This window comes from Elephantulus edwardii, unplaced genomic scaffold, assembly GCF_000299155.1.
Source record: "Elephantulus edwardii isolate Elephantulus edwardi_28Jun2011 unplaced genomic scaffold, EleEdw1.0 scaffold00006, whole genome shotgun sequence".
Lineage (NCBI taxonomy): Eukaryota > Metazoa > Chordata > Mammalia > Macroscelidea > Macroscelididae > Elephantulus > Elephantulus edwardii.
In genome coordinates, this window is record NW_006399756.1 from 33,524,506 (window position 1) to 33,592,990 (window position 68,485).

The following is a 68,485-nucleotide window of genomic DNA, read 5'->3' on the forward strand; positions in this document are numbered from 1 at the left end:
GGGCACAGGGAGCTTGGACAGGTTCAGTTACTCATTGATAAGCAATGGGGAATTGACAGAGGCACTCCCTAATCCTGCTCCGAGGTGTCCCATCAGCCACCCACTTCCTGACTCTCAGAGGCACCCAGGTCCCAGGGTGGAGCCCAGGAAGGGTGGTGTGGGATGAAGCTGGAAAGCTAGGCCTCACGTGTGCAGGTGGGGATGTAGCTGAGACCTGGCTCCTGATCTACCCAAGTAAGTTTTCTCTCCAGTTCCCAGGCTGAAGAGTACACAGACATTATTTGTATGACTATAGCAATCTGTAACAAGATATGCATTACAGAGTGAATTGGGAGAGGGAAAGGGAGGAAAATGCGTATCAATGACCACAACCTTTCTGTAAACTCTTGCTAAAATCACACACACATACAATATAGACTACACAGCCCATGCACTGGAGGAAAGGTCCAGACTTAAGTTCATCTCTGCCCACTCAGCAACTGCTTAACTCTGGACAATTTAATCACTTTAAGCCTCAGTCTCTCCTTCTATAAAAGAGAAGGGAGATGAGAAAAAGATGGACCTACATCCAAAGACGGTAGCAAGGACTGCCTGAGTGAACATAGAAAATGCATGTGGCCCAGTGTTGAGACTTTAACAAGACCTGAAAATGTGGTAAATGTGTCAGCCGCCGGCAGAGCTTTGGGCGCCTTTGGGGAGCCTAGGACACGCGCCTGACCTTTTCATGCTCTGCCTTCTCCTCCTCCTCTCCCCTGAGGTCCCTTCAGGCTCTTGGAGGTCCTGCCCTTCATTTGCTAGCAGACTTCAAAGATTTCTGGTCACCCAGTCCAATAGTCACTAATCATATATAGCTATTAAATATCCACTTCAACTAAATAAGGTTAAATAGAATTAATATCACTCAGGCACAAAAATCCCCCTTGTTCAGGGGAGCTCTGGCAGCCTAGCAGTAAGAAGCTGCACTGCAATTCTAAAGGAACCTGGTTCTAATCCACCAGCTGCTCCGCAGAAGGATGGACAATCTCCTTCTGTGCAATTTACTGCCTCTGAAAACCCACTGGCGGGTCAGCTATGGATCTGTTTTGACTCATTGACACTCAACAACAGACACAAAAAGGCTTGAAGTCCATGCCACAAGACGGGTAACCCTTAAAAACAGCAGGCTAAAAACAAACAAACAAAAAAAAGACAGCACGCTAAACAAGAGAAGCGAGACACAGAGTGTCACCCACTGCAGACTTCCACTTCTGTGAGAACTCCAGGACAGGCCAATCGATAGACAGAACACAGACTGGTGATGGCCAGGGGACAGACACAGGCAACTGGGGAGCAACAACTTCATGCACGTAAGGTTTCCATTTGGGGTGATGAAAATGTTTTGGAATTAGCAGTGTAACTATACAACATCGTGAATGTATTAAATACCACTGAATTGTTAACTTTAAAATTATTCCATTTATGTTATATGAACTTTGCATCCATTTTTTAAATTAACAAACAAAGTTAGCAGTCTTTGGTGACACTAGTTACCTCTCAAGGGCTTAAAGACACCGGTGGCCGGTGGCTACCACCCTGGCGAGCACAGATCCAGAGCCCTGGCCTTGTTACTGAGTGTTGTGCTGGACAGCTGTAACTCCCCAAAGTCAGATCAGAATGCTGAGAAGGGCCTCTTCACACACACACACACACACACACACACACACACACCCAACCCTCACACCTGAATGGCACTGCTGTTTTTCTTTAAGAGATGGGGACATTGGGACCTAGAGGAGCAGTGCAGCCTCAAGATTATGCAAGAAATGACAGCCAGGGTCTTGCACCAGGGCCTGTAGACATCAGATCCCAGGTCTTTTCTGACTCTGCAGAGACGGACTTGGGAAGTCACATCAATTTTCCCCCTGGCTGCCTGTGTCTCTCACCCACAGCCGTCACCCCATCACCCTGACTCTTGGTTTCTTATCAGAGCTAGTTTTCTCTACAGCTCCCACCCCCGTCTCCTGGGTACTCAATTCCTATTTGCAAAAACTGTGGGGAAAGAAAGTTATTGCCAAATTATTTGGAATTTTAACAAAAATTCCGGGAAGCCAGAGCAGAGTGACAGGGGTGAGGGAAAGAATGCACCTCGCCCTGACCCCAGGTTGCCTTGCCACACAACCAGGTCAGCAGGGCACAGAGCTGTATGGGGAGACGTTAGCAGGCTTGGGGCTATTTTGAGAGTCCTTCAGGGTGCATTGAGGAGACATAAATCTCAGCCTTTCTAATCTTGTTAAAATCTAGACTTGTTGAATGGTGGGGAAAAAAGATTACACAACACAGGTGACCTTGGAGGACATTATGTTGAGTGAAATATCTCAGTCACAAAAGGACATATATTGCATAGCACCACTGTTATAAAGCAGGTCTGACATTAGGGGTTGGGAGGAGAATAGGAAAAGAGTGGACAGATAATGAACATTGTACTGGAACAAACAAAGGAAGGAACTATTTAAAGGAATATATGATTAGGCATTTATATGTAAAACAACAGCCCAGAATAAGAGGTACATTGCAACAAGTTCTGGGGGCGGGGGAAGGTAGGAAATTGTGCAAAAATAATTTTTTTTTTAAAAAAAGAAAGTTAACTAGGGGAGGGAAGAGAAAAATGTGCAATGCTGAACGAGTGAAAATCCAACTTTTCTGTAAACTTTGGTTAAAATCACAATAAAAATTTGAAAAATTATTATTAATTTTAAAAAATAATGGACTCTGGAGAACTTGACTTTGTTCACTTCCCAGCCCCATCACATGCTGCCTGAAGACTTCGTCCTCAGTCTTCTCATCTGTAAAACAGGCACAGCTATGCATGCTTCCAGCTTCCAAAACATCTGTAGAGAAGAGTGCTCCTCACCAGGACTCCAGCTACTGTCCCCATGGGGATTTTCCTTCAAGTACAAGCCCCTGGGAAGTCTGAAGACTCACATCCCTATCCCCGCCACAGCATCATGGTATTAGAGTGCTGCAGTGCCATGTAATCCCACTGAAGGGTCTTCTCCAAGTCCCAGTCTGCAGGGAGAGCTGGCTGTGCTCCTTGGACCCAGTATGTCTGTGGTGGGGCCAGTCTGGGAACTCCTAGCTGTGTGACCTGGGGTGAGTTACTTTAACTATTATGATTTTTCAGCTACAGACAAGGACAGTCATAATAATACCTCCCCAACAGCACTGTTGGGTTGTTTAAATGAAATAACAATGTTGGGTTAACCAATAAGCAATGCAAGCACTGGCTTATTGTCCTTATTTGTCAAACTGTAGTGAACAATTTCACGTTTTTTTCACCGCATCAAATCCTGCTTCTAGGTACAGCTGGCATCTACCTCTCCTTCAGCCTCACAGCATCTTCCTACAGAATCAAACCCTCTTCAAATTTACCGTCTTTGATGGGAATGAAGAAACTAGTAAGGAGGCAAGCACGGGGCTCTAGATTCATACGTAAGCACAGCAGGCCCGCCCTTACCTTGTTTGCTGAGCGGTCTGCACCTGGATTACAAAGCGCTTAGCCCAGAGTCCGGACCTGCAAACGTCTGCTAACACTGTCCATTAGAGCCAGGCCCTGGGCTGCGTGCTGGGAAGGAAAGACGGACATGAACCCAACCAGCTATATCCCCAGGCAGAAGAGACAAGCAAGTAGGACAGAGGGGAAGATTCTGGATTGCGTGGGGTTTTCAGCAAAGACAGAGATCTTATTTCAGCCTGGAGAGACCCATGGGCAAGGCCTTGGAGAGGCTGCGGCCAGGCCTCTGTGAAGACTTCCGGGGGAAGAAACAGAGAGCCAGCTCAGCTCCTGGTCCCCAGAGCCCTGAGAAGGGGCACATGCTGAACTGGAATCTCTGCAGGAGAGGGCTAATCTAGGGATATTCTAACCAGCTCTCAAGTGATCCTGAAATGTCAGGCTAGACAATTCCCTCCTCTATGTATCCAGAGGAACAGGGATCACTCATACCCTTACAACACTAAACCCAAACCCCATTTGTCCATTAGACTCTGTGGAATTTCTTCTTCCCAAACTCGGACTTTATGCAGTGGTGAAGGAGCCCTAAAGGTATTATAACAGTTAAGCACTCGGAGCCAGCCAAAAGGTTGATGGTTTGAATCCCTTGACTCAGCAGGGGGAAAGACCTGGAGATCTACTTCCTACAAAGACAGATTACAGTTTAGAAACAGTAGTACTATGTCACAAGGAATCTCTCTGAGGTGAAAATTGGCTCTAGGGCACCTAACAACAGCCACTTGCAGTATTGAGGAGTTATCTGGTACAACATAGTGGCTAACCAATCACAGGGGCTGTCTAGCAAACAGAATAGATAATGACCAATTAGAATAGATATCCAGCCAATCTGAAGAGAAGTCTGGCCAATCAGAATACACAGAGTGACCCAATAGCGAGTGCATCAGCAGAGTAGGATGCCTGGAAGTGGCCTGAGTGAAGCCCAGGATGGAGTTTACACTGGGAAATGGTCTTGGGGCTCCCGTGGGAAATTGAGTGGCCATAGGAGGGCACTGGACCCCCAGTAAAGCCGTCAATTAAACTCCTTCTCCTTTTTCATCTATCTCTTGGGTTCCTACATGTCATATTATTTGAAAAACAGGCCACTGTCCTTTGAAAACAACAAATGACTGAAAACATAGATCTATCATTGCTCCTCAGCAGAGGTTCTGGGGGCTGTTGGGCCAGGACAGTTCCTGGTGTAGAAGGCTGGGCATTGTGGGAATGTAGCATCCCCGTCCCCTGTCCACTGAATGCCAAGGACAGTCCCAGTCATCCTGGTAACCAAGCATGGGTCTCACCCAGCTGAGGTATACTTCTAGCTGCTCAGCGATCCTCACTTTACAGATGGACTTGAGACCAGAGAAGCCAAGTCACCAGCCCAAAGCCACACAGCAGCAGTAGACTTGAGAATAGGAGCTATAAGAAGAGATCCTGGAGATCAACAGACACTGGCTTCCTCAAAGTCGACAAAAGGAAATTAGAGACCTCTTCAGAAACCCCCTTCAGAGCAAGCAGCTACATCCCAAATGCCAGCTAGAAGAACCTCACTATGGCCTGAACCCCAACAGCCAGTACAGCACAGAAGGGCCATTCTGGAGACAGGCAAAAAGGCCAGGACCACCTCTGTGGCCCCAAGGGCAGGCGTCCAGCAGTTCCCAGGCTGAGGCCCCAGCTCCCTCCCAGCGGAGGACAATTGCTCCATTGGCTAGGATGGGGGCAAGGAGGCTCGAGCTGCTACAAACTCACCCCACTAGCTGTAGCTGTGCCCAGTTCCTCCCCAGCCTGCACCCACTCCTTAATGAAGCCATTGTTTGCCCAGGGTTCCTCCAACTGCTGGCCTATCCCTTACACTCCTGCCCTGGCTTTCCCCTCCACAATCCTGCCCTGGGGTCTTCCCAGGGGGTCCCTACTTCCTGCCCTGTGCCCTGAGCACAAAGCCCGCTAAGGCTTCTCTGACCCACTGTCTGCTTGCTAGGCAAGTTACTTCCCCCTCCTGGCCTCTGGTTTTCATATTAATCAAATATGTGTAGACTATTCAGCATGAGTGCAGATCTATCCCAAGAGCACATTGATTGCAGCCAAAAGCAGAGAAATCTGCTCTTTTATTTACAGGGAAATGAACCGTTTGTGTTGGTTTGGGGAAACATGGAGAACAGTTTAGGAAATGTTCTTACCGCCTTCACAGACCCTGGGTGGGCAAGACCCACCAGAATAGAGTATAAATGTCAGCTCAAAGGTTTTGTGAATCTGTTGTCCCCGGGCCTTCCTGAACCTGGAGTAAGAGAGAGGAGGCCACATGCTGACTGCCTCCTCTGATTGCACAAAGCTTTTGTACACTTACAATGCATCTTCATCTAGTTTTCAGTTGTTCTCAGTTCATCTCCCCACCAAGGAACCTGGTAAGACAGCCGTTCAAGGCCACTAGCAGTTCTGCAGGGAAAAAGACACGGTGGTCTGTTCACATAAAGTTTGTTGTTGTTTATTATGTGCCATCGAGTCGCATAGCAACCCTATATACAACAACAGTCTTGAACCCTTCTCTATCCTGTGCCGACCTTATCGTCTCTGACACACCAACCTCCATTACCCCAGTGATGGAATCAATCCATCTCATTGAGAGTCTTCCTCTCTTATGCTGTCCCTCCACCCTCCCAAGCATGATGTCCTTCTCCAAGGACCAGTCCCTCCTTTCAACATGTCCAAAGTATATCAGACAAAGCTTCAGAATCCTTGCCTCCAAGGAGCAGCCTGGCTTCACCCTCTCAAGGATGAACCTGTTTGCTCTCCTAGCAGTCCATGGTATATTCAACACTCTTCTCCAGGACCACAGCTCAAAGGCATCAATTCTTTTTCTATCATCCCTAGTCATTGCCCAGCCTTCTAATGCATAGCAAGTAATTGCAAAGACTAGGACCTGTATCAGGCACACCTTAGTCTCCAGACTGACATCGTTGAGCTTCAGTACTTTGGAGAAGTCTCTGACAGAAGACTTTCCCAATGCAAGTCATCTTTTAATTTCCTGGCTGCTGATACCAAGAGTGTTGATAGTGGAGCCAAACAAAGTGGCACTGTTAACAATCTCAATCTTTTCACCATCTATCATGATGGTGCAAATTGGCCCAGTGGTGTCTAGAAAAGTCTATGAGCCAGTTCTTCTCTGACCCCTAGGGTGTCTATGAATTGGGATCAACTTCGCAGCAGCTAACAACAGCAATCTTCCAAAGAATTCTTTCCTGGCTCTGACTGATGGATGGGGAAACTAAGGCCCAAAGCATTGCATCTTTTCTAAGTTCTCACAATCAGAGAGGTGAAAGGTCAGTTGTTCCCCTTCACTCTGTACTCACACTTTCTTCTTTCCTACAAAGGAGCTCAGAGGCACCTCTCCCCCATTAGCTGCCAACTGGGAAGCTGACCTTGTGATTATGCACGTATTGGCCCATGGATTGACTTCACCTCCCTACCCAGAGCCCCTTGAGGGCAGTGGTCTGACTGCCTGTGGTCAAAACTGCTTGCAGCTTCAGTTCTTCAGTCTCACTGAAGCATCTGCTCTGGTTGTAGGGACCTGGAAGGCTCTAGGTCCCTCCTCCAGCCCCATGCAAAGCAGGGCGGCACCATGTTCATTCAGCAGGAAGTGAGAATCCGCGGACTCTGCTTCTAGTTGGGTGAACTCCTCTGAGCCTCCGTTTTCTTATGCAAGAGGAAAATACACTTCTTTCTCAAGGTTATCAGGATCACTAAATAAGATCACGTGTGTGAAAACATAGATAAACATACCAGTAAACATGAGGACCTCAACAAATATTCAAGGAAGAAAAGTCAATCTGAGCTTGTTTATCATCCCCTTCCCCTCAGCAAGCATTGACAACTGAAAGACCACTCAGCTTAATTCTTCCCAGCCACACCCCTTACCCTCAGGTCTTCCTCAGGCCTCAGAAGACTCTGCTGGAAGAGTCTAAAAAAGAGTGAAGGAACCTGGGCTCCAGTCTGAGCATATCAGCCTCTATAGATCCTTCTTCTCACCAACAGTATTCATCAATCCATTCATGTAACATTTATTGAGCACCTACTATGTGATTGGCAGCATGATAGGAGCAAGAGAAACCAAGATGGACAAGACAAAACCTTGCCCTTGTTGAATTCTCAGTCCTACAGAATGCCAAGAATTGAATAAATTTTCATTTAAAAACTCATACAAGTATACAGTACCCACTGTTATGAAGACTACAGAGGATGTACAAGGTTCTACAAGCATTGCCATGTGCAACAAGAGACTGACCTGTTAGGAACATTGGGAAGAACCTCATCCTAACGTTGAAAACCAAAGGCTGAACTCAAGGCTGTCCAGTGGATTAGGAGTTGACTGAAAGTCTTGAAATGAAGCATTGTTTTATTAGATGTGCAATTTGAAAGGATCACTTTATCTACGGCCATGGCACCCTACATATGCCCTTTCTCATCTGAAAGGATCACTTAGTCTCCTACTGAGAGGAAACCAGTGAGACTGAAGGTCAGCCAGAGAGAAATAAAGAGACCAGTAAGGAGCCCGCAAGGAGAGTGGAGATGGATTTGGGAGAAACTTAGGAACTGGGAGCTTTGAAATTTGTTCTCTGTTATGAGTTGACTGGTGTTTCTCAAAAAGAAATGTTTAATTTCTAACTCCAAGTATCTGTGAATTATTTTCAGCAAGATTTTTTTTCTGTGTGATATTAATGATAGTGTTTATTAATTCTTTTGGATAATCTTTTTCAAGAATAAGCATAAATATAGGTCTCTTCCAATTGGTTGGCCAGGTAGCGGTTTTCCAAGTTTGTTGGTATGGATAAGTTAGCACACCCAGGGTTGCATCTGTTAGCTGAAACAATTCATTGGTATTCCATCCATTTCAAGATCCTTCTTTTTCCATCAATCTTCAGTGCATTTTAGATTTCTTCTTTCAGTATCTTTGTTTCTTGATCATATGCAACTTCCTGAAATGGTCAAACATTGATCAATAATTTTTTGTACAGTGACAGCTGTGCGTTCCTTCCATTTACTTCCGGAAAACTCTCTAAAGTGCACAAAAACCAAGGATGCCACTTTAAAGCCTACGATGCACCTGACCCAAACGGTGGTACTTTTGGTTGATTCATATACATGTGAAAGTGAGACAATGAAAATTGAAGACCAAAGAATAATCAATATCTTTGAGTTGTGGTGTTGGCAAAGTGTATTGACTATGGACTGACAAAAGAACAAAAAAATATGTCTTCAAAGAAAAGAAGTCAGGATGCTTCTTAGAAGCAAGGATGGCCAGCTTTGTCTCACACACGTGGGCATGTTATCAGGAAGGACCAGCCCCTGGAGCAGGGCGTCATACTTGGAAAAGTAGATTTTCACAAAAGAAAAGACCCTCCGCAAGATGGACTGGCTGTTTACTGCCACAGTGACCTTAACCCCGCAGAGGCTGCAAAGGTGGGACGAGGTTGGGCAGAGTTTCATTCTGTTCTGTGGAGGGTTGCTATGAGTCAAACGTGACTCCCATGACACCTGACAACCACAACAGTATCTGTGAATATGACCATGTTTGGAAAGAGTCTTAGACAATGCTATTAGTTAACATAGGATCATGTCAGAGTAGCATGCTAGAGTGATTCCTAATGTAATCTAAGCAGTACCCTTATGAGAGAGAAGACACAGAGACAGAAGGAAGAGAACCCAAAAATTAGCACATGAGGCCAGTTTGCTGTGAACCAAGGAATGCCTAAAGTTATCAGAAGTTTCCTCCACTTCTGTCAGTTTGTCATACTGGGTGGGTTTTGTGTTGCTGAGATGATTGAAGTTACTAGCACTTTGAATACCAATATGAAGGTCACTTACATTGGACAGTCTTCAGCAGAACCTCCAGGCTAACAAAAATGTCATTGCCAAGGTCCAGGGTTTCCAGGCTGAAAGCAGAGTATACTAGAATGATGTTTGCTTGGGCTGTGTTAACAATACAAAGCCATGCACTTGTGCAGATTATGATCAATTTTAGGTCGCTTATGAAAAAGATCATTCCAGAACACTTAAATGTGCTTCTCTACATAGACCAAGAAGCAGTTGCTCAAACTGAACAAAGGGATAGCTCATAGTTAAAAAGAAAAAAAGTTGTGTGTTAGGGTTGTATCCTTTCAGAGCACCTATTCAATATATGCTCTAGTCATGCAGCTCATAGAGTTAGTTGCTGCTAATCCAAACACCATGAGATCTGGTGGCCTAGTGGCAAGAAGTTGGACTGCAATTCTGAAGGCACACAGTTCATGGCCACCAGCTGCTCCACAGGTGAAGGATGGGCAATCTCCCTCTGTGAGATTAACTGCCTCTGAAAACCCGGCTATGGGTTCTGACTCAATGGTACACAATAACCATTTGAATCCACCAACTGGAGGAAGATGGGCAGTCTCCTCCCATCAGATTTACAGCCTCAGAAACCGACTGCAATATCAGTTATGACTCAGAATTGACCTCAAGGCATTAAGTGAGTGAGTGACTCAATCTGTCTGCTGAGCAAATCATCTGAGGAGATGTTCTATATGAAGAAGAATGTGGAAGGAAGACCTTCAATAAGATGGATTGCCACAGAGGTGGTGAAGATAGCACAGGACCTGTCAGGATGTCGTTCTGTTGCACATGAAGTCACTAGTAACAGTTAGAACCCTGGTAACACAGTGGTTAATCACTAAACTGCTAGCCAGAAAGTTGGAGGTTCAAAGCCACCAGCCACTTCAAAAGAGAAAATACCTAGCAATCAGGTTCCATAAAGATGACAGCAAAAGAAATCCTGTGGGGAAGTTCTGCTCTGCCCCATAGAGCTTCTGAGTGGAATCAACTGAACACCAGTGGATTAAGAACCATAAGAGAAGCAAGAAAAACTCAACTTCTAGAGCCTCTGGTGAGAACATGGCCCTTCCTACAACCTGGATTGAAATGCTGGGTCTCAGAGCGTTCATATTGCTAAAAGTCAACCAACTCATTACCCTTGTCATAGGAGGCTGAGAAACCGATACAGTTTCTAAAGACCGTTCTCATGCCAATATTCAATAATATTAAGTAGTTAGTAGATAGATGGTATTTAAGGTGTCAGATCCTTTTAGGCAATTTTTTAATTTACTCATTTGACCTTCTTTCTAATCCTATAAGGAACTATTGTGTTTGTAATAATTTCTGGCTACAGATAAAGAAATGGAAGGACAGAGAGACTTAAAAACTAGCCCAAAGTCAAGTGGCTTTGCTGAGGTTAGACTCCAGTCTCTGACGTGCTTTGCGCCAGGAGTGCTCACTGGCCACAGCCACGAGGATCCCAGGAGCACTGGGGACCCAGGAGAAGAGGTGAGCATTGCTCGGCCATCTCTGTAACTCAGCCCTGTGGAGAGAAAGCTGGCGGAGGCCATACCCCATCCCACTTTCCTTTATGCTTCATAAGGCTACCCTTAAAGTCAGACTAAGCCCCAGGCTCCAGACTAGCCTGACTTCTGCTCTAGCTCAACAAGGTACATGGGGCCCAGGACAACCCAGACAGTCTGACAGTGCAGGGACTACAGAAGAGAGGACTGTCACTCCCCTCCCTGGCCATTCCTTCCAGTAACCAGGGTGCCCAGCTCAAGCCTCTCTATGGAATCAGCATTCTCAAGAGGCCTTCCCAGCTCTTAGACTGACCACTGACAGCCTAGGGCCTCTTCCCTCTGGGCAGATGTTGACTTTGCATGTGTCAAAGCTAGTGGACTAGAATAAGGTGCCCTGGCGGTGCAGTGGTTAAATAATTGGCTGGCAACTAAAAAGGCTGTGTTCTGAGCCCACCAGCAGCTGCACACAGACGTTAACCTACTCCTAAGAGCTCTGATGGCTTAATGGGTAAAGCGTTGCCCTGTTAACCTAAAGGCAAGTGGTCCAGGTCCACCAGCTGCTCCATTGGACGAGGATCTCCTCCTGAGCAACTGACAGCCTCTGAAGACCCGGAGGAGGGGTAACCAAGAGGCAATTCCAACTCGATGGTGCACAAGATGATTCCGCCTAGGAAAGTGTTTGAGGCAGTTCTACTCTGTAATATTGGGTCCTGATGAGCCAGAGTCAACTCAAAACTACAAAACCACAACAGCTGGACTGGGAAATAAAACCATGTCACAGGTGTGATGGGAAGAGCCCTGGACCGGGAGCCAGGGAGGCCAACTTTCACTTCCTCTTAGAGAACTCTGCGGACAGTAGATGTCTGACAGCACTAATGCTCTGATTATACAGACCACACACTCTGGGCTTTGTGCTAAGAGATGACAGCAGCTAGGCAGAATGCTGTTCCCATGGAGGAACACTGAGTGCAGTGCTCCAGGAGACTCTAACATAATCTCAAGATTCAGTCTCACTATTCATCTGCATTTGTTGTTGAAAGTTTTTCTGTTGTTGTTGTTGTTGAAGGTTGGTTGAGGGTTTTTTCCTAAAAACATAAGAGAAATTACATTCTTTCACCCATCTTTTTGCAAATTTCTCTAATCTGGCTTAATGTTGTTGTTGTTGTTGTTAAGTGCCGTCTAGTCGCAGGCAACTCATAGAGACCCTATGAAGGAGAGTCCTCAAAGCTTGGGTGCCTTTCATCCTCTCTCCAGGTTCATAGGGTTTCTGGAGGGAAGCTATTACGGAAGTGGATGCCACTCCTGCTTCCAAGCTTGTTTTAAGCTCCACCCTACTCTCTGTCCGCATTGGGTAACCAGCCATTAATGTAATGCATTTGACACATCAGTGTCACAGTGTTCAGCCTCACAGCAACCACAAGTGACCATTGTACGGCAACTTGTACACCAGGGCTATCCAACCTAGAGGAATGTCTGACTTAATAGAAGACACTATATTCTCTGATCTACTTTGGTACTCAATCTGCTGCAAATAAATTGTTTTGGTTAAAGTACCTGAAGACAATTTGACTGCCACAGAAATGTAGTTGGAATGATTATTTTAATAGTGTTTTCAGAGAATTATGGACACTCCTCTTACATATTAGCCAAAAAATGTACACATAGTAGTTTCTTTTCTTTTTTTCTTCTTCTTGTTTTTCTTTCTTGTTGTGTACTGTCAAATCAGATCTGACCTGCACAGAAGGAGATTGCCCTTCCTTCTCCAGTGGAACAACTGGTGGATTTGAACCACAAACCTTCGAGATTGCAGTACAGCTTCTTGCCACTAGGCCGCCAGAGCTCCCTTCACATAGTAATTTCTTAAAGTCATATCATCAAAAGATATGTTGCATTGGGAAAAACTGCTTTCAAGGATTTCTCCAAAGTGCAAAGGAACAATGACATCAGTTTAAAGACTAAGGTGTCCCTGATAGAAGCCAGAGTCTGTTCATTTACTCTCTGCGCATCTGAAGCTGGACAATGAAGAAGGATGACAGAAGGCTAATCAACGCCTTTATGTTGTGGTGTTGAGAAGGGTACTGACTATTCCATAGGCTGTTGAAAGAACAAACATTTTGGAAGAAGTGCAACGAGGGTGTTCCTTAGAGGCAAGGATGGTAAAACGTCATCTCACACATAATGCTGGGGAATGTGGAGGGTCAGAGAGAGAGAACACCCCCAACAAGGTGGATTGACACAGTGACTATAATGATGGGCTTGGACACAGCAGAGACTGTGAGGATGGTGCAGGATTGGGCAAGGTTGGTACCTACTGTTCATAAAGTTGCGATGAGTCATTAATGACTCCACGATCAACAACAGTTTCTTAAAAACTAGTTATAATGCAGGGAGCTCTGGTGGCATGGTCCTTAGAAAACTGCATGCTAGCCCAGAGGCCAAGGGCATCCCATACTTCAAATGCACCAGAAGAAAGATAAGCAGGTTCCTCCCACTGGGATTTACAGCCTCAGATACCCCGTGGAGACCCACAGTGGGCCAGGCAGTGGATGAGTTAGTTATGATACAGAATCGGAAACCATATCAACTTTTCTTACTGCAACCTCAAGACTCATCAGTCTTCTTGTACTTTATTACAGCATTTACCAAAATTGTCCCTTCTCCTTATACACTTAGTGTCTTTATTTATCTTGGCCAAATTGCTCTGGCTTCGCCTGTTTGGTCCTGTCTTTCCCATTATCAAAAATAATAATCGTTTGTAACAAGATGCCAAAGTAAAAGATCTGAATAGAGACTTTCAGAGGGCAGCTTGAGAAGATAAAGCAAAATAGTATAACGCAATGTGCAGAGAACTGGAGTCAGAGAACAAAAAGAAGAACTCACTTGGCATTTCTCAAGCTGAAAGAATTGAAGAACCTGTTCAAGCTTTGAGTTGCAATACTGAGAAATGCAATGACCACATCTTGAATGATCCAGAAAGCATCGAAAGTAGATGGAAGGAATACACAAAATCACTGCACCAAATAGAATTAGTTGACACTGAAAAATTTCAGGAAACACCATATGAATAAGAGTCAATGATAATGAAGGATGAAGTTCAAATTTCAATGAAGACATTAGCAAAACATAAGACCCCAGAGATTGGTAGAATACCAATTAACATGTTTCAGCTAACAGATGCAGCTCTGAGTATACTCACCATTTTATGCCAAGAAATTCAGAGGACAGCTGCCTGGCCAACTGACTCAAAGAGGTTCATATTTGTCTTCATGTCTAAGAAAGGTGACTCAAAAGAAAGCAGAAATTATCAAACAATATCATTAATATCTCATGCAAGCAAAATATTGTTGAAGATCATTTTAAAAAATGACTAGAACAGTACACTGACAAGGAACTATCAGAAGTTCAAGCTGGCTTTACAAGAGGCCACGGCACCAAGGACACCACTGCTGATATCAGTGGATCCTGGCTGAAAGCAAAGGATACCAGAAGAATGTCTATTTTTAGTTTTATTGGCTATGCAAAAGCATTTGACTGTGTGGATTATAACAAATTATGGCTAACATTGAGAAGAATGGGGATCCCCAAACTCTTATTTGTGCTAACACAAAATCTATACCTAGACCAAGAAGCTGTTGTCTGAACCAAGCAAGGGAACACTGCACAGTTTAAAATCAGGATTGTATCTTTTCTCCACACCTATTCAATCTGTATGCTGAGCAAATAATGCACAAAGCCAGATTCTATGAAGAAGAATGCGGCATCAGGACTGGAGGAAGTAGGACAACAGCCCAGTATAAGAGGTACATTGTAAAGAGAACCTGGGAGGGGGGTGGTGGTAATGGTGCAACAATGAACAAATAATTTAAAAAAAAATGAGGGGAGCTTTGGTGGCCTAGTGGCAAGAAGCTGCACTGCAATCCCAGAGGTACACGGTTTGAATCTACCAGATACTCTGCCGGAAAAGGAGGGACAATTTCCTCCTGTACCAGTCAGATCTGATTTGACAGCACACACACAAAAAATAATAAAATTAAAATAAAAAATTGTAAAAAATTTTTAAAAAATTAATTGGGAGAGGGGGAAGGGGGGAGAGGGAGTAAAATGTGCAACAATGAATGAACGAAAATCTAACTTTTCTGTAAACTTCCATGAAAATCACAATTAAAATAAAAAATTTTATAAAAAATAAAAATCAGTATCATACTAAAAAAAAAAAGGTTGCAGGAAGACTCAGCAACAACCTACATTATATATGTATATAAATCAAGAACACACACATACAGAAAATCAAGTTTTTTTATGGTTCCAGGAATAGAGAGAAGGAGACAGGGATCATTTTTTAGATGTTTTTGTTATTAGGTCCTGTTGAGTACATCTCACAGTGACCCTATGAACAACCAACCTGAACCCTGTCCTATCCTGCGCCATCTTCATCATCTCTGACACTGAAGTCACCGTGTCAATTCATCTGGTTGGGGGGGGGTCTTCCTCACCTTTGTTGACCTTCCATCTTTCTAAGCATAATGTCCCTTTCCAATGAATAGCCTTACCCAGCTACATGCTAGGAAAACAAACAAATTCGTCCTGGAGAGGGTGAAACCAGACTGCTCCTTGGAGGTAAGGATTCTGAAGCTCCGCCTGACATATTTTGGGCATGGTGCAAGGAGGAACCAGTCCTTGGAGTGGGACATCATGCTTGGGAGGGTGGAGGGACAGCGCAGGAGAGGAAGACCCTAGATAACATAGATTGACTCAGTGACAAGGATAGTACAGGTAGGCATGTCAGAGACAATAAGGTTGGCTCAGGATAGATCAGGGTTCACAGCTGTTGTACATAGGGACACTATGAGTTGCAGGTGACTTGATGGCACATAACAACCACAACAACAACAAATAATGTGCAATGAACAAAACACAATGTTTTATGCTTTGACCAGATCTTTGAACGATGTAAATTTTGACCTTTTAGAACACCTGAAAGAATCTCAGAAACCCCCAGGGAACCCTGAACACACCTTAAAAACCACCAGTAAGCAACAAAAAAGTAAAGAACTGTAGAATTTGATAGCATCATTAACAAGCTTGCTATAAGCTTATAAGAGCTATCCACAGGATCAGCACAGGAGAGAAAGCCCCTGGGGAGATGGATTGACACAGTGACTGTGGCAACGACATCAGGTGTGTCAGAGAAGGTAAGGCTGGCTCCAGACAGGGCAAGGTTTAGAGCCATTGTCCATAGGGTCACTAGGAATTATAGTTGGCTCAACAACACCCAATATATAGAGCCTTACTCACATATCCACGCACAAACGTGAATGCACATTCTTTCAGACAAACATCAGGTGGGTCAAATGTTTGCCCAGACTGCAGACACGACAAGATGGACAGGTGCCCAGCCCACCAGGTGTCCCACCCAGCTGCCTAGGCATTAGGTCATCGTCATCAGGATGAGCAACCACATCAGAGAAGGGAGCGGCCTCCTTCCAGCTGGGCCCATCACAGAGCTGAGAGAGCCACCTGGCCGCAGAGGAAGCAGCCCTCCCTGGACTCCACGCCTGCACAGGGCATCTTCTTTTCTCCTTTTCATCAGAGGAGGGGAGCCTCAGGGGGGAGGGGGTACTCAGGGCAGAGTTTCTAGGTAAAGACTACCTATCCCCTTCTTCCAGCCTGGCCCCCACTGCTCTGTGGAGACCCCAGGGGCTCCCGGACTAAATGCCACGCTTCCTTCTATGAACCAGCAGCAGGAACAATGCCCCTCTCTGTCCAGGCGCTGCCGAGAAGGCCAGGAGCACACAGCTGATGAACGGCCCAGGGAGCTAGCACCTTGCACAACCACCTGGGGTGCTCCAACACCCTCTCCCGGGCCCAAGGCCACATCTCCTCTGGAGGACAGGAGTCCTGCCTAGTCTGGGGAGGGGAACTGAAGGGTGCCTAGAATATGGGGAGCAGACCTGCTACTCAGGGCCCCAAATCAGAGCCAAGGCCATGATATCTGAGACTTATACCCCATTAGTACCCCAGAGTCACCCAGAACCCCAAACCTGTTTGTATTGAGTCGGTTCTAACTCATTGCAACCCCACATATCATGAGTGAAGTAGAACTTCTCCTCAAGCCGACAGCGGTCTTTACAAAAGCAGATTTGCCAGAACTTTCTTCCACAGCATTACTAGATGCATTCAAACCATCAAACTTTAGATTAGATGTTTCTATAAGGTGCCACTGAATTGATTCCAACTGATAGTGAGCCCATGTGACACAGAAGAACCCACACCCACACTAGGTTGTCTAGGTTATAATCTTTACCAGAGCGAATCACCAGGCTTTTTCCCTCACATAAGAACTTCTGGGTAGGTTCAAACTACTTACCTTTTGGTTAGTAGTAGTCAAGTGCATAACTGTTGTGCCAACAGGGCTCCTAGCTTTAGGCCAGTAGATGTCAAAATGGCATGGTGTTGGCCTAATTTCAGTTGGTGAGAGGATAATTCCCACCATGACTCTTAAGAAGTGGGGGTCAGCTTTTGTGATAGCTCATTATTATTTTTGTTTTAAAAAGTCTGTTGTTTTGTTGTTATGTGCCATCAAGTTACCTATAACTAACAGTGACCCTGTTAATAATAGTTCTGAACCCTGCCCTATCCTGAATCAGCCTCAACACCTGTGACACACCTGCCCCCACTGCCATAGTCACTCTATCAGTCCATCTCATCCAGCGTCTTCCTCTCCTCTACTGATTAACCCTTCATGATTCCAAGCATGATGTCCTTCTCCAAGGGCTGCTCCCCTCCAGACAACATGCCCAAACTATGTGAGAGGGAGTTTCAAAATCCTTGCCTCTAAGCAGCAACCTGGTTTTACACTCCCAACGACAGACCTATTTGTTCTCTTGGCAGTCCATGGTGTGGAGGAGAAAATTGCAACAATAAGTGAATGGAAATTTAAAAAAAAAAAAGAAGTCCATTCTCTATCTTTTTTACCAATTTCTGACACCAGCTATCCTTCTCACAGCATGTTCTACTTCTCTACTGAGAGCAATAATTATTTGCAGTGACCACACAGTATTCAAACTATACTGGTAATTACAAGACTTACTAAGGATTTAACATAGTACAATTCAGAATCAGTATTCATTTAGAAGTAAAAGGAATGATTCTATATAAAAAGAGCAAGGGCAGTGTGGGGATGGCCAAGTCTGACTTCTAACTCCATTAACAACACCTACAGTACAAAACTAATTTCTTTAAGAGCAAACTTCGTTCTCCACACTCTTCACCTACTTCTACTAACTCCAACCCCAATCTTGATGTTCTACCAGATCCAAAATCCATTGCAACGTCTACACAGACTTTACAGAACCTTACTCACAGTTATGGGCTTCATGAGGGAAGTTAACAGAGTATCATTCATATTGGTACAGGACACAATCCTTCAGTCCAGATGGCTTCTCAAGTGTGGTTGTAGACCCTGTGACCTTCGGCCTCACCGTTTACATCCATGCCACAAAGGTCCCTCCGTTCTGCCAGATATGGCATCTTCCATCAGTCTTCCAGGAAGCTTCAGTGAAGGCTCCTATCCCTTGTTCCACGGGGCTGCAGTCCCAAGGTCTGTTCTGCCTCACATCGGGTCTCTGGCTCTCTGCTGTGTTGTTGCTGCTGCTCCTGAAGGCCCTATCTGGCTGATGCAAGAATCTCTGAAGGATGTGCATTTCTTCCTCTTCTTCGTTGATGTTGAGCTTCACAACGGCTGCTGAAGCCACCCTGTTTAAACCTAGTGGGATGATAAGTCTAGCCAATTCCTTTATAGACAGACTAACACACCCTATTTTTATGATCCTATAAGCATATACGCAGCAAAATCAAAGTTAATGGCTCAAAAGCCATTTTGAGCAATAAATCCTTAACACTACACTCAGGATGTGTTTTGGGATGAGGAGAACTTCTTTTCAGTTGTCCCTAACTTCTACCTTGCTCAGGGTAAATGCCACAAGCCTCTTCAGCACCACACACGAGTACTCAGAGAGTACTCCGGACAAAAGACACTCAGCTCTCTGCTTCGTGGGCTGGTGAACCTCACCGGCTGCCAGTCCCATTGTCTTGCGTCCTCTTGAATGCTACAGCTCTATCATTTGGGTCTAGGAGGCTCACAGTACCCTGGATCTAATGAACACTCTCTGCTCCTGGTTCTTCTTGATCCTAACGAGGTTCCCCGCCAATCTCTGAAATAGCTCCTTTGAAGCCTAGCAAGATGGCAAAACTGACCAATCCCCTACAATTATTCCATATACTTTATTTGTATTAACAATACTTTTCAACACCCTTGATGGGCCACAAGAACCATGTGCATACCCTCCTCAATCATTGCCTTTCTTTTTCATAGAATTTTCAAGATTCTGTTATTTCAGAAGTCGATGGCCCACTTCCTCGTCTGTTTTAATCTGAGCCCTGCTTAAACCTGTCCAGTATAAGTGATGCTACTGGTATTCAAAATGCAGGAGCCTAGACTAAGAAACTGTTGCCCAAACAGACCAAGGGAAACACTACATGGTTTAAAAGGAAGAAAGGTGTGAGGCAGGCTTTTTCCTTTCTCCATAATTATTCAATCTGTATGCTGAGCAAATCATTCCAAAAGCTGCACTCTGTGAAGAAGAATATGGCTCAGGATCAGAGGAAGACTCATCAATAACTTGCATTATGCAGATAACACAACCTGGCTTGCTGAAAGTGAGAACTTGAGACACTTGCTACAGAAGATTAAAGACTACAGCCTTCAATGTGGATTACATCTCAACATCAACAAAACAAAAATCTTCAACATTGGGCCAACTGGCAACATCATGATAGATGAAGAAAAGATTGCAATTGTCAATAGTTTCCTCTTACTTGGATCCACAATCAACACCCTTGGTAGTAGTAGCCAAGAAATCAAAAGATATATTGTATTGAGAAAGTCTGCTGTCAGAGACCTCTGCAAAGAATGGAGGATCAATGATGTCACTTTCAAGACTAAGGTGTGCCTAATTTTTAATCGCTCGCTATACATCTGACAGCTGAACAATGAATTAGGAGGACAGAAGAATTGATGCATTTGAGCTGTTGAGATGTTGGAGAAGAGTACTAAATATCCCATGGACTGCCGAAAGAACAAAAAGATACATCTTAGAGAAAATTCAGCCAGCGTGCTGTTTGGAGGCAAAATGAGGAAGCTTTGTCTCATGTACTCCGGGCATGTTGTTGGGAGGGACTATTCCTTGGAAAGGGACATGATGCTTGGAAAGGTGGCAGATCATCAAGGAAAGGAAGACCCTCAATGAGATGGGTTGACACAGTGCCCACAATGAGCAATGGGCTCCAGTGTGTCAGAGATGATGAGGATGGCTCAGGAGAGGGCAGGGTTCAGCTCTGTTGTTGATAGGGTTGCTACGCAGCTCTACAGCATCTCAGCAATGACCACCACCCAATCATTGCATGGGAAGTGCAAGGTCTACCACAGTAATTGAGACCAAACCGTTTACACCCAGGAACCGCGCTAACATCCTCCAGAGCCTATTATGTTCCAGCACTGTGGGAGGGACTTTCCATGCATTATTTTGTTTCCCTCTCAATAACTGCTGTGAAAGTTCTATTTTACAAACAAGTAAGTGAAGGGTCAGAGTGGTTAAGTACTTGCCCATGTGGCCAGGATTGTAGCCCGGCTCTTTCTCTCCCTTGCACCATTACTGCTGTAAGCAGACTGGTCCTAAGGGGTCTGATTCCTCACCTTCCGGAGTCTACAACAGCAGAATCTGAAACAGAAAAAAGGAAAGGCCCCTAGCTTGTTCAACCATGAACCAACCAGGTCATCCTGGACTTCAAAAATCATGCTGTCCCACCTCAGAGCTGTTATGTGCTGCATTTTCTTCTGTCCTATTACCTTCTGACACATATCTTGTGTCTAGATAACATGAAGTAGGTCCTTTGTTTTTTGTCTCTGTGTCCCCATCCACACCTCACTCTGTGCCTTGCATGTGTGTTGAATATCATGAACGACCCCTCACTTGTTTTCTTTTCTCCTAAAGGATGGATCCACAGGAAGACAGAAGCCCTGGACATATCCAGGAAGTCTAGAGGGTAGGGGACAGCAGACGCCTTCAAGACACCCGCAGGCTGCTCTCTCCACTGAAGGCTGGGAGGAAAGGCCCCAGGCTAGGCTGTCAAGGAACTACCTCCTCCCAAAGCTTTGCCTCCTAATAACAAGAACGTCAGAGCTCATAAAGGAGGGAAAGACACCAAATATAGGGATTCTGAAAGTCACCTCATCTTTGAGGCTTCCCTGGACACCTCATGTTGCAGCTGTTGCTGTTGAGCTGCCCCCTGACTCATGGTGCCATGGGAACAAAATGATGCTTGCTCCAGCAACCCTCAAGATAGGTTTTGGATCAGACTAATGTAATCCACAGGGTAGTCATGGCTGATTTTCAGAAGTAGATCATCAGGCCTTTCTTCCTAGTCTGTCTTGGTCTCATGAACCAATTGACCATCATAGCAACACACATCATCATAGCAACATAGTACAGCATTTACGGACCACAGATGGTAACTGCATGTGATGTGAACCGGCCAGGAATTGGGGCCCTAGTCTCCTACTACTGAGCCACATTCTACCCCCTGTCATCAGGTCAATTCCAATTCATGGAAACCGTAAAGGACAGAGTAGAACTGCCCATCCGTAAATCTTTACAGAAGCAGATGACCACATCTTCCTCCCATGACCTTTTAACTACTGTCCCACCTGGGATCCTTCTGAGCTGCATGTTATAGTGACCCTCTATCAGGTTTCTAAGATTGTAAATCTTAACAGGAGACTGTCCATCTTTCTCTCACAGAGCTCCTGGTGGACTTGAACTACCAATCTTTCAGTTAGCAGCATAATACGCTACACACCAAAGCTCCTTTCCAAGCCTCATGTCGTTGTTGTTGTTGTATGCCATTGAGTCAACTACAACTCATAGACGCTCTGAACCTTGCCTATCCTCAGCTAACCTCACATCTCTGACACATCTGATTCCATTGCTACAGTCACAGTGTCACTCCATCTTATTCCGGGTCCTCTTCTCTTGTGATGTCCTTCTCCAAGGACTGGTCCCTCCTGGCCACATGCCCAAAGTATGAGAGATAGAGTTTCAAAATCCTTGCTTCCAAGAAGCATCCTGGTTTCACCCTCTCCAGACAGCCCTGTTTGTTCTTTTGCAGTCCATGTTATGTTCAATACTTTTCTTCAGCAGCACAACACAAAAGCATTGATTCTTCTATTATTCTTGGTCACTGGATGACTAAAGATGACACCTGGGCCTCAAAGACACAGTCAACTCCTTCCTCCTCCTACAGTGTTTATAATCTTGGTTTAATGTTTATCTCAAGGCAAAATAACAAAGCTCTAGACTTGGGGGCTCAACACCTGGATTTTTAATCCTGCTTCTCTCACTTATGAGCTGTGTAACCAAGTACTTCACCTCCTTGAGCCTCCAGAATCCACATCTCCTGGTTTTATCTGGGCTGATTCTGGAACCAAACTTCCTGAATTCAAATCTGGGTCCTTGCTTAATCCTTCTTTGCTTTAGTATCCTTATCTGAAAAGTGGGGATGAGAATAGCTGGTATTCACCTTACCACATTGTTGAGAGAATTAAATGATGTCATTTATGCAATGGACTTGGAACAGACCCCAGTAGAGGAAGGCATGCAACAAACATAAGCAGTCGTAAGAAATGCTAGTTGGTAATGAGCCAGCGGTGTGTGCACCCACCCTGACCCTTAGCAACAGTTCACTAAATAGCTCTGATAGCTCCGTCTCCATCAGGCTGCGGTGTGTGGAGGTGGCTCTTGTCTATCTCCATTTCCCCAACAACCGCTGAAGTGCCTGGCACCAAGCTCAGTAAACACCGAGTAAAGAGATGCCTGCCTGGACCAGGGCAGTGTGGCAGCCAGAGGGAAAAGGGGAAGCCGAGGTGTCAGGGAAGAGAAAGCAGAGTGGAGGGGTAAAAGACCAGGGCAGAGAGATAAGTGAAGTGAGTGAGAAAAGGAACAGAAGAGGCTGTGGTGGAGAGATAAGGAAGAATGATGGAGAAGACGAGGCGTGAGGAAAATATCCGGGGAGGTCAGGAACCTTGTGCCTTTCCGTGTGGCCGGGAGCTTGTGAGCTGGACAGGGGTGCACCACCAGGCTGTGGGCGGGACGTGAAAGAACCAGACGGGAGGGGCTGAGGGGGGCTCCACCCTGCCACCGCCTAGGGGAGGATGGCCTGAGATTGGCTGGGGCGCACAGACGCTGGGACTGGAGGTAGGAAGGGCCAGGAGCCCACAGCGCGCCGCAGGAGCTGAGCTGACTGCCACTCACTTGAGAGACCTTAGCTGCCCAGGAGCGGCGGGGCCGGGCCGCACATCAGAGCGCCTGGGGGGCCTGCGCCCCGAGTGCTGGAGCCATGTGGACAGCTGCAGGGGGCGCACAGGCGGCCTCGCTGGCCCTGCTACTAGGGGCACTGCACGCGTGGCCGGCGTGTGGCCAGGAGTACGACTACTACGGCTGGCAGACGGAGCCTCTGCACGGGCGCTCCTACTCCAAGCCCCCGCAGTGCCTCGACATCCCCGCCGACCTGGCGCTCTGCCACACGGTGGGCTACAAGCGCATGCGGCTGCCCAACCTGCTGGAGCACGAGAGCCTGGCCGAGGTGAAGCAGCAGGCGAGCAGCTGGCTGCCACTGCTGGCCAAGCGCTGCCACTCGGACACGCAGGTCTTCCTCTGCTCGCTTTTCGCCCCCGTCTGCCTCGACCGACCCATCTACCCGTGCCGCTCGCTGTGTGAGGCCGTGCGCGCTGGCTGCGCGCCGCTCATGGAGGCCTACGGCTTCCCCTGGCCCGAGATGCTGCACTGCCACAAGTTTCCTCTGGACAACGACCTCTGCATCACTGTGCAGTACGGACACCTGCCCGCCACCGCGCCTCCAGGTAGCGCCGCCGCCACTGTCCCCATCCCCGCGCGCCCCAAACGCCCTGAGCCTTCTTCACTGGGCATCCCCACTGATTCTCCCGACTCCATCTCAGCTCCTGCAGACCCCCAAGCCCTCTTGCTGCACCTACCTTCCCAAACCTCTAGTGTCCCTGGGGCGCTCACAATCTTCACACACATATCCTTCCCCCCCCCCCCAATTAATGCCTTTTCTCTTCATTCAACCTGAAAATGCTATAGTTGGTAAACAATGCTTTTCATCTCCTCCATCACCTCTATTCCAAGTTGGGACCTGGGCAGGATGAGGAGAGGAGGAAAGAGTAAGAAAAGACATAAAAATATGAATGCTAAGCCTCGAGTTTTGTGCCCCTCTGCTTTTCTGTGCTGAGCAACGTCTCTACTTTCTCCCCAGTTTCCCTGCCTGGGAGCCCTGGGAGTAAGCCTCTAGGCGGCATATGGGGGCAAAGAGTTGATTAACCAGCTCTGCCCCTAACAGAATCCTGAGACAGTAGCTTTTCAGCCTTGACTGTCCAACTGTAAAACAGAAAGCTATCTAGGGTTCCCAAAACCTCAAAATCCTAATCCCACCCCCAGTTCCATTACTCCACTTCTTCCTCCTCTCAACTTCCCTTTTGCTCTGCTCCTCCTTGGTCTCTTCCAGAGCCGCAGCCCACCAGGTAAGCCCCACCTGAGCACCCAGAGCCAGGGAAGGGAGGTAACAAGTAAGCTGCAACCTCACTGTAGAGTCTAAACTACCCCAACGCAAGGACTCCCCCTAGGGGCAGCACCGCTCCTTTTTCATATCCTCCAGGTTCCCCACTCCCCAAAAGGAACTAGACTTAGCTGCACATAGGTGACCCCTTCACCATACTGGATCCCAACTCTCAATGCTAACCCACCCACTCATTCTGTCCAGGCCACGCACTTCTCCCCAACTCCTACCTCCTCTAAGAGCTGTCATTGGGTGCCCAATCTCTGACCGGAGATGTCTGGAAGAAGGGGAACCCAACCGCTTAGAGTTTGGAAACCAGACAGGAAAGGAGGGGATGGATGAGGCAGTGACATCACAGTCCCCAGCAGAGATTTTTGCAGGGGATCTATTCCAATGGCATGGAAATCCCACCTGACTGCCCTCCTTTCTCCAGGGATACCAAGGAGATACCCAAGGGTGGAGACAAAGGAGGTGCTGAAGAGACCATGAGAATGGGGACCTGGGGACCAGAGACTAAAGAAGTGTCTCCAGGCCAACAGACAATGGAATATTTCATGTAAAAAAGAAGTGTTTGGGCTTCCTTTGAAAACCTCAGTGCTCTGGCACTGTTACTCTGCCCACCCGAGAAAGGGCTCCCACCCAGCCAGCTGGACTTGTTCACCCACCTGCCTGACCCTATCAGCATCTGTTTTCCTAGAGAGAGCTGGCAGATAACCCTGTCCCAGGTCTGGTTCTCAAGCTTTGCAGACTTGGGTCACCACTCAGAACCTGTTTCCTTTTCTCTAAAGTGGGAATCCTACCGCTTATGTCACAGGCTGAGGGGTGCATGAGGTAACAGAACACAAGGCACAGGATGGCTGTGACTGCCAGGTTATGAGCCAATCACTGTGCCCACCTGGGCAGCCATGGCCTGCGTTGTCCTGAATCTTGTGAGTCTTATAATTACTCAATTATCAACCGGTGGTGGTAGGGTCACCATCCACCTCCTTTCCTGTTGAGGATGGGAAGCCTGCACCCCAAGGCAGTCCTTGGACTCCCCCTCATCAGCCTCCCCGCTCCCACCCCGACTTCTCTCCTCAGTGACCAAGATCTGTGCCCAGTGTGAGATAGAACACAGTGCTGAGGGCCTCATGGAACAGATGTGCTCCAGCGACTTTGGTGAGTGAGACCTGGGTGGCCACCCCAGCCCCATCCCTCCTCCTGGACACACCCAATCACCTCCCCGCCCACCACAGTGGACCCCCACCATTTCTATATCACAGACCCCTTTCAGAATCTGAGGAACAGGAATCTCCCCAGAATAAAGCACCTCTATTTAAGCACTTATGTAAAAGATAATTGAAATTCACCATTTTACAGTGGCATTGAGTACATTCACAAGGTTGTGGAACCATCATGATCTAGTTCCAGAACATTCGTCACTCCCAACGGAAGCCCCGTAGCCATTAAGCAGTCAGTGACTCCCTAGTTTCCCCTTCTCCATCCTCTGGCCCAAAGTTTACTTTGGACATATTTTCAAGAGGAACCAGGCCTTAGAGAGAGACATCATGCTGGAAAAGGTCCATGAAAGAGAGGAAGACCGTCCACGAGATGGGCTGACACGGTGACAGCCACAAGGGCTTTGAGCATGAGAGAGATCATGAGAATGGTGCGGATACGGCCCGGTTCAGACCTGTTCACAGGGTCACCATGAGTCCTGGTTAACTTGATAGCACCCTAGCCCTCATTCATCTGTCTTCTATCTCTCCTCCATCATCTCAAGGGCTTCAGGACCCCCTTCAAGACCACAGTCATGGACCTTAGAATCACTCCAGCAGGACTCCTCCAACCATCCCTGAGAGCTGTCCTCAGGGACCCCGGAGCTGTATTTGTCTCCCTAGGGGACGCAGGCTTAGCCCACAGCTGGATGGGACTGTAGGGGGAGAAATGGGCTGGCACCAGGTTGGAAGTGCAGCACCCTCACTCCTGAGCACCTCTGCCTGGAGCCCAGCACATCCCTAGCCAGGGCTCTGTGACTCCTATCTTCACAGCTTCATCCTGGAGCTTCCTGTCCTGGGACGGCTGAGCCAACAGTCCGTCAGGCCTGGTGCATGTGGGGACCACTTAGCCCAGCAGTGCTCTTTGCCCAGTCATCTCCCTGCACTGGAACTGAGCCTCCCTGTGTAGAGAGAGATAATAGCATTATCCTTATTCGCAGTGTCTTTTATGAAGTTAGTCTGTTTGAAAAAAGAACACTGTACCGCATGGTGTGTAGGGTATGTGTATGTGGAGGAGGTTTCAGAGAGAGAAATATTTTATGAAACCTTATTCCCTGAGTGGGCCAAGTTATTCTCTGTCTTCCCACAGAGCTGGGGTCCCTGAAGCCTGAAGAAGGGAGAAACTAGGCCTGAGTGACTGGTTGAAACCAGAATGTCCTATCCCCAACCATAATAGGCTCTCTGCCACCACCCCAGAGTGGCCTGAGCTGTGACTTCCTGGCCACTTCCCCTCACTGCCCTACATACACGCACACACACACACACCACACACACGTCCATGTTCTCTCTCTCATACACACACACATGCGCACGCGCACACACACACACACACCACACCTCCATGTTTTCTCTCTCTCTCACACACACACACACGTGTGCTGGAATCATATCCACAAAAGCTGTTGGTGTCTGCCTCTTCCGAATCCAGTGATGTACTTGATGGTGGGAGTGGTATTTACCCCAGGAATAAACACTATATAGATCAGGGCCCTCCCTTCCCCAGAGTCAGGTGTTAAAACATTTATCAACCCACCACCGCTCAAATCAGGCTCGCACCAAACACATACCCCATATGCATTACACACAGAGAAATCTGGATGAAAAGCATCCCCAGAGCCCGATACAATTCAGGCTCCATAACTTAGGCAAGTCACTGCCTCTCCACACGTTTCTCTCTCCTGTATCTTGAGAATGGAATTAATCCATGCAAACCTAGCATGAGTTGTTAGTTGCTGTTATGTACCCTCATTTGGAACTGACAAATAGCTGATCCTTCAGTGGGTTTTCAGAGGCTGTAAATCACACAGGAGGAGACTGCCCATCTTTGACCCTCAAAGCAGCTGGTGGATTTGAACTGTGTGCCTTTGGGTTGGCAGCACAACCACTATCACTAGGCCACTAGAGATCCCTAGCATGAGAAGAGGTGCACACTTGTAAGATGTAAGCTAACAGGCACCACTCAGGACATCTTGGGCAAGCCCTGTCCCTTCCTCCTACAGTGGTCAAAATGCGCATCAAAGAGATCAAGCTGGAGAATGGAGACCGGAAGCTGATTGGAGCCCAGAAGAAGAAGAAGCTGCTCAAGCCGGGGCCCCTGAAGCGCAAGGACTCCAAGCGGCTGGTGCTGCACATGAAGAATGGTGCGGGCTGCCCCTGCCCCCAGCTGGACAGCCTGACGGGCAGCTTCCTGGTCATGGGCCGGAAGGTGGACGGGCAGCTGCTACTCATGGCCGTCTACCGCTGGGACAGGAAGAACAAGGAGATGAAGTTCGCGGTTAAGTTCATGTTCTCCTACCCCTGCTCCCTCTACTACCCCATCTTCTATGGGGCTGCAGAGTCCCACTGAAGGGCACCTCCCTGCCCGCAGCCAGCTGTGCCTCGCCCTCTTCCTCCCCGACTGGCCTCGCCCCCTCCCAGGCCCACCCAAAGGTCCTAAGGTGTGGGTGTGGAGTCAAGCTTCTGGGTGCTCCATTGCCTGGGGTCTTGAGCATCCTTTTTAGGAGAACCTTCTCATTTGGGTGGAAACCCCAGGGTCTCAGAAAGTAGAAGGCAGAAAGACCGAGAAAAGGGGGTGTGGGGTTCAGAGCAGCCTGAGGAGGTTGTTTCCAGAGAAGATGGGTGGTGTCTGCTCTTCTGTATTGGTGGTAGGCCTCGCTTTAGAAAAGGGAGCTCTCAATATTAGGCTGAGCTACTTGGGGTACAGTTACCCATCCCCACTGCCGCTTTTTGTGCCTTCAGTTGCCCTCCAGAGGAAAGGCATTAGGGTCACAAATGCTCCAGCCCTAGCCTCCTCCTTCCACATTTCTGCTCATCTCCCCACCCACCCCAAAGTGGGAACTTCAGGGGACTCTAAGCCAACGCCCCTTTGGCGGGTTTGAATTCAGTCTTCAGCCTTTGCACCTCCCCCCCTCAAGAATAATGAGTAAATTATTGCTAGTGCTGTGAGGCTGGTGTTCTAGACGCCTCCTGCAGGTAGGGTTCAGGTGTGTTTGGGTTTGGGGTTTTTTTTTAAGTTTTTAATTAAATCAGAGAAGTTGACAGTCAATATTGACCAGGTGATTTCTTTGTCATTGGTTCCCAAGAGGTCCAGGAGGAGGGTTAAACTGAACTTCTAGAAAACAGGTCTTACCTTAGCCCGCCGCCTGTCTGCACAGATGTGCGTGAGGGAGCAGTGTGTGTGTGTTTTTTGTAGAGTTCCCAAAGAGCACAGAGCCAGGGCCACCCCTCTCAACCAGCCACTGAGAGAAAACAAACCAAAAAAATCATTCTTTTGTCCAAGGAGCCGCTGAGGAGAAGCGGAGGGGCTGAGAGGCCCAGGCTTCTCCCCGTCAGAAGATTCCACAGACCTACAAAGTTCCCCATGGTCTGCCAGTCTCTATGCCGAGCAGCCTGGACCCTGGGCCAGCAGTTCCAAAAGAGCTAACGAACTAAACTGTCAACTCTACCCTAGGAGATAAGATGGCAGACAGCTAGCTTTCCTAAGTGCGGTTCAGGGACCTAGGCAGTGTTGGCTTCACCTGGGCACTCGACAGAAATACATCTCAGGGTCCCACTTCTGACCTGCCCTGTAGAACCTTCAACACATGAACACAGAATCATCCAGAATGCTTTCTGAAAGTCTCCTCCTCCCCACCACCAAGAGCAGCCACTCCCAGTACACCCGGAAGTCAGGATTTTCAGCCATTGGGGCATGGGGCAGGGGAGAACAGAAGCCAGTGTTAAGAAGTACCCTCTAGATAAGCTGAAGACTGGGGCAGTGAGAGGGTGAGGGAGCAAAGAGGCCTGAGGGGCCTCTTCAGTGGAGCTCAGAGCCAGTGGAGGCTTGAGGTGGAAGGGACAGGGAGGGGAGAAGCCTTGCAATAGAGGGAAGAGAGTTGGGGATCACTCAAATGATTTGCATTCAGAGAGGAGAGGTGCCAGGAAAGAGATGGACAGGGTGGAGGGTTCATCAACAGAGGTTGAGGGGCAGCAAAGATGTACCCAAAGCAGATGGGGCTCCTGACCAGGAGGGCTGGAGCTGGGATGCTAGGGCCTGTCTGAGGGTTTGCTGCTTCTGTAAGACAAAGGGCCTCGTCCCCTCAAGGTGAGGAAAACCTTGCTTCAGAGGAGAGTGCTGCCTCGGAGAATGAAGGAAGATGTCTCCAGAAAAGCTGGAGGGCTTGAATCCTTTTGTGGTGAGCTGGCCTCTTTGAGGTCTAGCTAACAGGTGGTCTGACCACCTGCCGGTGAACCAGCCCCCCGGACAGGCAGGTGGCCTCCTGGCAGGTCAGGAGCCGCAGAGGCCTACTTGTTCCTCGTCACCTCTCAGGAGGCTGCTGCCACCCACCCTCACCCTCATCCTGCCCAGCTCAGTGGGCTCCCTGAATCTGCTCCTTGTCTCCCAGCCTCCTTTACCGACCAAATATTTACAGACACTTCTATGGTCAACCAGGACCCAGGATTATTTTTCCACTGAACACACAAGACTCCAGACCAGGTCTGGCCAGAGTACAGTACTGACCTCTGTCAGGTGCTGGCAGCCGGCAAGAGGAATGGGGTGGGGAAAAGCATCGCCTTAGCCGTCCCCCAAAGACCCAGACAGAGGCACCTCACCCCACAAAGGGGTTAGGACCCTGCTCTGTCTCCCAACATCCTGTCAGACCACCCAGGAACCTCCTTCCTGGGGCCAGAGGATCCTCAGAGACCAGGAAGGAATGCCAGACCTGAGCCCCATTCTGCATTCCCTTCTGTCACAAAACCCCTCACTTCACTGCAAGGTGGGCCTGGAGACCCCCATCTGGTATTGTCCACAGGGAGCTGTCCAGGTTGAGGGTATCTGCAAAGTGTACCTGACCCCCTGGACCAGAAAATCCAGGTACAGCAGGGACTTCACCCGAGAGGGCTGGAGCTGGGCTGCCCAGGACGACCCTTCTGGACCTGCCACATCTGACTGTGGCTCCTGTTCTTACGGTTACAACCCAGTGATGGCTCCTGCTCCCAATTTCTCAGCCACAACCCAGGGAGCAAGAGCAGGGCTCAAGCAGACAGGAGCACATCAGCTGCCGTGGAGCTTTTAATGAGGAAAACTGTCATTTCCCCTAAGTCCCACCTGGTAGATTTCCACTTACTTCTCACGGGCCAGCTCTACATCACAGGACCACCCCATGTGGCAAGGGGGAGAGAAATTAAGATGCTCAGCTGGGTACAAAAGCAAGTTCTATCAACAGAGGAAGGATTTGGGGTGTGCAATCAGATTCTGGATCTAGGCAGGAGACAGTAGTAAAGTCCTGTGCTGGGTTCTAGTCCTGTGGCACTGAGGACACTGAGAACATTTCTGAGCCTACTTACCCAACTGTAAAATGGAGTGATAATGTCTACTTCACAGGATTTCTTAGTATTAAACAGGAAAATGAATGAACTGTGCCTGGAAACCATACCCTGCATGTAAAAAGATGTCCATTTGGCAATTAGCATTTTTATTAACCAAAAGCTATTACCTGGCCCAGTGGCTGCACAGAGTGAGTGCTCAAAAACTTCCTAATGGATTCATCAATCAACTAAGAAAAACTATTGGCAGGTAGGCAGGGAAAGGACAGGAGGGTCTTACCTAAAAGCCAGAATTATTGCTTTCAAAAGTAAGGCACCACCATTTAGTGTTTGGGCTTCAGAAACTATATCCCTAGATATTATGAAAGCTAATCTTGGAGAAATGACATGTAGTAAGCAGCAGTAAATGTCAGGCACATGCATTCTAATTTAAGCCTCCCAACAGTCCTCTGAGGTGGGCACAACTATTATCTAGTTTAATGCGGTGGCTGAGGTTCAGAGAGGTTAAGCAACTTGCTGGAGGTCACACAGTCTGTGCCTGGTTATGCTAGAATTTGACCCCATGTTCTTCTTCCCTCCACTATTATGTGGGGGACAATCCTGGGAACACACAGGGGTGCAGGCAGCAGTGTTTCTGTCCATCAGTCTCCCAGAAAGGTTTCTGGGAGCCTGGCTCCACCCTACTCTGAGGGCCCAGACAGAGGCAAGGGGGCCAACCTCACTGTGGCCTTTCTCCTGACACACAGCAATAGCCAACCACCGCCCCCCACTGCTCAGTCAGTGCCCAGCCTCTGGTCCTCACAAAGGAAGCTCACATCCCACAACTGTTTAGTCGGCTGTAATCCTGGCTAAAGTTCACTCCTTGGAAATCCAATGTGGGGGGTGGCTGCTGTTGGAATGTGTGTGGCTGGAACCCAGTGTCCCAGGCGGACAGCAGGCTCTGCTGGGGCCTAAAGCAAGCAGGCGGCCAGGAGTCCCGGGAATCCCCAGCCCCCAGCTGTGCCAGAGAATGGAATGTGCTGCTCTGGGGTGTTGAAACAGACCCCACCAAGGGGGGCCCTGGGACGGATGGGAGCTGGGGGATCCAGTCACAAGGCTGCCTCTGTTCCCCTGGAGGCTGAGCTTGCTTGGCCAGGGCAGGAAGGATGGGGAGGGAGGGAGAAGGATGCTGCACATAGGGGCCATCCTCTGGCTCAGAAGCTTGTGGGGCTAGTGGGCACCCACCCGGACAGAAGGAAAGTGACAGCCAAGTTCCTCTTAGGAGGCATCTACAAGTACCTGTGGCACAATTCACATTCCGGCTCCACCGCTTATAAAACCATGTGACCTTGCACAAATTATCTCCCCAAGCCTCCACTTAACAAATTCATAAAGCGGGAGAGTGCAGTTTTTCCAACTATCATGAGGTTTAAATCAAGTCGTGCACCATGCATGATTCCAGGCACACTTACTCCCTCACAGCCATTAAATTAGAACTGACTCACAGCTGACTCTCCAGTGAGTTTCCAAGGCTGTAAATCACACGGGAGGAGACTGACCATCTTTCTCCCGTGGAGCCTCTGGTGGACACTCGAACCCCCTTTGGGTTAGCAGCGCCAATCACTACCGACGAGGCCACCAGAAGTCCCCAATGCTTGGCACAGTGTCAACAAATGAAGGTAACAGCTTCAGAGTAGATTCTGGAGTCAGAACCCCACGGGGGCGTGCATCTAAATTCCAAAATCAATCTCCATAATAGTCTATGTGTTTCCTACTGCCAAAGGGGCCCTTTAGAGTAGTGAGAGAAGATCTTCACCCTGAAACCCACAGCGTCCCTTTTCAGCAGGAAGTAGCTAAGAGAATACGCCATCCCCTTTTCCTTATGACTCAGGGTGAAGTCTCTCTCAGGGAGGAGTGATAGGGAATGGCAAAGGACACACTGACAAAGAAGATTAATCAGAACTGGCTTGACAAGCACTGCGGCATTTGGACAAGAACAAACTGGGAGGAGGGTAGAGAGAATAGTGCAACAATGAATGAATGGAAACCCAAAAATCTCTGTAAATGTTCATGAAAATTAATAAAATATAATTATAGGGGAAAAAAAAAGAACCCCACGGGGGCGGGGGGGGGAGCCCTGAAGATGAAAATGGACCTTCCTCCAGCTTCGAACCAAGAGCTAGGTGGTCAAGAGCTAGGCAGTCAAGGGCTACAGTCTTGGGGACCTCAAGGACCACTACGAGTCACAAGCCTGCTAGGGTTCACAGGAAGCTGTTCAGACCACAGTGAACAGAACCCTGGACCTGACGCCAGACGTGGCAGCTCTCCTCTCTCACGGGGTGGCTGAGCATAAACGAGGCCCACATCTTTTAAACCAGGTATTCTAGGCCAGGCAGTTCACCTTCTCGGCCACTCCCGGTTGAGGTCCTCTCTGCTGCTGACCTCAGCTACTGCAGACATAATTCAGCCCTCTCCATCTGTGGCTTCACTTTGCCAGGGGTACTGGTAACTACTTCCCCCTCTCGTGCTCATTCTGAGCTTCTTCTCACTTGCACACCAAGGGGACAAGGTGGCACCCAACTCCCTGAGACTGCTGACCCATTATGGAAACCCACAGCCCTGTGACCTGTGTCCCAGGCGCCACAGGCCCAGGCCTCCTCAAATTACTCTTCATAGGGTGCATTTCACCAAGAGGCTTGTTTTCATTTTCCAGAAATAAAATATTGGCTCTGTTCTTTCAAACCATAACCTCCCATCTCCTGAGAGTCTCCCCTGAATAATTCTCTCCGGTTAAAGGAAAAATCACTGTCGTAAAGGAAAAGTTGGGGCAAGAATTTTTCACTGACTACCTGAAGATGGTCAGGAGGGCATTAACACACGAGAGTTTACCAAGCACTTATTTTGTGCCAGGAAGTTATGTTCTGTCCCCCATGTGGACTACTTCATTTAATCCTCACATCAGCTTCACAAGGGAGACATCACAATCTCACCCACTTTACAGATGAGGAAAATAGCAGAGTGGTGAGGGGCAATGACCCAGTCCCTGAGGCACGCTGTGTCATTCCAGCTGATGGCAGAAGTCAGGAGCCAGGTGCAGTGGGCACCCACCCTGTCCTGCCACTTGCCACTGTCCTGGCCTTGTCTCTGTCTTGTCTCATGCCGGCTGTTACGGCCGAGTCTTGCCCCGTGCTCTGACACTGGGGGGAAATGTTTCCTCAAGTGGAGTGAGCATCTCTCCCGATGAACGCTGGACTAAGTGACCCCTGAGTAGCCTTCCAATGGCCAGCCACTCACCCTCACAGGAACTGAGGCCACAACCCGCCTCTTCTCTAGGTGAGGCGCCATCCCTGCTCTCCCCTTTGTGCTTCCTGTTGTGTACCATCGAGTCGGAACCGGCCCATAGCTGAGCGTCCAACAGGTTTTCAGAGGCAGGACATCTCATGTGAGGAGACTGCCCATCCTTCTCCCACAGAAGAGCTGGTGGGTTCAGACCATGTGCCTTGCTTTGGCAGCACGATTCCTCACTGCTGGGCTACCGGCGCTCCTTTCTTTGTGCTGACACGCCTGAGTTTCTGTTTCTATCAGCACCCGTACCGTTCCTCTCTAAATCACCAGGCTGCTGGGTGGACATGTCCTAGTGGCTTCCCTTTGCCTCCTGGGGCTTTCCCACAAGGTCAAGTTCTGGTCCCCCTGAGACCTGACCAAGGTTGAGGAATGTTCCGAGGACACCCCAGCAGCTGAGGTGTGAAAGAGCACGTGGGGCCACGACGATGAGGTTACCACAGGGCCTCCCCATCCCTACTGCCCACAGCCCTCCATGTGGAAGGCACAGCTCCATCCCTGTCTGCACGTGGACTGCCAGGGGAGGCCTTTCACAGCCTTAATTACCTTATCCACAGAAAGAGGTCACTTGGAGGACTAAGTGAGGCAATGTATGTACAGCACACTTCCCACAGTGCCTGGCACCCAGTAAAGTCCCAGCCCACCCCATTTCTGGAAACCCCTTATATGCCTCATCCTCATGTTGTGGCTCTCCACCCCCGTGAGGGCTGATCTCTTCTTGCTTTCTCAGAAGGATTAGCAAAAATCTTCATTCTGAATGCTGCACTCCTCGGTGTTTACATGGTCTAGCCCTAGCTCGGGACCTCACCATTTGGTCACAAGACAGACACAAGCTGAAGCCCTTCGCCATGCAAGGCACAGCCTTCCTCCTCCGGGGCCCTGCGAGTCCCCGGCCAGGCTGCCGCGCTTCACTGCACCGAGGAGATCCATCACCCAGAGTCTTGGCTGAGCTGCAGGGATCTGGGTGCCCAGGCTCAGAGGGGCAAGTATGAGAACCAGAATGAAAGCAGCAGAAGCTTGAGGCCTCTTTATTGATAATTCTCCATACACAGAGATCTTTTTCATTCCTCTCTGGTGTACATAAAGCGGGGGACTATAAATCCTCTATAAATTCTCTTAGCAGGACAGAGGAGCCCAGGAAAGGGGATGCCAAGGCCTGCCTGGTCCCCAGGGACTTGCACCTCCATGACCCAGAACCAGCCCCTGGCTGCTGAGTCCCAGCTAGAATGACTGGCCTGCCAAAAAAGTTGGCCTCGGCTGCACCCTTGTCTCTCCTACCTGCCTCTTGGATCCCTACTTAAGAGTGCTGAGTCTCAGGGAGCCTATGACCCCAGGGAAGAATCCCAGGATCGGAGAAGCCCCCATCCTCCACATTCGGTTCCTTGTGCTGCAAGTTCCCAGGAACCATGAAATAAATAAATAAATAAATATTTCAGAAAGGCAGGGCAGGGGAGGGGCACTTAAACCAGCTCCCATCTTTAAGAGAAACCCCTGAGGACCTAAGAGTCCAACAGTAAACAGGAACGTGTTGGGAGGTTGCTGGGCACCCCAAAAGTAGTGACTTCTTTCTACAATTAAGACTGTCCCAGCCAGATCCTACACATCCCATGTGTCAAGGGTCAGTCGGGTTTTCTGGATCTCTGCTCACCTGGCCTTACAGTGAGGGATGGGGGAAGGGCCTGCCCCAGGCTCTGGGCAGGAAGAGAGATCTGAGAACAGCAGGGTGAGACCTGGTCAGTCAGGGACTTGGCAGGTGGGGCTGGGGGTCACTTCCCTGGGCTTTGCTCCACGAATACTGAAGGGTCTCCTCCAGTCCCTCCTCTGGACCTCGAGAAGGAAGCAGCCCTGGCCACACCCTCTGATTGGGAAATCAAGATCCTGACGGCTGGAGGGACACTCAGACAGCAGCATGTGGCATGGCACCTCTGAGGCGCTCAGAGGTCAAGGCTCTGGTATGAGGCCCAGCAGAAAGCCCTCTCCTGTGATCTCAGGGCTCCTAGAATTCCCAACCTGGGCAGACTGGCCGTGATCACCAGTGATCCTAACGGAGACCAGGTCTGGCTCACCACTACCCTCTAGCTTATACATAAGCAGGGCCCAGCCCTGCTTGCCCTGGAGTCTGCAAACTCCACCCAGAGCAGAGAGGCCAAGCTCTGGGGCCCTCCAGGGGCTACTCTCCCCTCTGGAGCTTGAGGGCAGCCACAGTCAGCCGGCCACAGAATGGGAACAGCTCCAGGAGCTGGCTGGAGACAGCGAGGGAAGACAGGAAGCCTACCTAGCGAACAGGCCACCTTGGCCCAGCACACGCCACGTGAGGCTAGGGATGGGGGAATGAGGACCACTGGCCCCGGGGCCCAACACCCAACTGCACCCTGGCTTCTCTTCTCACTTGCTCAAGGTCTGGTTGCATGAAGCACACACAAACACAGTCTCTCTCTGGGCTTCTGGAGCTGAAAAGGAAGAAAAGAGCTAGATGAGGGGAGGGGAGCCATCCTTATGCCCTTGGGTCCCAGGTCCATGGCCCCAGCTATGAGAACTGGCCCCAAGACCTGCTTCTGGTCCTAAGCGCAGCCCACACCTCCCTAACCCAGCTCCTTCCACAGAACCAGGGATGCGGGGGTGACTCGGCAATGCGGGCCTCTGCCAGGTGTTCTTTGCATCAGAATTATTTTGGCCCCAACAAAAGACATTTTAAAACTTTTTTTTTTAAATAAAATACCAGAAGGGAATTTTCCAAAATGCTTTAACATTGCTTATGTCTAGGTGGTAAGATTATAGGCTTATTCTTCTCTTCCCTCTCTGTCATAATTTCCAGATATTCTCAAATAAACATGTATTATTTTCACGATCAGAAGAGAAGGGGAAAAAACCTCACTTGAGCAGACATTATGGTCTCACAATCTGAGGAACAGAAACCACCTCAAAGGATCGTATAGGTAGAAACTGGTGGAATGCTGTATGTTCTGATCAGGTGTTTTCAACAATAAAAATAATTTTTTAAAAACAAAATTTTCTCTCAGGGAGTTCTGGTGGCCTAGTGGCAAGTAGCTGTACTGCAATCCCAGAAGTGCGTGGTTCAAATCCACCAGATGCTCTGCTGGAGAAGTAGGGACAATCTCCTCCTGTACCAGCCAGATCCGATTTGACAGTACACACATACAAAAAACAATAAAATAAAATAAATAAAATTTTCTCTATACCCTAAAGAAACCATAACTACCACCCAGGCAGATATATATGCACACCCATGTCTACTGCGGCTTTGTTCACAATAGCAAAGAGCTGTAAACAACATAAGTGCCCATCAACAAATGAGTGGATAGAGAAGCTGTGGTCTATTCACTACGCTGCACTGAAAAACAAGGAACTCATGAAATATTATCCAAAATGGGTGACCATGGAGGACATTTTGCTGAGTAAAATATCTCAGTCACAAAAGGACAAATATTGCATAGGGCCACTGTTGTAGAGTGGGGCTGACATCAGGGTTGGGGTGAGACTGAGAAAGACTGGATAAATTATATATACTGCATTGGAACAGATGAGGGAGAGAACTGTTTAAAAACGATATAAGATTGGGTATTATGGTCATGACAAGAGCCCAGAATGAAGGTTGCATAGTACAGTGTACTCAAGGAAGGGGGGCGGCGGGGAGAGTGTATACCAATGAAAGAATTTTTCTTTTACTTTTTAAAGAGAAGAGCGAACTGGCAGGGAGGGGTGGGCAGGGAGAAAAATGCAACAATGAGTGAATGGAAATCCAAAGTCTCTGTAAACGTTCATTAAAATTCATTTTAAAAAAGGGAAAAAAATAAAATTTTCTCTCAACTAGTTCAGAAAAAGTCTGATCGTCAGTAGGGGAAGGTGATGAAGCCAATGTGGCAAAATGTTAAAAAATAAAGTATCTAGTTGAATGGGATATGTGGCATTCACGCCACTTTCCCCTATATGTGAAATCATTTAAAAATAAATCCTATTTCTAAAGTGTAAAAAAACCAGCCCTCTTCACTTTTCAAGGATGGTTTTCTTTTCGATCACGCATTTGTTCTAAAGGAGGGTTATACTGTTGTTGCTGTGTGCCATCAAGCCAACTGTGAGAGCCCAACGGCCACAGCGCGTTCCCAGGGCCACAATCTCGACGGGGAAAGACTCCATACAGTGAACTTACCAGCCAAATGCTTAGCTGCTGCACCACAAGGCTCCGTAAGACAGAGGTAATGCTGCTTTTTTAACTTTAGGGACACGTTCCCAATTAGTCATTCTATGAGAGTAAAACCTGAGAAAGCTGGAGCCTTTATGAAGAGGAAACTTGAGCTTTCTCAGAGAAGAAAAATGGTATTATTTTCTACAATAGAAAAGTAGTAATTGGTTCCTGTCAGTGGCGAAAAACTCATGGGACCTGGAACAAGGGTGTCCTGTGGAGCTGAGGCTCTCACGGGCTTCACCACCTTCTACCTCCTAATGTTCAGGTCTCTTGCGCACATTCCTCCGCAGGTTTCAAGGGTTCACAGTGTGTATGTGCTCCAGGCTTTGACAGAAAGGTAGAGGGGACAGACAGGGATCCTGACGCTGGTCTCACTGGCACTTGGCTTGTAGCCTCGCTGCAGCACCCAACTGTGAGGCTAGGCCCCCAGCCCACCCCACCCCCACACTCACCGGTGGCCCCCATAAAGGACTTCGGCACCTTGAAGGAGCAGCACCGAGAGCAAAAGCTGTTTCCACAGTTGCTGCAGCTCCGCTGTGGACAAAAGGCAAGGTCTGTGTTGGACACATCCCCCAACTCCCAGGCACCCGATGGCCACAGCACCTCCCTCCTTCTTGCCAGCTGATCCCACCAAAGGAGTGTGGCGTTGCCGTGGGACAGGAGAGGTGCCTGACGGGTCAGGAGTGAGTCCAAATGGGCTGCCACGTGCGCACCTGGTGAAGGCGGGAGAGGGGCAGGGACAAAGCACGGGACCCAGGCCCAGGCCGGAAGGGGCCTGAGGAGTCTGGTCTCATCACTCACTTGTGACTCCAACGTGTCCCCTCCCCCAATGTCTCTTGTAACCCAACACTCACAAACATGCTGCCCGGACAAATGCACTCGGACAAAAAGTCCCTCAGAGAGACTCACCCTCTTCTTGAGCACTGAGAAGGTGGCAGAGCAGCCGGTGCAGCTTCCTGAAAAACAGACACAGCATCGGCCTCAGCGCAGCCCACACCCCAACACTCCCTGCCTGGCTCTCTAAGGCCCAACTCACACTTGGGCTCCTAACCAGGTATTCTAAAGGGTGACTATCGGGGTCCGCTGGCCCAAACTGCGTGACGGGAGCAAGTAACAAAGACCAGATTTGAAGCCAAAAGAATTCAAACTAAGAAGAAAAGGCTGAGGGCCATCAAGAAACTATCTCCAGGCCATGCACAGATACTAGTTCCTGCACTTAGAGGCCCCACAACCAAAAGAGAGCCCAGAACAAGAAAAGAAGAAACAAGGGTCCAAAGGCTGCCTCAGGAAAATCAGAGGAAGTCATCAACAGAAATGCAAGAGCAGCCACCGAACTCACTCCCCCAAATCAGGCTCAGCTGGTGGGAGTCTGACCTTCCCTAAAAGAGCCAGGCAGCTGACAAGGGACTCCTCATGACCTGCATCAAAACTGGCCAGTCGTGACCAGTTCACTGTGCCCACACGAGAGGAAACACCTTCTAAAAATTCAGACTCTGGTCGGCTAAAGATTCCAGGAGAAGCTTTGAACCAGGAACCTTCCAAGAAGCCTCTACTGGGCTGGGATGTGATATGTGTGGGACTGGGATCATGTGTGCAGGACAGGGCACTCGGGCACTGTGAGCTGAGGGAGTGGAGAGGGGAGAAGTGTGTGAGAGAGAGAGAGGAAGTTCCTGCCTAAACAGCCAGAGATGAGCGGACACAGCTCCAGAAGGACGGTAGAGGAGTCAATCGCAGCTCAGAAAACGACTGGGAGGAGGCAGGGAGGTGTAATAAGACATGAAGGATGAGGAAGGAGGAGCCCAATCAAGGCAACGAGGCCTAATAGAAGCTGTGCTCCCCACCCACCCACGCTGTCAGACCACAGGAGGAAAGTTAAAGATGGGAAAGGGGACCTGCAAACAAAAACGGGCTGACGACAGGAGTCACCCAAGCTCCCAGGCACTGTAGGTGAGTGGAGGCAAACTGACACCTCAAGAGGAGGGGGAAAGCCTGTAACTTCAACAGGCTCAAAAAGCAGAGAACAAAGGTGGTTCCAAACCCTCTCCAGGAAGACTGACAATGGTGCAATGTAGAAATATCTGTAAGACAGGGCCAAAGGGCAGGGAATCCGTGGTAAGCATAAGCCTTTTCCCCAAAAGGGACCAAATACCCTGTCAAGGCTTGAAAAGGGCTAAACCTGCTGAGACTTCTGGAACTTGGGGCCCAATGGCCTTCACTGCTCTCACCCGGGCAACTGTCAGCCTCAGGGAGCACTTACTGTTGTACCATGATCATGGTCTAGTCAAGCACAACGTACCAGGTCACAGGCCTCACTGCACACAAAGGCTCCAGAGCTCATGCTACAGGAGATGGCCTGGGAGGGCCTGAGCTAGAGAGCAGAAGACACTCACAGTCGAGCTGCAGAAGGTAAACACCCACAGCTATCGGGCAGCTAGTGGCCGGTCGGAAGATAAGAGAGCACAGCAGACGCCTGGTTCTCTGGAGGGCAGCAAGGGGATGGGGCAGGGAAAACACTGACTCCCCTCTGACAAGGACTCCTCACAACAGACAGACTAATAAGGCCAGGCACTCCCAGGGCAGCTGCATGGTCCAGTGAAATGGACCCACGCACAGGCCTGGGGTCAGAGAGGGCATGGGGAGTGTGTCCAACCCAGAAAGGCACATGGAGAAGTGAGTGAGTACCCTGCTTCCTTCCAACATCTCCAACTCCCTCTGCACCTATTCTCAGTAAAGGTCCCAATTTATCCAACCTAACTCCTATGAGATGATGATACGAGGAGCCAGACCCCGTGGATCGGCCAGGCTTCCAAGACAGAAGGTGAGCTATCGCCACCACGAGAGCTGGAGAAAGAGCTTCTGGGAAGCCTGCTCTCACCCCTCTCAGGCCTCCCCACCCCTCGGCTAAGGCAGAGCGGCTTGGCCTCCAAAGTGGCTGACTTCTCCCAGCCTGCTGGAGCTGGATGCAGGAGCAGGCACTGCCAGAACAGGAAAGAATCTCTCAGGACGGGAAGGTGAGTGTGCCCAGGAGGAGGGGAAGTATATTTCCTATCCCTGCCATCCTCACAGGGACCTGAGTGGCCTTTGTCCATTCTGGTCAGGGACTATCTAAGCCAAAACCAAATAGAAAAACAGGTCAGACCTAAAACCAAGATAAAGGGAAATGGAGGAGGCCAAGAAATGAGAAAAACATGGGTACCAAATCAGAGGGTCTGATCTGAGCCACACAGAGGTCTACTGTGTACTGAACGCCTTGAGCAAACCAGCTCCACACTGGCTTACTCTCTGAAACACAGAACATCAAGGACCTCTACTCAAAATTTCCAGAGGTAAACAACACATTACCCACCAGAGCCAGAGCCTTCATTCTTGTGTGGTGTCATCTGGGACTTTTAGAACCTGCTCTTTCTGACAACTTGACCACTGGGATCAAACGAGACTGAGGACTGGCACTGTTCTGCACTCACAGGTGCCCCCCTGAGGTTGGCGATCATCATAAGGAACAGAGAGGAAGTGTCCACAGGGCACAACTCTATTCTGACACACACTGGGTTGCTACGAGCCAGAACCACTTTAGGGGTTGGGTAGTTGGGGAGGGTGAGGGATAAGGGTGAAGGGGTGGAGGCAGGGAGGGGGAGGAAGAGAAGGGAAAGTGATTTACTTGGTGAGGAGTACCCAAAGGGGCATTAACTCTGTTACTAGGGTTTTCTTTTTTAAGCTAGACAGTGGATTCATGGGGTGTTCATTATATTCCACACAGGTTTATACATCATAAATATCGCCTAATGCAGTATTTCAAAAGGAGATATTCAAATGAGAAGATAGTAACGATGCGCTTTTCTTTAAGGCTGCTTTCTCTTTCCAAACAGGAAAAGGAGTGGGGAGAAAAGAAAGGGGAAAAAAAGGTCATGAAAGACTAAGGGACAGTCCCGGGAGAAGGAACAACACGTCCATGACCTCTAATCCAGGGAGAACAGCTGCCTTGCTGCTGCAGGGACAGGACGGAGGCCCCGGGTCAGATTCCTTCTGCGGACTAACAGAGGCTGCTGCCCAGCACCAGCACACCTGGCACAGCACCGTGCCTGTCCCCACCGGTGACAAGCAGAAGCCAGGCCCCTCTTCAGGACCAGCGCTGTCGGGGGTCACCAGACACTCAAGCATTCCCCACAACTTCATCTGGCTCAATTCCCAGCTCCTGATCCAGCCAGGAATGCGAACCATGTGGGCACTGGGGCTACCATTCCCCAGAGCTGCCTCCTCCGCTCCCTTCACCAGCCCCCAGGAAAACAAGGGCCAGCCAAGCAACAAGCATGGCTCAGGGTTAGGGTCAGGGTTAAGGTTATAGAGTTAGACGCTGATTGCTTCAGCTCCCTTCGACTTGGTTCAGAAAAGCCGAGACAGACTCCTGGCAATCACAATCTACAGGCTTGGCCAGGGCCTCCCGTGCTAACAGCACCCACTACTAAGAACTTACTAGAGCCGGCTGAGCAAGCACTATCTCCTCTGATCCTCCCCACAACCTTGTGAGGTAAGAGCTACTATCATTCTCCTGGTACTGAAGGAGAAACTGAGGCATAGTGAGGTTAGCTAACTTCTCCAAAGCCACCCAGCTGAGGTGGGATTAGCACCATGCAGGCACGTGCCCCCACTGTGCCTGCTCGTTCTGTCAGGCTCCTTAACTCCTGTCTCCGACTCTACCCCTCGACAGTCACAGGTGTTACTTCCAGGGCCAGGTGTCTCATTTACCCACAAGCTTTCAATAAGGACAGAAGGACACGCAAAAGCCCACATTCACTCCCTGACTGTCCCACTGGGTGTCTGCTCTCTTCCTAGGGGAATACATTACACACTGTGCTCTCATCACAAACCAGCACCCACACTCTGAGCTCTTGTCCACCCCTCTCCCAGCGCCCCCTCCCAGCCAGCTGTACCGAAATTGTTGGTGGGGTAACGCTTGCGGAGCCGCTCCGTGAGCCGTGACACCTTGCTGCGCAGCACCTCGTTTTTGCTCAGGAACCCGTTGTCCTGCAGGGCCAGCTCGTCCTCTGCCGGGCATGGGGTGCCCTCGTCATCCTCCTGCGGAGAACACCTCCTTCCAGCCCTTCCTGCCTTGTGCAAGGCCCGGGGACCCGCATGCAGAGAAATCCAGTCCAGCAAACCCCACGAGGCACAGTGGCAGCTGGCCCAGCGCCCTCTGCCACCCCATGCCCAGTCCCTGCCCACCTCGCTGATGCACCTACTCACCAGAACCACCAAGTGGGTCTCCTGCCTCCCAAGGTGTGCGGGAGAAGGAGAGAAAACAGAGAGAGAGAAAGAGAGATAGCAAGGACAGGAAGCGAACTAACGCGAGGGGTGGGGAGCTCCTTTGGGCACAAAGAAACTGAGAAACGCTGCCCTGAGTTCTGAGCGCTTCCCAAAAGGGGACGTTAAAAGATAAAATCTCCCTTCAAAGGAGTCTGCCTCCAAAAAAGCAATAAGGTACCATTTTCAAACTGGATGAAAATTCATTTGGTGAGTCATTACCTCACCAGGATAGAACAGAACTGTCTGTAAAAGCCATGGAGGATTCTTCCACCAGTGGGAAGTTCAGGTGCCTGTATGGACCAGGCAGAGTAGCACTAAAGTGAGCTAGCTGCAAATCTCCCTTTTCTACTTTACAAACAGGCCTCACAAAGCAAGCCTCTCCTCTAAGTAAATCAATAAAGCAAATGTGACAATACATAGCAACAGCCACGGGCTCAGATCACTGGGGACAGGCTTATCAGGCTGTAATTGTGGGGTCCTATCTACAGGGACAGTCCCTCTGCTCAGCTACACTGACTGTTGCAGACACAGGGCTTCCTTTTGATTTTTCAGAGGCTGAAAAGTTAAAATTTTTACTGAAATGTCCCCACCTTTAAATGCTGGCTCAATAAATAATTTTTCAAATCATACAAATACTTCTGTGAATTATTAATTTGAAGTAAAATTATTTTGTCGTAAAAACAGAAGGATACTTTTAACTTGCCCTGGCCCAGCACCCCGCACCCCACACCCCGCACCTAGCCAGGCAACCACTTTCTCCACCTCCTCCTTGCCCCTCAGAGGAAGGAGCTGCTGGTGGACTCACTCTGTACAGCAGCCAGGGGAGCTGGAAGACCGTGTCCTCCAAAGCTGCCTTCCCTACACAAGGTACCAAGCCACTGTCTCCAGCTCACAGGGTAAATCACCCAACTCCCCTAGCAGGGCAGTTTCCAGAAGCTTCCAGAGCCAATCCTACCTAGACTTCCAGGACAGATGGTGGGCTGGCACAACAGAGGTGTGGAGGTTCTGTGACATCCTTTCAAAACCACTAGCTCAGGGCACGTTTCAGCTTCTCATTTGGACATAAGAGAATTAAGGCAGGAAAGACAGATTTGGAAAGCAGGAAGCTATAGACCTCGAGGACTGCCCGGTTGCGGCTTGTTCAGTAGATGATGCTGGGGAAAGGCTACCCACCTCAATCGCATCTTTAAACTCCTCATCTGGCTCAGCCTCTTCGGCCTCCTCCACGCTGCCCGGTGTGAGGTCCTGGGAAGAGAAACTCTCTTGAAGAAAAGAGATAAGAGAGAGAGAAGGGTGGCAGCTCTGCTCCCAAGGGTAAGGGCCACCTCCCTGAGGCAGCACCCAGCTCCCTAAGACCCTGCTTCCTGCCCCACAGCAGATGCCACAACTGCAAGAAAGAAGCCACAGAAGAGAGCACCACATATGAGACCACACCTGGACAAGCGTGGCACTGAACCTTGGTCAAGGTACTTGGGCCACTGCTCTGGGCTTAAACCTTTTCTTCTATAAAATGAGAATCAGCTTATTCTCAGAAAGAACGTTCACCTCATGGAGTTAACATCTATAAAGTAACAAAAACAACAACTGACGCAGAGCAGGTACTCAAGAGCAAGCAGCCATCAATATGTGGGTAGTGCAAATGGCTAAGCGCACAGCTGTTACCAGAAGGCTGGCTGTTCAAATCTCTCTAGAGACACCTCACAAAAAAGGTCTGGAGATTTGCTTTCAAAAGATAGAACCATGAAAACCTCATGCGGCACAGTTTTACTCGGCATACTCTGTTGTCATCAGCCAGAAATGACTCAACGGCAACTGCTTTTTTTTTTATCATTATAATTATGAAGCATTCCAAAGGTGACCAGGGCTCAGAAACAGAAGCTACAAGAACTCCAACGCAGACCAGCCCAGGAGCTGCATGGTATGGATAAGCTGGTGAACAGGAAGGCCCACAAGCTACCCATAACGGATGCTGCCCTGCTGGCCAGGGGCCTCACCTCTGTGGGGGTAGTGGCAGGCGTGCTGTCCTGCAGAGGGACCCTCCCCACAGCATCCACCGGCGGACTCTCAACGGTGTTTTCTTCCTCCTTAGGGTTCATCCGTCGCTGCAGAGAGGCCCTGTACTCACATACCACTACCCAGGGCAAGCAGGGCAGGGTGGGAGGCAAAAAACGCATGAGTGAGGGGTGCTTCGGGGTACCCACTTTCACAGCAGCTGGCCTCTTCCTCCATAACCCACCTCCTGCAGGAGTCACCCTCTAACTCTGTGCAGATAACCTTGCCTCCTTTAGCCTCATTAAGAGAACAGTAATATTGCCACCTGCCAAACTCCTGAGACTGTCATTAAATGAGATTAAATGAGGTAAGGGCTGTACAGCACTGAGCCTACAGTGCCTGGGATATAGTAAGTGCTGGATAAACTATGGCTTTCAGAATTAAATCATCTACCACAGGGCAGAAAACAAATACATCAGTCACCCAAACATACATCAGGTCAGGCCACTGAGACCCAGGGCCTTGCCAGATGGCCCCACTGGCTCAGAAACTGCAGAGCAGACAGCACTGTCTGCTCACTCAAAGCTGGCAAGCCCCGGGGCTGCAGATCACCCTATCCACCCGCCTTGTTTGAAGGGAGACAGGACCCCAACTAACACCCCAGATATGCAGAGCACACAGGAGGCCTTTGAGGGAGTAGTCTAGTGCGGTGCTGCCCCCTTGTGGCAGGCACAGCAAACATGTTAGTGGTGGCGAAGGGAAAAGGGGGAGTCTGACTGAACCTACAGAAGCTCTCAGGGACTCCACCTCTACCAGGCTCTACAAGGCTTACCTCGGAAGAACTCCACATTCCCCAGAAAGAGGGTGCTGTTTAAGAGAGCAAGGACCCAGCACAGCGGCAGCAGGTACAGCATGAAAACTGTGCCCAGAAGAGCCCCATAGAACCTGGACGGACAGAGGAACCACAGGATCAGGACAGAGCAGGGCCAGGAGGAAGCAGGTCTGGAGCACACTCAACTAGGGGTGCCGGCGCACAGAGCTGGGGCCCAGTTACTCAGCCAACAAGGCCCGCTAACTGAACAAACGGGAATCAAGTTGAGGCAGAGCAATTTACATCTAGCAGCAAGTCAAGAATTACAAACAAGCAATGCTGGTGGGCAGGAGGCCACGTGGTTCTGATGCTGAGGGTACAAACAATCTAACTCTCATAACCCTCTGGGCCTCAGACTCTGCTGTCTAGCAGACAGACATGGATTTTAATCCAGCTCTGTCGCTTCTTGCTGTGTGACCTCAGAAAAGACCCTTTACCTCTTTCGTGTGCAAAATGAGGATTAAAATAATGCCTATGCCCCACGGTTAACAGGAAGATGTGACTCATGGGCAGTGTTATGCTTCCTATCTGGCACGGACGGAGGCTAAGTAGATAGTAATTGTAAAGAATATTATACTAAAAGTATCTCAAAAATACTCAGTCCACCTGATCCAGGACTCCACCTTGATCAATTCTAAGAAAAAAGTTTCAAAAGATACTGTTATAAGAATGTTCACTGTAGGATTAGTAATGTAAAATGTCATTATTTTGTCAAGTGCCACTGAGTCAGAACCAACCCATAGCTGACCCTCCAGCAGGTTTTCAAAGGCAATAAATCTCATGGGAAGAGAGTGCCTAGTTTTCTCCCATAGAACAGCTAGTGGACACCGGAGCTCCCTATGCTGAAAAACTACAACTGATGAAATGTTTCCGTAAACTACAGTACAATGAGACTATAAAAATACAACATCATAATATGAACTAACCCTGTATTATAAACAAAGTAAAACCTGTGAAAGCTGGAACCTGTTTAAGGAGGAAATCTGTCAAAGAAGGAAAATGCCCATATTTTCCACTAATAGAAAAGTGTTAAGACTGCACTTCATCAAAAGCAGAAAACTTGTGAGACCCAAAAGAACAAGGCAATCCTGTCGTGTTTGGATCTCACAGGAGTCACTGTACTTCCAAAGGCTGGAGAGCATCAAAGAAAACTATTCTGTAATGAAAAGTGAAAATCTTTTCCTCATAAGACTATGAAGTTGGGGATCTATAAAGCACATGTATATAACAAAGGCAAACCAAACAGGACATGAGCTGCTAGGTCTGGATAGAAGACTACAGAGGAATTTAGTTCTTTCTCATCTCTTAACTCTCTGTTACAGGTTACCCTCTGTTTATGACAGGGCTCTATTCTGATGACTCTGACTTAATTCAGTTCTGACATGAATCAAATGCTTTCATCTTTTTTTAAATTTTGTTTTCATTATCATTGACTTTTATCAGTATCTTTACAAATCCAACCATTTAACATATGTGAGCAACCACTTAAGAATCAGTAAATTATATGCTACAACACTGTACATGATCCATATTACTAATGTTAAGATATATTTTTTTAAAAAGAATCCAGATGGTTCTAAGAGTAGTTTTTCATTGACTCAGTACGTCCCAGGTGGGGATTATCTGTATGGGCATAGTGTTACTACACATAAGAGAACACAGAGCATTAGAGCCCATGGCACATGTGCGATGATCACACCAGGGCTCAGGAAGTGCCTTCCCTGAGGTGGGAGTGATGGGGGGCCTGCATGACAGCGAGGTTTGCCTGGGCTTGAGCTGAGAGCTCTCACAGGGCAGTGGCACAGGGGGACCAGCGGGAGCAGGAGGAGAGACACTCACTGTGAGGACACGACCGGGTTCTCCCAGTGCAGCACGCGGTAGGCAGATTCACAGGTGCAGCACAGGCGGCTCAGGAAGGCCTCCAGCTGAATCAAGCTGCAGACACAGGAGTGACAGACACTGAGTGGACAGACACTGCCCCACCACCCACACACTGTGACAGACCCTCTTGAACCCCTGCCCCCATGCACAGCTGTTAGGGATGGACAACTCTCTTCAAACACACTGCAGGGGTCAGGGGAGCACTGGACCAAGGACCTGGCCAACCCTCCCCCACGTCAGTCCCTTTTTGGAGTCCTTACTATGGTAAGGAATCCTGACAGCATAAAGGTTAATGGACTCCACTACCAACCAACAAGTCAGTGGTTCAAAGCCACTTTCCAGGAAAATGACGCAATAATTTGCCTCCGTAAAGATTACACAGTTTCCCAGAAAATCCTATGAGAGAGTTCTATCCTGTCCTATAGAGTTGCTATCCATCAGAGTAACTAAAAGGCAACAGGTGTTTAGATGTTGGGTAGGTTCCTTGACCATCCCAAGGCTACAGTGTTCTGATCTAGGAGATGAAGACAAAAGCACCTGGCTCACAGGTACACATGACAGGATGCAGCTCAAAACAATTCTCAGCTGGACGGAAAACAACATCACTTGAGAGGATTCTTTTCAAACACGGATGCATTCCAGACACACAACGAGAGCACGTCTACACCCAGACCTTGGGCACTCAAGTGCCCCTTGGAGAAATGGCAGGTTCTCAGGCTAGGGCACGGGAAACATAAAATCATCTGAATATTTTTTGTGCCAGAAAGTATGGAAGCACTCAAATACAATGTGGACACATCAAAAGAACAGGAGCAAGTCAAAAGAGCTTCCACTGGACAAATCTGGACAGTATGAGATCAAATATATTATGACAGCAACAGATTCTAATTCATTGAATAAAGTCAAAATCTATGTGTTCATACTGATAATAAATGTGGAAACATTCTTTCTTACAAAACACCAGCTAGTGACTACAGATGGAATGATAGTTACAACCCCCTTTTTGCAACCATCCCAGTAATAAACTGATTTCACACATGGCTCACCGACGGATTTATAAGTAATGGGAGGCTAGCAAAAAGTACTAAGGGAATAACGCAAGCCTCCATTTTTTTAGCAGCCTGTCAAGACTTCCAAAGAATAAAACCCCCAGTGGCAATCCCCCAGTCAAAATAAGAACCAAGTTTCAATGGAAGAAAAGGCTTTATTATGAATGAATGAATGAATGAGTGAATGAAGCAGGATGAGAAAAGTTCTGGCCAAATTAATTTTATGTGACTCAGAGGGACAGGTACAAGGAGGCAGAGTTTCTCATCTATGCAGTTAAATTCACAGGTGTTTTTGAAGAACTGACAGACTAGAAAAAGTGTGTTGAGAAGAAAAAGTTAAAAAAAGAAAAAGCAGTTAAGTTTGATAAGGAACAAGATATATACATAGCTTCAAACTATTTCCTCTCAGATAAGGGCAAAAGTGAAAAAACCGTACCCCGACAGTGGAGAAACATAACGGTCAAAGTTATTATCTCCTTAGTATCTCCCACAGGCACTGAGATCACGTGCCTTCTCAGTATGTTTAGGAGGCACAGTATCACCTCCCGAATTCCCGACACAGTGTAGAGCCTGGATCTAAGGAGAAGTCAAATCGACCTGAGGGAGGTTGGTTCTACAAATCACAAGTTTGTACGTTGCAAAAAAAGTGCTACAGTCATGAGAAATAAAACCTGAGGAACTGATTCAAGTTAAAGGTGACTAAAAGGAGTTGCTGTTGAGTTGGCCCTGACTCATGACAACAACCCCATGAGGGTTAAAGTCAGCCTGGTTTTCACCGGCTGATTTTTCTAGAGGGGATGTCCAGGCCTTTTTTCCAAGTCACGTCAAGGTGAACTCAAACCTACAACCTTTCAGATAGCAGCTGAGCCATGAACCATCTGCACCAATGGGCAGCTTCTAAAGGACACTGAAGAGAAAAAAAAAGTAGTATTTTCAAATAAAAAAAATATACAGCCTATGAAAGAAAATGATGTGCTAACCTTTGAAGAACAATGCAGTTTTATCAAAGCTGACAGATTTTCAGAAAGTCCAGTATCACCATCACATTTGTTTTAACTCATCAACTCATTTTCATGCTAAATAAATATTTTTATTTATGGATTATTTAATAATCAAAGGTGGGGGGAGGAAAAAAACAACAGGAAAAGTGTGCTTGAAATAGGATCCTGGGTCATGGGAACTGATACATAAGACTTTATTTCTATAACTGGAAAAATCTCATTATGAACTGCATATTATATAACAATATGAACTCTCGTGGCCTAGCAGCAAGAAGCTGCGCTGCAATCCCAAAGGCACGTGGTTCAAGGCCACCAGCTGCTCCACGGGAGAAGAATGGGCAATCTCCTCCCGTGCGATTAATTGTCCCTGAAAACCCACTAGAGGGTCAGCTCTGGGTCAGTTCCAACTCTACTGTTCAACAATTATATAACAGTAAGACAGCTAACATGAGAGGCCCTGGGTGCAGAACTGGTTAAGTGCTGGACTACTAACTGAAAGGTGATGGGTTCAATTCCACCCGGAGGCCTGGAGGAAAGGCCTGGTGATCTGCTTCCAAAAGCTCTGGGCTTTGAAACCCTAAGGGACAGTTCCACTCTAAATCTGGAGTTGCCAGAAAGACTCCACTGACAGGCAAATAACAACTTTAATATTATCTGTATCAAAGTTCCAAATTCTGATCAGTGTACTGTGGATAAGGAAAATGTCCTTGCTTTCAGAAAATAAGTAGAGTTATCTGGGAAAGCTGATGGGGGATTTGTAACTTACTTTCAAAGCGTTGTGTATGTGCAGAGACAAAGATAAAGCCAATGTGGTACATGTCAGCAATTGTTCTGAGTGAAGAGGAAATGGGGTATTATTCTTGCAACTCTTTTTTGCAAGTTGGAAATTATTTTCAATTCAAAAGGCTTAAAAACAAAAAATAGGCAAGAAAAATCAAGATGTGGCTCCCGCTCCAGATAACCGACTCAGAATCTGGAGTGGGGAAAGGCAGGCATGTGTTTGTTTAAAGCTGTTTCTGAAGCTGCACAGATGACGCTGATGCCCAGCAAGGGCTGTCAGCCCCAGCTGTGCGTCAAGGGCCTGTGGAGAACCGGATCCAGCGAAGGGCTCAGGAAACACCAGCTGCCACTGACACAGCTATAGTTCACATCATTTAATAGTCTGAAAAACGTCTCTGCCAAAGTCCCGGCACACAGGCAGATTAGCATAGTGAAGACGGCTACTATCAGCTGAATACTTCCTCGTAGTACTCTCCACACAGTAAATCTTATTACTCCCCAAGTAACAGATGAGGAACCTGAGACACAGGCAGGCCGAGCAGTTTACCCAATGTTACATGGCAAGGAGTTGTGCTGCCAATGCAAAGGTGCGTGGTTCAAATCCACCAGCTGGTCCATAAGAGAAAGATGGGCAATCTCTTTTCATGTGATTTGCTGCCTCTAAAAACCTGCTAGAGGATCAGCTATGGGTCTGTTCCAACTCAATGGGACACAACAACAACATGGCAATTAAAACAGTGGGGCTGGGATTTGAACCCAGGCAGGCTGACTCATGCATGCACATGCTTAGTCTAGACCCTCCACTCTCTCTAGGAGCAAGAACAACAGCTGTGAACTCAGCTACATCTGAATTGTCATTCCAGCTTGGTCACTGCCTAGCTGTGTGAGCCTCTCTTTATCTACAATACTACAATAGCAGTGGCTCCCTCCCAGAACTGTTAAAAAGATTAAGGGAAGTCACAAGTGGTTTGCCTTACACAGTGTCTGGTGCAAAGCAAGGAGCACTGATGGCTGCTGTCACTATCGTCCCCCACCTCTCGGGCCTCTCTCCCATACTCACAAGCTCTTCACCTCGGCCACAGCCTCCGGGCGAGACAGGCGCACCCTCTGCAGGTCTTCCTGCCTCACGCTGTGGTATTTCCTCCGCATCAGCTCGGACTCGGGCAGGTGGGCCCGGCACACTTCCTGAAGGTAGCCCAGCAAGGCAGGCACAGAAATCAGCAGGACACCCACTGAGTACCATGCACCTATGGGATGAGATCAAACAAGCAAGAGAAGACCCTCAGCCTCTCTCCACATGTCTTCTATGCACCTTCTCTGAGGTTCTTAGCCCAAGGGGCCTTCCCAGACCACCCTGGACAGAAAAGTCCCTCTCTTGTGCTCTGGCTTCTCAACTCAGCTTTATTCTTCCTCACATCACTCATTACCACATGACAGATTATAGGTTTGTTCACTGTCTCTTCCATTAATGCAGGTTCATGAGGACTCTGTCCATGTGCCCACTCATGTCAAGAAGCTGGCCAGATTGGGGGGGGGGGTGTTCCTGGTGGCTGACATTCTGGCCTCTGGGCTCCCACAACAGAGTGGAAACCTTGCCTTTGGCTTTGAGGATACCTGAGACCAGTGTGGATTAAGAAATGGTGAGGCTGAGAAAAAATGCAAAGAACCTTTTTCCATTCGTACGGTCATCCCATAAACCAGCCACCACAGTACTGGACTCATTAACCAGCAAATGCTAGTTAATGTCTGCCATGTGAACTGATTTACTCTGACATTCAGAAAAACTTAACATCCTGGAGAGGGTCCCTAAATTTTGATCAGGCAAAGTATCCCACTAAGAAGTGGAAGTAGTTACGTGCGCACTGTTTATTTTCAACCCACTAGGTCCGTATTTCCATGGGAACTGAAGAAAACCATTAAAATTTTGGCGTTAAGAGTTAAATCAGGCGAGCTCTGGTGGCCTAGTGGCAGGAAACTGCACTGCAATCCCAGAGGTGCGCGGTTCAAATCCACCAGATGCTCTGCTGAAGAAGGAGAAACAATCGCCTCCTGTACCAGACAGATCCAATTTGACGGTACACACATAAAAAGAATAAATAAACATTTAAAAAGTAAAAAAGAAAGAAAAGAATTAAATCAATGAATAGAGAACTCGGGTTCCCAGGATGCTCTCTCTCTCAGTCTCTTCATTTCTCCTGAGGGGGTTAGCTTTTCCGGCAATCACCTATCAGTTCCAACTAGGAAAAGGACTGGTCCCAGCATACACTGTAATAAAGGCCCACAGGAGACATCATTACCGAGGGCTCCCCAGGATCTCTGTAGACACCCACCCACCCACCCACGCACCACCACACAGCCTCTTTCCACTGCTGGAGACCACCCAGCAAGCCCCCCTGGCTCATTTACTGAACAACACAAACAGCAACAGAGATGGCAAAATATCTCATTACCTCATCTTGCCGACACCCTCACCTCATGCCTTCCCCCAAAATGCTGCTGCTTCCACTTAGAAATGGTCTGTGGACAGTGGCTAATTCAGCAGCAATTGCAACTGGTCAAGCTACAGCAGTCAATCAAGAAGGAAACCAAAATGCACACCTATGTTTACTGCTGCTTTGTTCACAATAGCAAAGAGCTGAAAACAACCCAAGTGCCTATCAGCAAACGAATGGATAGAGAAGCTGTGGTATATTCACACAATGGAATACTATGCAGCATTGAAAAAACAAGGAACTCATGAAATATTATACAAAATGAGTGACCCTGGAGGACATTATGTTGAGTAAAATATCTCAATCATAAAAGGACAAATAATGCATAATTCCACTGTTATAAAACAGGACCAATACCAGTTTTGGGGGGAAACTAAGAAAAGATGGGATAAATAATGTACACTGCACTGAAACTGATGAGTATGAGAACTATTTAAAAGGGATATATGATTAGGTATTATTTGCATGCCAAGAGTCCAGAATAAGAGCTGCAGGGAGCTCTGGTGGCCTAGTAGCAAGAAGCTACACTGGAATCACAGAGGGGTGCTATTCAAATCCACCAGATGCTCTGCTGGAGAAGGAGGGACAATCTCTTTCTATACCAGTCAGATCTGATTTGATGGTACACACTCAAAAAATAATTTTAAAAAAACCAAAAACAGAGTAAGAGTTGCATAGTAAAGTGGACTCCGGGGGGGGGGACGACGACGACGACGACTGTGTAACAATTAAAGAAATTTTTTTTTTCTTCTCAAAGAGAAAAGTAAACGGGGGGGGGCAGAGAAAGGAAATGTACAACAATGAATGAATGGAAATCCAAGTTCTCTATAATCTTTCATTAAAATCTCAATTAAAAAAAACATAATAAAATTCCATTCAGATATCTTGAAAAAAAAAACCTACTGGAAAAACATACGGGCAAACAGCTTTAACCTTGGAATAAAGAAACACTTTTTAAAAAATGATACATATTTCAGAAGCTGTAAAAAATGAATAGCTATAACCTTTTTAACATATAAAAACAGTGAAAAATAAAGACTGATATTACAAAAAAAAAGGAAATGACAATAATAATAAAATAACCACAATGTTATTATTCACTTCACAGTCTGTGTCTAAATGCTTTACCTCGATTATCTCCTTTATTCTTCACCATCACCCTACATGGCTGCTAAGAATCAACTAGGGAGCAGCAGAAGCAGGTTTTTCTGTTTTATTGCTTTATGAGGAAAGCACTATTATCATCCTCCTTTTAGAAAGAAGGAAAAATGGGCTTAACCAAGGTGCATCCCCAGAGCCCACATTCCCCATCAAGTTGACACAGATGGAGGTTACTTCCAGTAGAAGCAGCACTCCCTCCCCCAGGCCACAGCTCAGCACCTTTCCCCCATACACAACGACAAAATCCTCAGGCTGTTACCTTCATTCAAGGTGAGCAACAAGACGTTGAGGCCCAGGCAGGTCAGCAGGGAACACAAGGGTGTCTGCCACCTATAACACAGAAAGTCACTTGAGATGGCAGCTCTGCATTCTGGGAAGAGAGGAGGTGGATCTCCCAAACAAGACAGAGAGGAAAAGCAGGGGCCCCTGAAGGTCAAAGAGAACTCGAAAGTCGGTCTCTCACTTGGACAAGAGACCAGAAAGGAATCATACATTCGCCCTTGGAGTAAGAAAAGGTATCATCTCAAAACCAGACTTTTCTCCTAGGAGGAGAAAAAAGCCCAGTTAGTACCATTTCACCGTGTTTTGTTAAGATTCTATATTCCCTTTAAAGGGTCAAGCTGACAAACATTCTTATATTAAAAGTTCCTTTATCCATTTTCACAATCTCTTAAGTAACATGTGATCATATGTTCTTCAATGAACCAGAATGATGGAATACAGAAATCGAGAAGATAAAATAGAAAGGACTTTATGGATAGCATAAATGACTCTTTTTTTTCTGTAATTTGAACACTTATCTTGAATTGATAGTAACTCATAAAGGGAATCAGTAAATAAGGACTTAATATGTTAAAAAATGAAGAAAAAAACCCAAGGGACAGCATTCATTCAGCAAACACACCCTGAATAAAATTAAACAGATGGATGCCTAGATCCAGCCTTGATTCCACCACCACAAAGAGGCAAAAAAACCAAGAGATCCAAGTTGCTGAGGCAGGCAAATATTGTTGACCTAGTCCCTTAGAAGAGACAGCAAGGACAGAGGCACACAGATAAAACAATGAAGTCATTGATGCGAATATGCCAAAGAGCAGTGCCACTACTCACAGGTGAGTGAGGAGAGAAATATGGGAGGAAGCAGCAGGCAAACTACTGGTGAGCAATGCATTTGGTACTTAAGTGTATTTTCTTTTGTTCCAACCGGGGTATTTCAAGCTACTAAGTGAATTGGCTAATTATGTGCTGCTTTTTAATAAGTTATGAGTGGGGGAAGAAAATGACCTCTTTACACCTGGACCACTCTCTAATGAGGCCTCAGAATCAGCTGATGGCAGTTAGGAGGGAAAAACAAAGTAAAGGTCAGGTCTGCAGTCAATCTCATTTCAGGAATAAAAACATCCCACCACCCCCGGAGTCGCTTAAATTTTTAAAACCTCTTCCACTCCACCTGATGATTTCACTGGCACTTCAGTTATGGAAGAAGCTTCTACTGGAATAACTGGACCAACAGAAAAGGGATTTTTTTTAAAAAAAAACACTGTACCACCAGCTTCCTTCTTTAGAGCTAATGCCAAAGTCCAAGATTACCCCCCCCTTCAAAGTCAAATCCTCTTTACTAAGAAAAGAACAATCAAACTCACAATCTAATCTGACAGCCACTTTCACAGACCACTGCTCCCTCTCCCAGCAGCTCCGAGCAAACAGACTCGGGGGGCTTTTTAGGCCCAATGCTATGACCTCCTCCACCTAACTTTAATCAATTCTACCACAGCCTCAGCTTTCTCCTTTTTAAAAAATAGGAAATCACTAGCATATTAGTGTGCTGACAGCACTGAACACCAGCAGCAACAAAAAAGAAAAAGATACATTGAACAGTGCTTTGTCATAAAAGAGAGAGACACACACACACCCCCGCGCGCCCACGCATACTCTTAGAAATCCAGAGAGCACCCACTTCCCTAAGAAAAACCAAAGTCCATTCTGGCTGGGTGGTCCTCACTGGGATGGTAAAATGAGAAATGAGCCCCTCCTGGGTCGGGTCCCTAACCCTTCTGCCCAGAGCACAGTGTTTAATGGGGAAGAAATTCACTCTCAAAGAGTGACTAAGCCACCGCCAGGATCCTGCTGTAAATTAAAAAGATTCTGGCATGTACTCAATAAAAACCAACCGTTGCCACTGAGTCAAGACCAACGCATAGCTGACCCTCCCGCAAGTTTCTGAAGGCTATAACACACAGGAGGAGGCTGCCCATCGCTTTCCAGGAAAGCCACTGGTGGATTTGAACCGTTTGGCCTTCGGATTAGCAGTGCAACTATCTATAGCCTATGCCACAACACTTTCCCTGGAATGTACAAGAAAGAAAAATTGAGGGCCTTGGTCAGATTTAAAAACAAACCACCTATTATCTTCTAGGAGTGAGGCAAGGCTAAAAATTCTCATAGAAGCCACCCTGCCTCCTTCCAGGCTCCCTAGGGCATCTTAGAGGGCTGAAGATCTCCACCCGAAGCTGACAAAAAAGACACGCTTCTCCCTAGAAATAAATGGACACAAAAGCAATTTTACATGCAGTATCTGGGAGCTGGTCCTTAAAGGCCACCATAGGCCCCAACCTAAGAATTCCTATGCTAGAGGACAATCCAGTTTTATAGAACTTCTGATAGGATACATTATTAGAAACAAACACAGCATTACCTTTGCAGAGGGTGGGGGAGAGTGACGAAAAATCCAAAACAAAACTTAAATGCAATCCAACTTTTAAATCTAAGTTACAATCTTCACCATGAGGAAGCAGCCAGCTCAGTCTAGGTGGGAAATGTTTCAGGACAGTCACCCAGGTTCATCACTGAGTCAATGTCATGAAAGAAGAGAGTCAAGACTTAAGAAACATAGGCAGTCCTGAGTATACCACAGTCCTGGTCTGGGATCTGATTTGGCCAAAAGCACTGCAAATTACATTCTTGGGACAAGTAAGGAAACGTGAATAGGATGGGGTTTAGGATGATGCCAAGAGATTATGAATTTCATTAGGCAAGGTGTGTGATTCTGAAAGAAAACTCCCCTTATTACTTAAAAATGCAAACTCAACCTCAACGATTCAGATCCTCCCAGAACAGCTGTGGGTGAGCATTAACATTACTGGTAAATATATTCATTTTCTCCTGGACACAAGTGCCTATTATTTGGTCCTAAAAGCCTTCTGAGGTCCCAACTCTTCTCACTATTTCTTAGTTGTTGGAATTGACAAAAAACCTCATAAGCAGTTCCTTACTTCACCTCTGCTTTGCATGCAGACTTCCGAGCTGTAAAACCACTCAATGGTAAATGGAATTTGGTCCAGGACTTAAGAACAATAAATGACATAGTTGAGCCTCTACATCTTGCAGTTCCTAACCTTTATACTATAATAGACAAAGTGCTAGTCAATAAGCCTTTTCTTTTAAGAACTACCTTCCCTCTGTAACTTGATTTGTGCAACTGTTAAAACCTCTACTTTTCATTTTTGACTCATGTACTTTTGACTTGTTAAATTTGTGTCTTCTAGGCTGCAACAGTTCCATGGTGCATCTTCAAGGATATGAACATGTATGGCTAAGCACAACTGATGACAGTGCATCTAAATTCCAAAATCAATCTCCACAATAGTCTATGCGTTTCCTATTGCCAAAGGGGCTCTTTAGAGTGATGAGAAAATATCTTCACCCTGAAACCTACAGCGTCCCTTTTCAGCAGGAAGTAGCAATCCCCTTTTCTTTATGAATCAGGGTGAAATCTCCCTCAGGGAGGAGTGACAGGGAATGGCAAAGGACACACTGACAAAGAAGACTAATCAGAACTGGTTTTAACAAGGACTGTGGCAACGGGACAATTAAAACAGACCTTCAAGGGAAAAAAAAGAGAGAGGAACGAACTGGGGGAGTTAAAGAAAATAGTGCAACAATGAATGAATGGAAATCCAAAATCTCTGTAAATGTTCTTTAAAATTAATAAAATAAAATTTAAAAAAAAAGTAAACGCAAATATTTAGGGAATGTCAAAATATAATTTTAAATACTTTCATAAAATAAACAGACAGTCTGAAAGAACAAAGAAAATTACTGAGGATAAATATCAAAGCAGAATAGATACAATGATTGAGATTCATAACTCCGTATGTTAGCGATCATGGTACTTGTTTACTCATGAGTATTTCATTTCTGCTCAAAATTATATTCTCTTTTTTAATAATTAATTAATTAACATATAATTGTTGTAATTAAACACTTAGAAAGACCTTAAGTCCTGCTTTAAAGCACAAATGAATTGATTAAATCAGCTCAAGTCTAGATAGCAGTCTTGGGAGTAATTTATTCAGTCACAAAAAAAAAAACCAACCCTGGTGAAAGTCTGGCTCCCTAGCTATGACTGACTGAGGAAAATACCAGATTTCTGCCATGCCCTGTGAGCCAGCCCAGGCCCACCGGACCTCCCAGAATTTCTCCTCACTAAAGCAGAAAGGGCAGCCCAGCAGCTAAATGGCTAGCAACCTACACACAAAGTAGGAGACAGAAGATCCCATAGGTCAGCACAACTCTACCTGAGCAAGTATCGGACGCCATCACCTGCATCCTTCAGGGGTTCCAAGTAGATCTCCAGTCTCTTGTAGGACAGAACCAGGTTGAAAAGATCAAATGCTGGGGGCTTGGTAGGGACAGGCGGAGGCTCTGGGGGAGCCTCGGGCATCACGCTGGGGCTCACCTCCGGCCCACTTCCCTCTCGATCTGATACCTGCATTCTGTAACAACAATAATTTCCAACAATCACATTGTGTTTTCAGTCTGACACACTGCAACTTGTGGTGTCTACTAAGAAACCTGTGAGCTAGACAGGTGGGATGCCCATTCAGAGAGGAGAAAGTGCCATTCAGCAAAGTAAACTGCCTAGATGTAAAGGCTGTCCATCTGACTCTAGCACCCAATGAACTTTTCCATAGAGATATAAAAAATATATCTAAGAGAGAGAATGAGAATGAAAGAGGGAATGAGAATGAGACGGAGGGAGGGAGGGAGGAAGGAAAGAAAGAGACAGAAGCCAAGAAGACATTTTGCTAGGGGGTAGGCAGCCACGGGTCACAAGAGAATTGATGCCTACATCTTTCAAGTCTCATTGATAACTCCTCAATATTCCCAGTCTGAACTGGGAGACCTCTGGAACGCTCCCAAAAGTACACGCACACCTGCAAAATGAAAACTCAGCTTTTTGCTCATGGGATCCTCTTTGTGCTTCAAAGACTAACAGCTTTCCACCCCTCTTTCTGCAATTAGGGGGCACGCAAACGTCTGGTGAGTAAATGCATTGCCATCAGACTTTCTCCAGTCCCACCTCATCCTCTACCTTTCCTTGAGAGAACCAACAACTTCCAGGACCATCCCTGTTTCCTTAAACTCCACTTCCTTGAACCCCACTGGAGCAACCACATAAAACCCCATTCCCATGCCTCCTCTGATGAGGAATCACCTTCTTCTCTAATTTCAAAGGCCTACCACGATTGCTCCGGGACGCTGGCTAGCTAGTGGCTTAGTAGTAAGAGACCCAAAGGGATGCAGTTCGAACCCACCAGCTGCTCAGTGGGAGACGGACGGACAATCTCCTCCAGTGCGAGTTGCAGCCTCTGAAAACCGACTGGAGGGTCAGCTGTGGGTCGGTTCTGATTCGATGGTATACAACAACCACAGCGCTAATCAGAAAACAAGGGAACCTTAGGAACTTGTCCCTCAGTTACATACACCAATCCCAGGGCAAAAGGGGCAGCAAGAGCCCCAAATGCCCCTGGACAGAGCCAGGATGAGCAGACCTAAGAGAACCCGAGGGGCATCGGAGGAAGGAAAGCTGCTCAGGATCCTAGCCTGATGAGACCCCTGCACCCCTGATCAAAGAAGGCCATGGCCAAGGTCGCTGGGCCAGCAGGTGGTCGTCCCCGGGGTGTCCGGGCACCCAGCTCGGCGGCGACACGAAGACGGGGGAGGAGATGGCGCTTCACCTACCCGGCCGCCGGGCTGGGGGGAGAGGGAGGGGCGGGGACGGCCAGGGGCACCGGTCGGGCCGCGGGGCCCTGGAGCGCGTCCGCAGGCCCGCCCCACCCCGACGTCGTGCCTCCTTTAGGCAATTCTGAGATCGGACATCAGAGGGACGAGATACTCCTCCGCCACCGCCGCTTCCGGAACCCGACTCGCTCTGCGACGGCGTGCCCGTGACGTCATCCCGCCCGCCCCGCCTCCGGCTCCGGGCTCGGACTCGGCCTTAGCTCCGCCCACTCTCCTACAGGTGAGCGCCCTCCTCAGCAGTGCGCCTGCGCGCCTCTCGCTCCCTAACCCCGCCCTTGATTAACTCTGTCCCTGCTGGACACAATTAGCAAAATCCAGTAAAGCGCTGCAGGAGTGGTTGGCAATGCTGCCTGTCCCCCCTGTCCCCACCTGTCCTCTGGAAAACCTCAGCGGGGAACAGTTAGAAGCTAAACTGAACAATGTACATCTCCACCCTTTTTCTCGCCCCCTTAACTTGCACGCAGTCGGAACTGTGAAAGGTAGAAATCATATCCTGGATACCAGATGCCTAGCAGAGGATGCAATTCCTTTCAGTGTTACCTGTTCTGTATAATTTCCTGTGCAGAATTTTCCTCTCTTAGTTCACATGTTGCCAAACTAATGTCCCTCAAAGCACTAATTTGATGATTTTCCGTTATCAGTGACAGCATTTCTTTTCCGAAGGCTGGCTAACCGGGCGCCAACATCTGGACTCTCTGTAGGCGTTAACTGTTCTCCAACAATCCTATTAGGGTTAAGTGGTTTACAGATGAGAGATCCAAGACATGTTAAGGAACCTCTTCAATGTGACATTGCTAAGAGACATCCAGAAGCCAGTATTTGAACGCTTTATGAACTAACCCCAGAACCTCCAAACATACTACCCCCACTTTAGTCTTCATTTACTGACATCTGCTCCTACCCTTCAGGAGCCTCTTAACTCCAGGCAGTTAACCGTGGATGATTACCTTCAAACATTCCAGGGTCTCCAGGGGATTATTTAGCACTGGTGGAAATACCCTTCCCCGCACCCTTGCTTCTGTCCAAATGCAACCCACTCCTTTAAGCTGGAGTCAAATGTCTCTACATCTCCTCTGATTGCCCCAGATGAAAATAATCACCTCAGGCTCCAAGCCACAGAGCTTTATCGGAATCTGTTCCTGCCAGTATCTCCCAACAGAAACGCAGGCCAGTCAGTTGTGTATGAAATCACTTCTCACTTTTTTAGGACCTGAATCTGTCCGACTCATCCTGAAATCTCACTCTGTCAACTCTTGAGACAGAATCTCATGACAGATTCTCTTCTTCAAAGAGAATTCTGTTTTCCTTAACTTTTTTTTTTGTTTTCCTTAACTTTTAAAGTCCTTAAGAGCAAAGAAATCAGTTTAAAGACTAAGGTGCACCTGACCTAAGCTATGTCATTTTCAGGTACTTCTGATGCATATGGAAGGTTGAACATTGAATATGAAAGACCAACGAACTGATGGCTTTGAATTGTGGTGTTGGTAAAAAGCATTGAATATACCATAAGCTGTCAAAAGAACAAACCATTGAGCATGTTTTCAGAAGATGCCAGTCATGGGGATGGGGTGGGGAGGGGGCGAGAGGAAAGACATCATGCTTGGTAAAGCAGATGATCAACGAAAAAGAGAAAAACTATCAGCAAGATGGATTGACACAGTGGATGCAACAGTGGACTTGATTATGGAAATGGCATGGAATAGGGCAAAGTTTTGATCTGTTGATGGGGTTACTATGAGTTGTAGCAGACTGCATAGCACCTAACAACAGCAACAATCCCACTTTCTTCCATTCTTAGAAACCTTACTACACTCCCTTTCTTATCCCACTGCAGGCCAGCTTCCCTCTGTCTGTGGGTGACAAGTAATGTCCTGGCTGCTAAACACTTCCCAGCCCTCCCCTCAGGTAACCTCTATGTCACTGGACGCTTCACTGCTCTTCCTTCCTGACACCCGTCTCCATCTTTCTTTACATGTCACTACTCTCTCCTGCTCTCTGTCTTCAAAGTTTCCTTAGGACTCTCTCTCTTAAATGCTGGTTCTCCTGTCTCCTTCCTTCCTGCCTGCCTGCCTGCCTGCCTTCCTGCCTTCCTTTTCTCCTTCTTTCCTTCCAACCCTGGACACTGTCTCCAGGGTTCTCAACTACTCCTTCAGTTATTGTTTAATATATTTTTATATTTTCAGGTTGGAGCAGTGCCTGACACTTGCTCCAAGTAGGCTTACTGTAAAAGTTTTGCATGATTAGGTGAATGAGAATCTGGTACTCAATTTTCTTTTAACCCTCTCTATCTCAATGATATCCCTGCAAAAACTTCAAACTCCACATGTGTGTGCAGCACAAAACTCACCGTTGGCAACCTCAAGCAGCCACCCTAAACAAGGCTTTTGTCTTAGCCCCTCCATTACCTGTCCTGGCTAAAAAACCCTTAAGAGTCAACCCTGACTACCTCTCTCCCAAGCCTCTCACCTCCCACCCATCATCAAGTTCTTTGAAATACTTTAATATAAAAAATTAAAGTGAACTCAAAGGAAGAAAAGGAAAATTACCTGGGAGAAAAATCAAAGCATATCAGGAACAAGAAAAGGTTGAGATTTATAATCCCAATTGATTAGTGAATTCATTAATGGTACCTGCTTATTCAAATCAATGCCTCAGCCATGGGGTTCAGAGCAGAACTTTGCTCCCTCAGTTCTCAATGACCGGTTTTTCATAGGGCTGTTGTCTTCTAAAACACCTCTGGGTAGACTCAAAGTTCCACCCTTTCTGTTAACAGCAAGCATCATCCAGGGACTCTCTTTCTTTTAAAGACATTTCTATTGAGGTGATTCTGACTCACAGTGGTCCTGGAGGCCAGAACAGAACTGTCCCTCAGGGTTTTCAGGGCTGAAAATATTTATGGAACACACTGCCTCCTCTTTCTTCCACAGAGCGACTGGTGGGTTCAAACCACATACCTGCTGGTTAGTGGCTAAGTGCTTTAACCGCTGCTCAATCTCTAACTACGTGTAAATGGGATTTTTAAACAAAATTATTAAAATATGTAGTACTACCTTTTACCAACAGATAGTCAATTTATTAAACTAGTTTATTTAGGCGTCTGTAATGGTGACTTCAACCTAGTGTACTGCAGGCTCAATGCTGATAGAGATGAGCTGCTTGGTAATCTCAGGAGGTTGTGCGAGTCAATGAGTCCCTTGTGGATCCTCTTCCGGAATCAATCCCAGGTCTTGGCACCTTCCTCACGAAGAATCTTCCTGGTAGTGATTCTCAGTGTCTTGGTAGGCATCCTAACCAGTCCCTTCACATTCAGGTTCTTCTCCTTTGTGCCTCTGATCAAGTCAGACACACTATAGGAAAATCATGTTAGCTCACGCAGCACAATTAACGAAGGCTTTAAAAGGTAACTAATAGGGAGCTCTGGTGGCCTAGTGGCAAGAAGCTGTGCTGCAATCCTGAAGGAGCATGGTTCAAAACTACCAGATACGAGGGGAACTCTCCTGTGCCAATCGGATCCAATTCGAAAGTATATGTAAAAAAAATTAAAAAGTCAACAAATGCTGGCTCAGAATTGTGTAAAAAACTATCACCATAATTCAACATAATTCTCTACTCTTTTATAATTCCCTGCTTTATTCTACTTTTTCAACTAATTGAACCATACCAGTTGTAACATGAATAAGGAGTGATCTTCAACCTCACATGAGCAGTTTGGTTGGTTTTTCCAGCTATAAAATGGAGATGATAATAGTAGCAACCTGAAATGGGTGTGGCGGGGATTATAAAATCCCTGATACATTTTTTAAAAAATTGTTAGTAATCATTATTATGATTATTTTTATGTTCACTTAAGCACTCCCTTCTCCACTCTAGCCCAATTCAGTAAGCATTCCTGAGGTGCTAGAATGTGGACATGTCAGAATCACACACACCCACAGACAGGAACCACATCTACAAACCTACACACACACGCACGCACACATGCTCGCACGCGCGCAAGCCACTGAACTTTTTATCCCTTTTCAGGATTAGGTTCAGCACTGTGAAAGGTCCAGGTTTGTCTGCTGGTGAGGCCTCTGGGATCTTCCAGAAGTCTTCTTGCTTCTCCTGCTAATAACCATGAAGGTCCACCTCGTCTGTCACTGGTCCAGGTCTGGATTCCAGAGAGGGGCATCTCTGCTGCTCCTGCTGGGCTTTGATCACTGTGCCGCTGGCAAGTTTTCCTTGGTGTTCTGTGTCCCTTGAGATACAAATCCAAAGGCAGAGTGTGTTCAGCTGAAAGTTCCCTAAATGTGTCATACCCCCATTTCTATGCCTTTTCACAGACTCCATCCTCCCCACATTCTTCATTTAGCCAATACTGAGTCTTCCTCCAAAATTCAGTTCAGATCTTGCTCCTTCTGGAAACCCTTCTGTGACCGCTTCTCCACCAGCATCTACGATCTGGATTAGGTCCCCTTCTTGTGGGTTCCATGTGCTTGTCCTACCCCACTACTTGTCTGCTTGGCTGCCTCCCCCACCCCAGAGTGTGGTAGTCCTCAGGGAATGGACTTCCGTGGGCCTGTCTTCCAGCACAAAGCATACTCAACAAGTTTTAGTATTCATTTATTGGATGAATAGATGCACAGTGATGTCTCCCTTGTATTTTACCTAGAGGTCTCTCTAATGGCCTAATGATAAGAAGTTGCACTGCCAACCCTAAGACACATGATTTGAATCCATCAGCTGTTTTGCAGTCTCCTCCTGTGCAATTTAAAACCTCTGAAAATCTCAATGGAGTGTTCGCTTTCAGTCGATTCCCACATAATAACAGCACATAATAACAACGACGTTCTACTTGTTGCTGTTGTTGTTGTTTGGTGCTGTCTAGTTGAGCATGACTCATCGGAACTCTATGAACAAAAGATCTGAATCCTCTTCTATCCTGCACCATCGTCAACATTTCCTGACACACAAGAGCCCACTGCAACAGTCACTGTGTCAATCCACCTGGTTGAAGATCTTCCTCTCCTTCACAGGCCCTCCATTCTTCCCAGCATCATGTCCCTCTCCAAGGAATAGCACCCCCTAGGAACATGTCCAAAGTATGTGAGGTGAAGTGAAGCCTCATCATTCTTGCCTCCAAAGAGCACTCCAGCTGCACCCTCTCCAAGACGTATCTGTTTGTTCTCTTGGCTGTCCATGGGATGTTCAGTGCTATTCTCCAACACCACAGCTCAAAGGCATCAATTATTTTTCTATTATCCTTGCTCATTGTCCAGCTCCCAGATGCATCTCTAGTAATTGGCAAGACTATGGCCTGAATCAGACTCACCTTAGTCCTCAAACTGACATCACTACTCCTCAGTAATTTCTAGACATAGATTTCCTGGAGGGCAGAACCTCCATCTCCTTTACCACAACACCCAGCACACTGTCAATTCTCAAACAATGACTCTGAACTAGACAAGGATGGACAAGGTACAAAATCTGTGCTCCTAGGCCTCTCAGGCAAGTTGGAGACTCTGACTAAACTAAGACATAATACAAAGGAGCGAGTCCTTTGGCAAAGGTGTGAGCAAAGAAACTCAAAACTCAAAACCTCATTGCTGTCAAAGTGGCACTGACTTGTGGCTGACCCTCCAGCAGATTTTCAGAGGTTGTAAATCACGTGGGAGGAGATTGTCCAAAGCAGCAGCTGGCGGATTTGAATCGTCAGCCTTTTGTCTGGCAGCACACTAGGCCACCAGAGCTCCAATCTATGAAAATGAACGGGGAAAGACTTCTGGAGAATGGAGCATTTGAACTAAAGAAGCCCATCCTCCTTTCAGAAAAAGACATTTCTCCCCTTCAGAGTTTTCCCCCTTTCCTTTCTTTTTTATTTTACATTTGTATGTATTTGTGTTGAATATCCATTTTTCCCAGAATGTTGATGATCTTAAGTAGGTGATATTTACACTGACTTGCTTGTAATTTTTTCTTTAAAAAAACCCAAAATGCACTCAATGAATATGGAAATCATTTCAAGGAAAAGATATCCGATGAAAACATTACCTTGAATCATAACAAAATTAAGAAAGCATATTAAAATTATTTAATACAACTAGGTAGTTATGGTCACAATTACTTATTTCCCATTTTGTTAAACAATATACTTATTTATCACAATTTATTATAAGCTTTTATTTTTTTGATATTTTAGCAAAAGATTATAGAGAACTTGGATTTCCTTTTATTAATTGTTGCACATTTTCCTCCTTGGTCATCCCTCCACCCCAGTTTGCTTTTTTTTTTGTTTGTTTTTCTCTTTGAAAAGAAAAAATATTCGTTATTATATAATTTTCCCCACCCCTTGAGTTCACTTTACTATGCAGCTCTTATTCTGGATTCTTGTCATGCTAATAATACCTAAACATATATCCCTTTAAACAATTCTATCTTTCATCTGTTTCAATGTAGTATATATTATTTATCCCCTTTTTTATAGTGTTCCCCCAACCCCATGTCAGTCTTATTTTTATAACAGTGGTACTATATAGTATTTGTCCTTTTGTAACTGAGATATTTCACTCAGCGTAGTGTCCTCCAGGGTCATCTATTTTGTATAATATTTCATGAGTTCCTTATTTTCCAATGCTGCATAGTATTCCATTGTGTGAATATACCACAGCTTTTCTATCCGTTCGTTTGTTGATGGGCACATAGGTTGTTTCCAACTCTTGGCTATTGTGAACAAAGCCACAATAAACATGAGTGTGCATATATCTGCTTGGGTGGAAGTTCTGATTTCTTTAGAGTATATTCCCAGTAGTGGAACTGCTGAGTCCCCCTCCAGTGTCTTAATTACAAAAGATTCTTTCACAGTCATTTCTCCAAAGATAATTTCCTTTTTTTATTTTCTTTTTCAATTTCTCCTCCTAAGTCAGACTGGAAGGAGATCTAGTGTTCTGATCTGTGGGGAGTTACTAGGCTAACCCAAAGGCTATACTTCTCTGATGGTTCAAATCCACCAGTGACTCTGAGGGAGAAAGACGTAGACTCTCCTGTGCCATTTGCAGTCTCAAAAACCCAACAGAGAGGCAGCTGTGGTCAGTTCTGACACAACAGCAATGAGTTTGAGTTGTCTGTAGTTTTTTTTTTTTATTCAGCCTGGATCTCTGGCTATAGATAACGGTATTATTGGTTCTTCCAACTGCTATAGAACTGAGGAACCCCATTCAAAAACTCCTAGAC

At 47.2% G+C, this 68,485-nt stretch overlaps 2 protein-coding genes across 7 annotated transcripts; one reads left to right on the plus strand and one right to left on the minus strand.

Moving 5' to 3' along the window:
- Window positions 1-23,333: 23,333 nt before the first annotated feature.
- On the plus strand, window positions 23,334-28,258 carry SFRP5 (secreted frizzled-related protein 5). The gene is made up of 3 exons (XM_006880048.1): window positions 23,334-23,863; window positions 25,657-25,734; window positions 27,833-28,258. Exons 1-3 carry the CDS (start codon window positions 23,341-23,343, stop codon window positions 28,177-28,179), a joined length of 948 nt encoding a protein of 315 aa, XP_006880110.1. The 5' UTR covers window positions 23,334-23,340; the 3' UTR covers window positions 28,180-28,258.
- Window positions 28,259-36,845: 8,587 nt separating this feature from the next.
- ZFYVE27 (zinc finger, FYVE domain containing 27) lies at window positions 36,846-59,966 on the minus strand. 6 transcript variants are annotated; one of them, XM_006880050.1, is made up of 12 exons: window positions 59,770-59,966; window positions 55,452-55,522; window positions 52,600-52,786; window positions 48,668-48,763; window positions 46,790-46,902; window positions 45,960-46,096; window positions 45,139-45,210; window positions 43,906-43,926; window positions 43,593-43,737; window positions 39,574-39,620; window positions 39,117-39,198; window positions 36,846-36,910 (listed from the first exon to the last, which is right to left on the minus strand). In XM_006880050.1, exons 1-12 carry the CDS (start codon window positions 59,964-59,966, stop codon window positions 36,846-36,848), a joined length of 1,233 nt encoding a protein of 410 aa, XP_006880112.1. The 6 variants fall into 6 exon arrangements, with proteins under 6 accessions (XP_006880112.1, XP_006880111.1, XP_006880113.1 ...); XM_006880049.1 differs by having other exon boundaries at window positions 45,139-45,225; XM_006880051.1 differs by lacking the exon at window positions 43,906-43,926.
- Between the last annotated feature and the right edge of the window lie 8,519 nt (window positions 59,967-68,485).

Bases quoted from the DNA above. Each gene is read 5' to 3' on its own strand.
- SFRP5 (XM_006880048.1), top strand. From the start codon at position 23,341: ATGTGGACAGCTGCAGGGGGCGCACAGGCGGCCTCGCTGGCCCTGCTA. The intron at 23,864-25,656 runs GTAGCGCCGCCG...TTCTCTCCTCAG, and splicing joins GCCCGCCACCGCGCCTCCAG to TGACCAAGATCTGTGCCCAG. The intron at 25,735-27,832 runs GTGAGTGAGACC...TTCCTCCTACAG, and splicing joins GATGTGCTCCAGCGACTTTG to TGGTCAAAATGCGCATCAAA.
- ZFYVE27 (XM_006880049.1), bottom strand. From the start codon at position 59,966: ATGCAGGTATCAGATCGAGAGGGAAGTGGGCCGGAGGTGAGCCCCAGC. The intron at 48,764-52,599 runs GTGAGTATGGGA...CTGTGTCTGCAG, and splicing joins GTGGCCGAGGTGAAGAGCTT to CTTGATTCAGCTGGAGGCCT. The intron at 39,199-39,573 runs GTGAGTCTCTCT...TTTTGTCCACAG, and splicing joins TCTCAGTGCTCAAGAAGAGG to CGGAGCTGCAGCAACTGTGG.